Source organism: Helianthus annuus, chromosome 4 (genome assembly GCF_002127325.2).
Source record: "Helianthus annuus cultivar XRQ/B chromosome 4, HanXRQr2.0-SUNRISE, whole genome shotgun sequence".
Classification (NCBI taxonomy): Eukaryota; Viridiplantae; Streptophyta; class Magnoliopsida; order Asterales; family Asteraceae; genus Helianthus; species Helianthus annuus.
In genome coordinates, this window is record NC_035436.2 from 154,104,182 (window position 1) to 154,176,270 (window position 72,089).

General features: G+C 39.6%; 2 protein-coding genes, 1 long non-coding RNA gene and 1 other non-coding gene across 9 annotated transcripts; all 4 read right to left on the reverse strand.

Moving 5' to 3' along the window:
* Window positions 1–21,991: 21,991 nt before the first annotated feature.
* Window positions 21,992–32,140, reverse strand: LOC110936990 (myosin-9-like). Of its 6 annotated transcripts, XR_004890332.1 has the most exons (9): window positions 31,863–32,140; window positions 31,304–31,673; window positions 31,109–31,195; window positions 30,786–30,885; window positions 29,444–30,584; window positions 22,944–22,995; window positions 22,769–22,852; window positions 22,315–22,397; window positions 21,992–22,236 (listed from the first exon to the last, which is right to left on the reverse strand). XR_004890332.1 is itself a non-coding variant. In XM_022179396.2 (8 exons), exons 4-8 carry the CDS (start codon window positions 30,848–30,850, stop codon window positions 22,158–22,160), a joined length of 363 nt encoding a protein of 120 aa, XP_022035088.1. In that variant the 5' UTR covers window positions 30,851–30,885; window positions 31,109–31,195; window positions 31,304–31,673; window positions 31,863–32,140; the 3' UTR covers window positions 21,992–22,157. The 6 variants fall into 6 exon arrangements, 5 of the variants coding, with proteins under 5 accessions (XP_022035088.1, XP_022035085.1, XP_035844444.1 ...); XM_022179396.2 differs by lacking the exon at window positions 29,444–30,584; XM_022179393.2 differs by lacking the exons at window positions 22,944–22,995; window positions 29,444–30,584.
* TRNAE-UUC lies at window positions 27,496–27,567 on the reverse strand. Its single transcript has one exon. It is a non-coding gene; the product is annotated as a tRNA-Glu (tRNA).
* A 13,668-nt stretch (window positions 32,141–45,808) lies between the features above and the next one.
* LOC110936989 lies at window positions 45,809–49,677 on the reverse strand. Its single transcript, XR_002590490.2, has 2 exons — window positions 49,037–49,677; window positions 45,809–48,947 (listed from the first exon to the last, which is right to left on the reverse strand). It is a non-coding gene; the product is annotated as an uncharacterized LOC110936989 (long non-coding RNA).
* A 6,071-nt stretch (window positions 49,678–55,748) lies between these two features.
* Window positions 55,749–57,772, reverse strand: LOC110933759 (myosin-9). Its single transcript, XM_022176966.1, has 6 exons — window positions 57,708–57,772; window positions 57,030–57,054; window positions 56,748–56,804; window positions 56,611–56,667; window positions 55,954–56,036; window positions 55,749–55,875 (listed from the first exon to the last, which is right to left on the reverse strand). The coding sequence occupies exons 1-6, from the start codon at window positions 57,770–57,772 to the stop codon at window positions 55,749–55,751; spliced, it is 414 nt and encodes a 137-aa protein (XP_022032658.1).
* Between the last annotated feature and the right edge of the window lie 14,317 nt (window positions 57,773–72,089).

Genomic DNA, 72,089 nt, shown 5'->3' on the forward strand with positions numbered 1-72,089 from the left:
CTATACTACATTTGTCAAGTTTCTTGATAACCCAGAATCTTTGAAACTGGTATGACATGTTTTTATATACATAATTTATTTTTATTGAGATATATATTTAAAAGTTGTTATGGTTTATATTTTCATACACTACTTAAAAATTATATACAGGATGTACCAATAGCCTTTGCTAATCAAAAGTGGGGAGATTGTTGGCAAAAAAATAAGTTGCCAATCTATCATGAGTCTGGTAAAAAGTGGGTTGTGAGGGTCAGAATAGAAAATTCAACGCCAATAATAACTGACGGTTGGGACAGTGTTGTTAAAGATCTCAATTCGCCTAGGGATACTTTGTTGGTTTTCAGACCGTTAGGTGATTTTAGGATTGAACTTTCATGTCTTGTTGATGGCATGTGTGGTGAATCTTATTTCACGTTTAATCGTTATGCAAGATTTGGTTTTACGGTATGACTATTGATCTTAACTTGAATCTTTTTGCATCTTAAATCTATCAACGCTTATTCTCATAAGTTACATACTTCACGTATAGTATTCATTATTTTTAATTTTATGCAGGTAATCGAAGACTGCTTCATTAAACAATTTTACGTAAACAGCCCACCAAGTGGCAAATTTCAAATCTGTTATAAGAGTTCCTATTGGAATGTTGAGGTGTCTAAGGTTGATACCAACTTTGTATTTGCTAGAGGATGGCCGTAAATGTGTAACGATGTTGGAATACTGGAGGATGATTTGCTTGTGTTTAGTAGAATTGATGATGTTGTTTTTGACATAGTAGTTTATAGAGATGAGACTGAGATTTGCTTTTCGAAGAAACTTGAATCTGATGATGATAGTGTACTTGAGATATCGAAGGCTGATTATGTTGAGAATGTATTCATGATACGTATGTATTTAGTATTAGCAGTAAAGGTTTTAACTATTTTAGCATTATATTAATTATTTCATTAATGTTGACCAGGACATCTATGAGAATGAAGAAGTTGTTCTGTAGGTGAAGGAAGAACCGTTACTCAGGTACTTACTAAATTATTAAAATTATTTATTTTTAATTTAACACATATAAGAATTTAATGTTTTTATAACTATTAGTAATGTTGTTTACTGATGTTACATTTATCCAATAATGTATTATTTAGAAGAAGTTACGAACGAATGTCGAATGCACGTCGAAGAGACGCATGTCTTCACGATTGAATAAAACACAAGATATAAGTTTCCCATGTTAAAGATTGTTATATTACTATGGTTATTAAAGTTACTCTATGACAAAAGGTTAAGAAGAAATGTAAAGTTACTTCTGAGAGAAAGGAGACGGTCAAGAATATGACTAAGGGAAATGTTGCCTTACCTGTCGACACAAGTGATCATATTGGATGTTCTTTATCTGCTCACAAAGTTAAGGTATCTATACTCGCCACTTAATCAGTATATCTTATATAAACTGTTTTTTTTTTTTTTGTGCATATATTCAACATTCCTTTAATTCACATGTATATGTTTACTTTTTCATCAAGGGGAAGAGAGCTGCCAACGTTCAGAAAAAACTTATCTGTAGAAATAAGATTACAAAGACTGCAAAAAAACATTCTAGACATCTTCTCGACCCTGAGTTCTTTCATTTTGATCGCAAAGGAGACTATAGGCTGGTATACCATTTTGTATAACAAACTAATGATTTATGTTTATTTGTCTGACTATTATTTTTTCCACACAATACATGTAGCATCTTCCTGTTGAAGTTGCCAGACGAGCAGGTCTTTCTGTTGATCTTCATCCTTTGAAAGTTCAAAACATGGTTGGAGTTGTGGAGGTTTATGATGTTAAATCGGAGTCAAATGATTTGAAGCCACGTTATGCGTTGGACGGTTGGCGAAAGTTTATGACTGAGAATAAGTTGAGGTTTGGTGATATGTTGCACTTCACATACGTGTCTTCGCAACAGAAGATCGTATTAAATCAAGTTACCTCAGTTTAACAACGACATTTAAGTATGTTCTGATATCAGATATTATAATTATGAATTTTTTGATGGTGATGTTGTATGTTTTTTTTAAATTATTAACTTGATGTTTTGTTGCTATGTATAGCTAACATGATAAAACACTGTTATTAGCACTTTATGTTTTATATATAGATGATATCATGCTTCTTTTTGCTAATAATAACTGCAATTAGTAGAAACCTGGTTTATAAATCGCAAATGTGACATTCTTCTGCATTTATGGGTTTATGAATTCAGAATAATGGATGGATGTATATGACTGTATTTGGCATGATGATGTTGTGTTTCATGTTGTAAAAACCAGGGAATTGTCAGATAATAGATTGCTTTGCCCGATTAGATTATGTGTTAAATTATAGTTCTTTAAGTCATTGTTTCGTTTTCTTGAATTTTATGTAATTTTGTAAAGAAATACAATAACAAACAGTGGTTTGAACATCTGTTTGACTTTTGGTCAATAGTTAATGGAAACCCATGTTAGGTGCAACAGTGTTTAGAAGAGGAAAACAGTGTGAGAAGACAGTAGATCTGATTAAGTTAAACATCTGTTCAGACAAACTTCAGAATGGGTACTTCGTCGCTGGTCTCTGGCCATTTGTCGCTCATCTGCGCCGCAACCAGCACATTTTCACCAAAAATCCGATCCGGTGTCGTAGTAAGCTTCAAATACCAATCGGCTCCTTTGGGGATAGGAAGTTCCTCTTTCTCAATCGAATCCGGCTCGCGGAAGATCATCGCGATCGGAATAACCTCTTCTCTGATGAAGAAGAACTTCATCTTCCAGTCATGAAAACTTTTTGGAGGATTTAGCAGAATCTTCTTAGCAGAACCCCGGTTGCCAAAGGAATAAAACCCGATATTCCTGATCAACTGGTAAAACACCCGGAACTTGGGCTCTATCCCATGAGATCGGCATAGGAACTCGAAGTATCTTACCCTCACCATGCCGGGTGGACTCATCTGAGATATGTGAAAACCATAATAATGAAGTATATGTGCCATAAACTCCGTGGCTAGAAGCCGGAAATTCCCTTGCAAAAAGAAATCTTCAAAAAGGGTTATATACTCCGGTGGTGCGTCGGCGGCAGTCTGACCCTGCCGGGGATATTGTGCATCCATTCCGGTGGGAACCGGAATCCACGAGTGATCTGCTCAAATAAGCCCTAATCCCATTTAAGGATAGGGACTGGACCCTCTTCAACCTGGGTTTCTTCTTCAGCCATGTATAAAATCAGATGAAGATCTTCGAACTTTTGGGGAAAACTTGAAGATCTGCTGTGAAAACTTTGAAGATTTGAAGACTCGTTGAAGATTAGAGAGAAAATAGAGAGGCAGAAGAAAGATTTGTGCAACTCTCTCTCCTCTCGACGACTATATATGCTTATCGCATTTAATGCGATGGGTAAACGTGCCGGGTTCACCGCACGCGTAACCAATAAGCAGCTGCCACGTAAGGCGGGATTCTCGGAGTGACGGTTACCACGCGCGCGTGGGCCTTACTCGCCTGACGGAAAGCAGAACCGTCAGTAACAACATGATGATGGCCGTGTCAGCAGTCAACTCAAACGTCGCCGTCAACGACATTTGCACCAACCTGTCAAAATTCAAAATTCGAGGTTTTTCCCGCTCAAAGTTGCTACAAACTTCATGCAGAAGTTACCAAGGCCGCGCCACATTCAGGATTATCCAATGAGCCTGCGCGCTTACACCCAGAAGCAAAGAACTATCAACAGGCAAACCTGGTAGTCGCGCCGTAATAACTGACAAACACTTACACGCGCTCCGCCTACCAAAGTCTAGCAAGCACTTTTCGAAGCTAACACACTTTTCTTTTTTCTAAGTACAGAGTTCCAACCATTTACTTCGCGCATGGAGCAGCACTAGACTCAGGGGACTTGAAGGGGTATGGTCCCAGAAAGATGCTCAGACCATTTAGGTCGCTCGCCAGACCATACTCCTTACTCAGAAAGCTGATCAATCTTCAGACCCCGCGCGGACTGCTCAATTAAAGCATGACCTCGCGCGAAGTCCAAGGAAGAGATAACATCAGTTTTTACACTTAGTGTTCTGAATAAGAGCCTTCAGCTCCTATAACCTTGCGCGGGCTAGTTACGTGCATAGCAAGGGTCGCGCAGGAGTTACGGCGCAAGGCCACTTCAGAGAGTACAAAAGGTATAAGTGGCAGAAGGATGAGCCAATCAGCGTCCACCAGGCTGTGCTCTATCGTGCTCCACGATCGTCTGACGTGCAGGAGACAGGGAGTACACAAGGACGCCTACGTGGCACCAATCAAGGGGCGGCGACAACTGCCCCATGATCTACACTTAACTGCTGATGGCAAAGGGACAACAAGGCCAACAACTGTGACACGTGGCTCCAATCAAGGTGCGCCAGCACCGGAGAGCTTCTAGAAGACATTAACGGTCGACACTAGTGAGACAAGAAGGATATTCCTTGTTGTCGCCTTCCGGCCCAAGGCCCATCAGCCCATCTCCTCTTACACCTCTCCGGCTATAAATAGAGACCTCCATACACAGGTTAAACATTCCATTCCCTCTACTCTCACTCTTAACACACACTTATTTCCTCAAAGTAGTTACTTATTCTCACGCCGGAGTCTGGTTAAGAGGGAAACCCCTATATTCCCCTTTTAATGAGCTAACGGTGTTACTGTTTTGCAGGAAGAACAGATCACATCGAAGCGTAGGAAAGTTTAAGAAGATTAACCCTCATGATTAAAACATAAACAAAACTAATTAACCCTAAAATTAGTTCCGTGTTTCTTCACGTATGAAATTGTTGTGTCCCAGGGGCCTTGGTTAACAAGTCAGCAATTTGCCTTTTGGTGTCAATATGTACACACTGAATTTCTTTAGATCTCACTCGTTCCCTGAAAAAAGTGGTGTCGTGCCATCAGGAGGAATCAACAATTTGCATTTTGGTTCCTTTGTGGAAAACCTGATTGTTGGCGATGTGGTGGGCTATAATGTTGTCACAAATAAAGTGGTGTCGCGCCATCAAGAGGAATCCAAAGTTCTGTCATAAGCTATTTCATGCATAAAACTTTTCTGTCATAAGCTATCTCATGCATAAATTCGGCAGCAGATCTTCTTTGACTTCCAGGAACCTCCCCCACCCCCGCTCCCCTGGTAGTGGGTAAGCGTTTCAAAATCTTCTGGTGAGAGGACAATCAAGGCAGTCCGGTTAATAATAACCTTTGAAAATTGTGTTCCTCCCTTTTAAGGAGTATAACTCCTTCATAGTTGATATATCAAGACTCTCATGTCAAAGTCCATGTGTGTTTGTCTTGATATAGTTTTATATATTTTAAAATTAAAATAGGGTTATTGGATTTAAATAACCTTTAACTTTCACCATTATTATATATTTAAAAATTAAAACAGGGTTATAGGATTTAAATAACCTTAACTTTCACCATTTGGTTGATAGCACTCCCAACTTACATATTGTACCAAGCCACTCCCAACTTTCAACTTATTTTCCTTTGGCACACCGAAACTAACTGAACCTTAACCCAGTTAGTTGGCGTCAGATGCCACGTCACTAAACAAGTGCCACATTAGATGTCACGCCATTTAAAAACCATGTCAAATGCCATGTCATCAAATAAGTGCCACATTAGATACCACGTCAGCAAAAAAGGGCCAGGCCAGATACCATGTCATAAACAAATGTCACATAAGCAAAAAACTATCTAGGTTAGGGTTTCAGTTAGTTTGGGAATATCAGATGAAAATAAGTTGAAAGTTGGGATGTTGTGGTACAATTCGTAAGTTGGAAGTGTTATCGGCCAAATGGTGAAAGTTGAGGTTATTTAATCCAATAACCTATTTTAAAATATATAAAACTAGGTTAGAACCCCGTGTATTACACGGGTTGAATAAATGTAATTTTGTATACCAAAAAATAAAAAATGTATATTTAAAAATCTCGTTTATTACACGGGTTGAATAAGTGTAATTATATATATTAAATAATAAAAAAGTAATATCTTTGAGAACCCCGTGTATTGTACGGGTTAAGTGAATTTAATTTTATATATTAAATAATGAAAAAAGTTACATTTTTAAGAATCTCATGTGTTATACGGGTTGAGCACATGTAATTTTATATACCAAACAATAAAAAGTTATATCTTTATAAACCCCATCAGATCGTGCGTGAGTGGTGCACAATGGTTAGAGAGCGGACGGATTGGGAGAAGTACCGTGAGCGCTTGCTGAAACAGGTCCAGGACTTCGAGAAGATGAAGAGTGACTTTGCTGAGGAGAAGGCTGCGTTTGAAGCAGAGAAAAAATCTGAGGAATGGGGCCGCGAGGGCCTAAAGAGCAAACTGCATGCTGCCGAGGAGTTGTTGTCGAAGGAGCGAGCTGAATAGAAATAGGTATGCAAGAAAGATAATCAGCGCATGTATGCTGCTCGCTTCAAAATTACCGAGCTTGAGGCTCAGATTGCCACTTTAAAAGGGAAGGTTGAGGAAGTTGAAGCGGACAAAGGGCGTGTTGAGGTTCAACAGTCTTTACTATTTCCTTTTATTGTTGTTTTGTACTTGTCAAAATATTGCTTAAGTCTTTGTTTTCATCCTTTGCAGGCTGACTTGAATACGCAGGTTGCGAGCAAGGATAAAGACTTAGCTGCCAAGGATGTGGAGATTGCGGAGCTAAAGCGCCGACTGCATGAGGCTTATGACAAGAATGAGTCTTTGGAGATAGATCTTGAAACTGAAAGGGTGAAAGCTGCTACCGTCGAGGAGGCCAAACAGAGGGCCAATGAGGCGCGAGATATTAGCACTTTCGCCCTTAACGTAGCTCAAAACAACTATGACGAGGCTCAATCAATTATGGATACGCTAGTCTCCGAATCCGAATGGATACGCAATAGAGGAGTAGCCGCGGTGAGTTTCTCCTCTTTTTATCTTAGGTTTTATTTATTTTTGTTTTGTTCTCATCTGTTGCCTTTTGTGTAGATCGCCAATTCCATTCTGAATGCTACTGAGATGGATACGGTTGTTGTCGCGCTTATAGATGCTTCACGTGCTATTGGGCATCGCGGGGGTTATCTAGAGTGCGCTCATCATGTGGAAGAGGCCTTTGGTCAGGAGTTTGATACTCATCATTGCTCGGTGACTGATCAGGCTGATGCTATGCTAGCCCGTACTGAAGAAGTCTATGACCATCTTTCGCTGCCTGTTATGGAGTTGGTCACCGAAGCGTTAAAGCACGATGACTGGTACGCTCGGCTAAAGTCTATCCTTGACCCTCCAGAAACTGTGGAGTTGACAGATGAGGAAGAGGCAGCCGACGGAGATGGCGATGGCGATGGAGATGGTGATGGTGATGGTTATGAGTAGATGACAGTGTCTGCAGGTTGATGCCTTGCAATTTTTGTTTTTGACTTTGATGTAATCATTGCGCGGCTGCGCTTTTGGAATATGACACATTATGTTTGCTTTCTGTTTTTCAAGTTACAATTACTGCATTGTTGTTAGGAACTTTGGTTAAATTAGCTCGAATAAATGTAAGTGTGGCTCGTGTATGAGTGTTATTGCCCGGTCTTGCGCTCTGTTCGCGGAGTACCTTGGAGGCATAACTCAAGAGCTCGTAATTTACGGAAGTGTTTTTGTGCTAATCAAAAGTTTAACATGCATTTGTAACGTAGAAGTCATGATGATAAAAACAAGGCATAACCAATGCTTGCATTAAGTAGCTTAGAAACATGTGCGGGGCCAACATACATAATCAAAATAGAAGAAAAAATGCGCATAGCCAACATAGGTAATTAAAAGACGCGTGGCCAACATAAATAGATAGAGGGCGCATGGCCAACATAGCTAAGTGAAGAGGCGCATGGCCAAGGGTAATCACATGTAACACTTTCGCAGTTGTTGCGCATTCCACGTGCGCAGGTCCAAGTCTAGACGGCGCTCCGCCTCATTATCAATCTAGTTAACTGCTAATAAGCACGGCGAGTGGAGGCCTATCTCAGCTGGGATAACCGCTTCTGAGCCGTAGACAAGGCTAAAAGGGGTTTCGCCAGTGTTTGTTTTTGGCATGGTTCGATGAGCCCACAGGATGATAGGGAGCTCATCTACCCAGCCTCTTCGCTTGGTGCCCAGGCGGGCCTTTATTCCTTCAACGATGCTTTTGTTGACACTTTCTACTTGGCCGTTGCCTTGAGGGTGTGTAACGGAAGAGAAAGTGGGCTCGATGTTTAGCTCCTTCATCCATTCTTAAAGGTCTTTAGAAGAGAAATTGGTGCCGTTATCAGTTACGATCTTGAGAGGAAGGCCAAATCTGCAAATGATGTGTTCCCAAATGAATTTCCGCACCATCATTTCAGAAGTTGAAGCGAGGGCCTTTGCCTCCACCCATTTAGTGGAGTAATCAACAACAACAGTTATGAACTTCACCGCGCCAGGAGCTTCAGGGAAAGGTCCCACCATGTCAATCCCCCACTGCTGGAAAGGCCAGGCTGTGGACACAGGGATTTGATCATTCTTTGGGCGCAGGGTTTTTGGAGCGTGCCTTTGACAGGAGTCGCATTTGCGCAACTCTTTCAGAGCGTCAACGTGCATCCCTGGCCAATAATAACCAGCGTTCATTATCTTTGCTACGACCATGCGCGGGCCCGCATGAATGCCGCAGATGCCTTCATGTATCTCTGATGTGTGTCGGTGTGTATATAATTTTGATATATATATTTAAGCCCCTTTTACACTTTTAGCCAAGTTTTAAATTTACAAAACACGATATTTACTAACACTAAACACACATATGGGCAAGTGCACCCATCGTGGACGTAGTATAGTGTTGGTAAGATACCGAGGTCGTCCAAGGACACAAGAGCTTTTAATACCGGTTTATCCTCAACGTCTAATCAAATCAAAAAGTGAGAAAAATGTTTTAAACTAAGAAAAATAAAAACTAACTAAATGCTGAAAAATAAAATAAAATAAAAACAGATAGACAAGATGAATCACTTGGATCCGACACGTGTGTTAGTATAACCTTTGATTATTTTCGCACTTTTGCACTTGTTTAAGAGATTATCTTAGTTATTGTAGTAGGCCCCTCTTTTGAAGGCGACGTTACCCTCAACCCAGTAGTTTGAGTCAGCAAGGATACAATCCTAAAGGGTCGGATTATTGAAAGATAATGAATTAAGTTATTAATGCAAATTGTGGTGGGCCCCGCTTTTGGCGATAACGTTACCCTCGGCTAAGTAGTCTGAGTCAGCAGGGATACAGTCCTAAATAGCCGGGTTATAGTATTAATAGTAGTTAACTTATGAGGGGGTCAAAGAGTTTGGATCCCCGCCATCCAATACCTATGGGTATTGAAGGAGATCCTACTAAATTTGACCCAGGTCCCAAGCAGGACCTCTAAACGCTGAACAAGGGCAAGACCCTTACCAAACCGTTCCCTTAACCCCCGACCAGGTAGCCAACATACCTCCATATAGACCGTGGAGATATGAATGGTGAAAATCTTTTATTTTATATAGACAGTAAAATAATGCCAAGACACCACGGACAAACGATAAGGAAAGATCACCTTCAACATAAGTAACTAGTTATTAAAGTCATTAATACAAAACCAAATAAAAAGTGCAAAAGATTTAAAATAAAAAGTATTATACTAAACACTTGTCTTCACCAAGTGATGTAAGAGACTTAGGCAAACATGGCCTTGATTGTCAAGAACTCTTACGATCAATCTTGGATCCCGAGACGACTCACACACTCTACGATGGACAATGGATGATGGTGGTGGATGATGGTGTTATGGTGGTGGTGGGTGGTGGATGAAGTGTGAGAGAGGTGGTGTGCCAAGGGATGAAATGGAATGAAGCCAAGCACCCCTATTTATAGGCTGAACAGAAGGCTGGGCACGGCCCCGTGTCCGCTGGACACGCCCCCGTGCCCGTCTGACATTCTCTCTCTTCATTAATTGTAATTCGCAATTACAATTAATGCGCCTGCTGTACTTTCACCACGCCCCCGTGCCCGCTGGACACGGCCCCGTGGTGGCCAATGGAAGCTTCTACTGGTTTGTCTTTTCTGCTGCTTCCTGGGCACGCCCCCGTGTTCGCTGGACACGGGGCGTGTTCAGTCTCTGTTTTCTCTTCTTTGCCTTGGGAGGTGCCGTTGAGGGTCCGGGCAGTCTACTTTTGTTCCTTTTCTTGTATTTATGCTAGAATTAGTTATCGTTTTGCTTCTTTTGTGATTTTGAGCTCATTTCATCCTGAAAATACAAAAGGAAGACAAAAACACTCTTTTTCCAACATTAGTACTTAAAAAGGGTTAGTTTTATGCCTTAATTGATGTGATTTATATGTTGCATTTTACACACATCAAATACCCCCACACTTGAACTTTTGCTTGTCCTCAAGCAAAACTCTTTAAATGTGGCTTACACTCCCAAATGGAATAGGTAGAAGAGCAAGTTTTTAGCTTGTCCTAGAGTGTCGGGAATCCAAGGTCTTTGTAAGTTTTATTTTTATTTATTTACAATCCTATTCGTTATGATTTATTTTGAACGTTTCATAAGATAAATTACTTATTTGGGCATAGCATGCCTTATTAAAATTCCATTTATATACAAGTTCACATACTTCACGGGGGATCACTCAACACTCGGCCGAAGGTGTATATTTTTAGTGAATCACTCGAAAGCGGCATGGAACTTACGCCTTCCATAGGCTTGCCAAGCAATCAATCCTCCTCCTTTTTAACTTTTTACCTTTGTAAATATCAAGAGGACTTTTGGGTGAAGGGTTAGGCTTGGGTTAAAGGTGGTGGTTGGGTTAGTGGTTAGTAAAAAGGGCGAAAAATCGTAAAAAGCGTCGGTTTTCGTAAAATACCTTGTCTTTAGCGACTTTTTATTTTGAAGTATTTCTCCAAACAAGCTTTTATATAGCTTTTGTTTGTTTTTGACTTCATCATTGTTGTTTTTTTTTTTCTTCACATAAAAAGGCGAGTTTACGAAGAACCGAGCTTGTTACTAAAATAAAGGGTGAAAAATAAAAATGGTTTTTTGGTGGGTAAAAAGGGTTTTGGGGTAATGAAATGAAAGGTTTAGGCTCAAAGGGGCTATCTAGGGGGATTTTGGGTAGGTGATAAAAAAAATGAAAAATAATGGTTTTGAAAGAAAAATGGTTAGTCCTAATGCCTCCATCATTTACTTACTTGGGTTTAAGTTGGTAAGGACCGGGAATGTATTGTTGTGGCAAGTTATAGATTTGTAAGAACCAAGCGGCTATTCACACAAGAAACGAAAAATGAGCATTTAGTCTAAATATGTATATTTTTATGCTCAACAAAGGCTCAAAACTCACTTTTGTGGGAATGGTTTTTTAATGTGATCAAGTATATATAATCGAATTTTTAACTAGACTTGTTATGCCGTTTCATAATTTTCTTATGTTAGTTCTTTGTTATCACGACGCTATCGGTTGTAAACTTGTAAAAATATAACCTTTTTAGAACTTGTTATTCCCAACTTAAACTAAGACAAGTAAATAAAAAAAAATGAAAAAGTTTTTGAAAAAAATTTGGGGTGTTTAGCGGTTCCAATAGAGTTTTGTGTAAGGCTTGTGTTTAGGATTTGCAAAATTCAAGGTTTTAGCATCCCCCCCACACTTAAATTACACATTGTCCTCAATGTGTCAAAAAATAAGGTTTTTGGTCGATTAGGATGTGTAAAAGTAAGTTAAAAAGCAAAGATTTATGTTACTGGCATCCTGGACACGGCCCCGTGGTGACCGGGCACGGCCCCGTGGTCAAGTGCCAGTAACAAAAATTAGAGAATTGAAACAGAAGCCTGGACACGGGGGCGTGTCCGCTGAACACGGCCCGTGTCCAGTTACCTGAACTGGGTGTTTTCCTGCAGGTGGCTCAGCATGGGGGCGTGTTGGTTGGGCACGGCCCGTGTTGAGCCTTCTGTGATGGAGATTTGTGTCGGGTTGCTCTGTTCTTCCTGCATGGTTCCATTTTTCTCGTTCCCTTTTTCATCCATTACCACCATGAGTGTGTTTTATTCGCAAAACAACCATCAATATTAAAAACCATCATAATATTGCAAACATAGAGAGATATTACATTAAGTTAGCTAAATAACTAGGGGATACATGAGGTTATCATTAAGGTTCTACTTATTTAGGAAAATTTCGGGAATATCTTCCCGATGTAGTAACACTCTCTAGCCGATGGCTCCTCGGTTGTCATTCAAAGCCATTCTTCTATCTCCCTTGGGAGGTAGAAGGTAGCTTCATTCTCTTCTGTGTCTTGAGGAGGAATGCTCACCGGGACTCCTTGCACCACCCTTGGTTGAGGCACTTGGTGCATGGCGTGCCATTCGGCTGGAATGATGACCTCGGGTACTACATTCCATGCCCTTTGGGTTATCACCGGAACCAAAGGCGGGGAAGCGAGAAGGTTTAACCTCTGGTGAAGGAGGTTTACTTCTCGCAGGCAGCCCTCCAAACCTACTGTCAGATGATTAATACGGTCCACCAATGCTTCTTCCACTCCCGTCATCTCGTCTATGGCTTCCCTCAAAGCGTAAACGTAGTTTACTAGGGAATCCTCCGCCGTGGACGACCTCCTTCCATTTCGGTTATTTCTCGAAGATGTTTCGCTATTTCTGCTGGCCATTTTCTGCGAAAGAAGCCGAAGATAACTAAACTTTTGCAGAACAGTACCTCGAACACGGCCCCGTGCTCAGTGAGCACGGCCCCGTGTTCAGCTGTCTGCAGGATTTTTGTCTAACGATTCTAGGTTTTTAAATTATTTCAATACACTTTTACCGTGTTCTAAGCTCAGATAATTTAAAACAAAGTTATAGAACTAACTATAGACACGAATCTGCAGCCAAAAATCCTACAAACCTTACATAGAAGATTGGAATCATGGGTTTCCAAGCTTCCATGGAGGGGATGTTTGAAAAATTTTTTGAAGAAGGAGAAATGAACAAAAGTGGAAAAGACAAGATGGTCCTTAGGAACCTTCTTTTAGCACTTACCTAGGATGGTATATGTGAAGATCCCAGCAATCTCTGCTTGGTGAAGTGGTCAAAAATGAGCAGGATTCAGGCTGCATTTAAAGAAAACGACAGCACACTAGACACGGCCCCGTGTTCGCTGGACACGGCCCCGTGTGCAGAGAAAATCTTGACACATTTTGTCCGTATTCTGACAGAATCAGCAGAGAATCTTCTGAGTGAACACGGGGACGTGTTGACCGGGCACGGCCCCGTGTCGGTAGGCTGTTTCATGGAGTTTTGTTGCTACTAAGGAGTTTATTTATATCGGGTGGTTCTTGATTTGTTGGAATAACCCCAAAGTGCCTAAGATACCTTAATTGTCCTATACTAAGGCGAGAACGCAAGAGGTTATCAGTGAAGGTAATTCCTATTTTCATTCTAGGTGGACAAGTCCAACCCTTTTCCGGGCTCTCGTTAAAGAAGGTGTATGCCGAATCGCTCAGGTCTATGTATGCATCGAACGAAGTCGATGGGGAGTCCTTCACGGCACAATCGACACAGGGACGACTATCGTCCACGTCTTTTCTAGGTATGAAGGTATTTTCGGGAGCAACGAGGTTGTCGGAATGCGGTTCCAACATTTCCTCATGGTCATCATCTTGGGATGGATCTATAAAATCCTTCCTAAGTTCTTTTGACCAATTGAGAATTAGTTCTTCTAGTTGAAATAACTCGTCAAGGAGCATTTCTCCTAGAATATCTGGCTGGGCGCATTCAAGGGAGAGATAGTGCTTATTTTTACTTTCGTCCCTCTTAAGGTTACAAGGAATCGGTGGGTCTATATAGTGGGGCCTATAATTGAGAAAATAACATTTTAATTCCTCATGTTCGCCTCCACATAATCGACACCACAAACCATAAGAGTGCCGAAAGTAAAAAGAATTACTATCACTCATGTTTGTGTCAGAAATTACCAACCGCCGGGATCTAACGGTTCTGTTTTCAGTAACTGAATCTTGGGCACGGGGGCGTGTTGAGTGGACACGGCCCCGTGTTCAGCTTACTGTCCGACTTAAAACAGGATTGCCAGTTCCAATGATTTAGCACGGGGGCGTGTTCAGCAGGCACGGCCCCGTGTTAAGCTCTGCAGAAGCTGAAAATCTAAGAAAAAATCCTAAAAAAATAAAGAAAAATAAAAATATGATTAGGCCGTTGATTCCTAACTTTCTTAAAATCCTTGTGTCCCCGGCAGCGGCGCCAAAAACTTGATGTGTGTCGGTGTGTATATAATTTTGATATATATTTAAGCCCCTTTTACACTTTTAGCCAAGTTTTAAATTTATAAAACACGATATTTACTAACACTAAACACACATATGGGCAAGTGCACCCATCGTGGACGTAGTATAGTGTTGGTAAGATACCGAGGTCGTCCAAGGACACAAGAGTTTTTAATACCGGTTTATCCTCAACGTCTAATCAAATCAAAAAGTGAGAAAAATGTTTTAAACTAAGAAAAATAAAAACTAACTAAATGCTGAAAAATAAAATAAAATAAAAACAGATAGACAAGATGAATCACTTGGATCCGACACGTGTGTTAGTATAACCTTTGATTATTTTCGCACTTTTGCACTTGTTTAAGAGATTATCTTAGTTATTGTAGTAGCCCCTCTTTTGAAGGCGACGTTACCCTCAACCCAGTAGTTTGAGTCAGCAAGGATACAATCCTAAAGAGTCGGATTATTGAAAGATAATGAATTAAGTTATTAATGCAAATTGTGGTAGGCCCCGCTTTTGGCGGTGACGTTACCCTCGGCTAAGTAGTCTGAGTCAGTAGGGATACAGTCCTAAATAGCCGGGTTATAGTATTAATAGTAGTTAACTTATGAGGGGGTCAAAGAGTTTGGATCCCCGCCATCCAATACCTATGGGTATTGAAGGAGATCCTACTAAATTTGACCCAGGTCCCAAGCAGGACCTCTAAACGCTGAACAAGGGCAAGACCCTTACCAAACCGTTCCCTTAACCCCCGACCAGGTAGCCAACATACGTCCATATAGACCGTGGAGATATGAATGGTGAAAATCTTTTATTTTATATAGACAGTAAAATAATGCCAAGACATCACGGACAAACGATAAGGAAAGATCACCTTCAACATAAGTAACTAGTTATTAAAGTCATTAATACAAAACCAAATAAAACGTGCAAAAGATTAAAAATAAAAAGTATTATACTAAACACTTGTCTTCACCAAGTGATGTAAGAGACTTAGGCAAACATGGCCTTGATTGTCAAGAACTCTTACGATCAATCTTGGATCCCGAGACGACTCACACACTCTACGATGGACAATGGATGATGGTGGTGGATGATGGTGTTATGGTGGTGGTGGGTGGTGGATGAAGTGTGAGAGAGGCGGTGTGCCAAGGGATGAAATGGAATGAAGCCAAGCACCCCTATTTATAGGCTGAACAGAAGGCTGGGCACGGCCCCGTGTCCGCTGGACACGCCCCCGTGCCCGTCTGACATTCTCTCTCTTCATTAATTGTAATTCGCAATTACAATTAATGCGGCTGCTGTACTTTCACCACGCCCCCGTGCCCGCTGGACACGGCCCCGTGGTGGCCAATGGAAGCTTCTACTGGTTTGTCTTTTCTGCTGCTTCCTGGGCACGCCCCCGTGTTCGCTGGACACGGGGCGTGTTCAGTCTCTGTTTTCTCTTCTTTGCCTTGGGAGGTGCCGTTGAGGGTCCGGGCAGTCTACTTTTGTTCCTTTTCTTGTATTTATGTTAGAATTAGTTGTCTTTTTTGCTTCTTTTGTGATTTTGAGCTCATTTCATCCTGAAAATACAAAAGGAAGACAAAAACACTCTTTTTCCAACATTAGTACTTAAAAAGGGTTAGTTTTATGCTTAATTGATGTGATTTATATGTTGCATTTTACACACATCAATCTCCCTGATAAGGTAACTTGCATCTTGAGGGTCCACGCAACGCAGTAGTGGCCCTAAGAAGGATCTTCTGTACAAAATTCCTTCATTCATCTCGTAAAACAGCGCTTTGTTTTGTATTTTCCTGGCTTCCTCCTTGTTCTCCGGAAGGATTCCTTCTTGCAGATACTGAATGATAGGAGTCATCCACGAAGGTGGCCCTATCTCAATCACATTGACCTGACGCAACAAAACAGATGGGTTTTTTAGGACTTCAATTCTTACATCTTTGGCGAGATGTTGGAAAGCCGTTGAAGAAGCTTGCTTAGCGCGTCTACTGCCTCATTGTTGGTATTTTTGAAATCCAACTTGATGGCATAGGTGAACTCATGTTTCTCTGGGCTAACAAGGCGCAAACCAGCTCCTGCGCCGTCTTCATTTGAGGCTCCATCAGTGTATAGCAACCATAATTCATCTGATGTGTCTTTGATGGGTGTATCAACAACTTCACGCTCTTTGCTCTTATCTTCTGGAACTTCAATGATGAAGTCCGCTAATACTTGGCCTTTAATGGCTGGGCGCGGCCTGTACAAAATGTTGTGGCCCCCTAGTTCAATTGCCTACTTTGTCAAGCGACCTGATGTTTCTGGCTTTTGCAAGATTGTGCCGATATGGAAGTTAGTGAGTACAGTTATTACATGCCTAGTGAAATATCTGTGCAGCCCCCTGGAGGCGTGTAGCAGCGCGAGCACTAACTTTTCCATGGTTGAGTATCGTGTTTCTAGATCCGTGAGCATCCTACTAACATAGTAGATTGGAGTTTGAACTCCGTCTCTTTCTACCAACAATACCGACCCAACTGCTTTGTCCGAAGAAGACAAGTACAAAATGAGTGGTTTTTTCTCAAATGGCGCGATTAGGGTAGGGAGCTTGATCAAACACTCCTTCACTTGTTGGAAGGCTGCTTCCGCTTCTGGCGTCCATTTGAACTCTTGCTTTTTCACGCAGTTGCGCAAGGTACTGATAAAAGTGTAAGATTTTGCAGCGTGGTTTGATAAAAAACGATTAAGCGCGGCTAGGTGGCCGGCCAATCTTTGCATTTCTTTGATAGTGCGCGGTGATGGCATCCGCTCAATGGCCTTAACTTTTTCAGGGTTGACTTTGAAACCGTCGTTTGTAACCACGAAGCCTAAAAATTTGTCTTCCTCCATACCAAAAGAACATTTCGCTAGATTCAGCTTCATGTTCACGCTCCTTAGAGAATTAAACGTCTTCTCTATGTCCTTTAGCATCTGGTTCTCCTCGGGACTTTTGATCACAAGGTCGTCAATGTACACTTCGATATGCTTTCCGATGTCATCAGCAAATATCGTATCCATCAGTCGCTGGTAGGTTGCGCCAGCATTCTTGAGCCCAAAGGTCATATTTGTATAACAGAAGATTCTGATGTCAGTGCGGAAAGCTGTCTTATCCTCATCCTCCAGCTTCATCTAGACTTGATGATATCCATTGTAGCAATCTAAAAAACATTTCCACATGTATGGCGCGAGAGAGTCTATCTTCTTGTCGATCTCAGACAGTAACAATCTTTGGGACATGCCTTATTGAGATCTGTGTAATCGACACACATGCGCCATCCTCCGGTAGACTTCTCGACCAAAACAGGGTTTGCAACCCAACTTTGGTAGCGCACCTCCCTCAGTATACCACAATCTTACTCATTCATGGCTTTTGTCTTATCCGCTCCTAGGCTGCGCCTTCTTTGTACTTTGGGCTCTACGGAAGGATAAGTGTTTAAACAATGTTCAGTGACGTCGCGTGGGACAACCGTCATGTCAGACGGGGTCCAGGCGAAGATGTCCATGTTTCTGAACAGTAGTTGCTTGAGGTGCGTCCTGATGCTTGGTGAGATAGCATGGCCTATCGTCACCGTCTGTTCTGGGTACTTGCGGTTCTAGATCCATTTTTCCGGCTCGGTTGTTGAAATTTTTGCTTCTTTGACTGGGCGCGCATCCTCTGCTGCCATCACCTCTTTTTTTGCATAGATAATCGCCACCCCGTCTCAGTTGGAAAACCAATGGCTGGGGTTGGAGGTTACCATGTTCATTTCTCATTGAGTTTCTCACCTAATTAAAACATTATGCCTTGATTTGACTTGCATCACCATAAAGTTGACGTTTGTAGTTCTGAAATGTTTCACGTCCGATAGCGTGACGGGGAAACTGATCTGGCCTAGTGGGAAGACTGTTTCGTTGCAAAATCCGGATAGAGGGTAATCCACAGGCTCGAGGCGCGCTTTGTCTTCGCCGTTAAACTGATTGAAACATTGTTCATAAATGATATCATCTGTGCTTCCCGGATCGAGGAATACGTACTCTGTTTCATAGTGGCCTATGATGTCGGTAATGACAACGGGGCGCGTGGCCCATGGTCCCCCGCGCACGATCGGAAAGATGACTTACTGTTCTTGCCATGCTGGTTCAAACGGGCATTTGCCTTTGCTTCTTGCGCTGTATCTTGGTCCATTGACAATGTGAGTTTCTAGACGCCTAACCTTCTTCTGATTTCCATCATCATTCCTCTGAATCTGGCGCGTCTATTTGCGCACATTCTTGACCCGATGGCTTAACTTGCCGCTTTTCAGTGCCTTCTCGATCTCTTGCCTAAGACTGATACAGTCATCCGTCAAATGACCTGTATCCTTGTGAAAATCGTAGTACAGGTTCGGGTCTTGCCCCTTCTTGTTTGTCATAGGCTTTGGTGCCTTGAAGTAATGATTCTCCGTCATGAGCACCTCTTTTGGTGTCTTAATGAGCGGAGTCCAGTGTTTTTCTCGATTCTCGTTCCTGACTGCCTTTCGATAACCGATGCGATCAATTGTGTCTCGCGCGTCTTCTTTAAAGCGAGGCCTTTCTTTATAACCGCTGGACTGGTTCGCTTTCCATCCAGGGTTTCTGTTTTTGTTTCGCCTGTTGTTGTCGCGCGAGCTTCTCTTGGAAAAACGATCTTCGGTGTAAGAGTTTTTGGTTCCAGCCAATGATTCTTCAGTTTGCGCAACTATCTTTGCGACTGCCATGAGTTTGTCCCATTATTTGGGCATACCGTCTTTTCCTGTGATAGTCCTGATTAGACTATCACATCGAATGGCTTTCTTGAAGTGAGCGTGCATCAGTTGTTCGTTTACATCATCGATCTCCAAACACTCCTTGTTGAAACGAGTGATAAAATCTTCTAGCCTCTCGTTGTCTCTGCGCCAGATGTCTGTTACTTCAGACGTATCGCGCTGATAACGTCTTTGCTGGCTAAAATGGTTTACAAATTCGGTTCTGAAGTCGACTCATAACTTGATTTTTCCAAGCGTAAGGCTGTCAAACCATGCGCGAGCAGCCCCTGTGAGAGTCTGGATAAACAGATGGCACCACATTGGCATGTTCCATCCTCCAAAAACACCAACGCTTGTAAATACTCGAACGTGATCATCTGGGTCAGTGAGACCGTTGAACTTTCCCATTGTTGAGGGTAATTTTTCTTTTTCTAGCGGGGCTGGAGCAATCTTTGAAATGAACTTCGAGTGTTCGTCAGCTTCAGCTGGTCTATAGACGAGGCTGAAATTCGGTTCTGCTTCTTCACTGTATGCGATGCGCTGCCTTGGTCTGTAAGACCCATGATTTTTTTGCAAACGGTTGAAAACTGAGGAACCTTTATCCTCTTGCCAAGTATAATCATCCGGATCCGTGTCGTCCCATTCGTTGTTCATATTGCGCGGCCCCAGCCGTCTATGAACTGGACCCCTTTGCACATTTGATGGATGGTCATAATAACTGCCTGTCTCCCTACGTGTGTCTCGCGTGTGATGTACGCTTGGCCTTCTCTGGGGAGGAGGTTTGTTGATTCTTCCTTAAATGTTTTATTGCGGGGTGTCTGGCGCGCCCCCTGACTTGGACCCGGAGGAGTAACCAATGATGGTTCTGCTTGCAGAATTGCTTGCTGCGCTCTCAGAGACTGATACGCAGCATTTATAGTAGCAATCTGTTTGGCGTACCAGGAAGCTAAAGTTTCGCCTTCTGGTAGCCCTAGTAGCGCCGAAATGTTCGGGTTTGGAGCTGAGTTTGATGGACCAGCGACATGGCTTACTGGGGTTCCCGTTTGAGTGATGCAAGTGACGCTCGCGCGGGGTCCCCCAGTGTTCGTTGCTTCGATTTCGGCTATCTCCTCAGCAGGTTGGACTTGGACATGCGGATTGTCCTCTCCCGTTCCTACGTTAGAGTTTGTGCCGAAACCGAAATCAATAATTATCCCTTGACCAGCCATGATCAAGAGAATAGAAAACTCAGAAAAAAGAAGACAAGGTGATTGTAAAAATCGGTGGGCGCCAATGAAGAAACACGGAACTAATTTTAGGGTTAATTAGTTTGGTTTATGTTTCAATCATGCGGGTTAATCTTCTTAAACTTTTCTGAGCTCCGAAGTGATCCGTTCTTCCTGCAAAACAGTAACACCGTTAGCTCGTTAAGAGGGGAATATGGGGGTTTCCCTCTTAACCAGACTCCAGCGTGATAATAAGTAACTACTTTGAGGAAATAAGTGTGTGTTAAGAGTGAGAGTAGAGGGAATGGAATGTTTAACCTGTGTATGGAGGTCTCTATTTATAGCTGGAGAGGTGTAAGAGGAGATGGGCTGATGGGCCTTGGGCCGGAAGGCCGGAAGGCGACAACAAGGAATATCCTCCTTGTCTCACTAGTGTCGACCGTTAATGTCTTCTAGAAGCTCTCCGGTGCTGGCGCACCTTGATTGGAGCCACATGTCAAAGTTCTCGGCCTTGTTGTCCCTCTGCCATCAGCAGTTAAGTGGAGTTCATGGGGCAGTTTTCGCCGCCCCCTGATTAGTGCAACGTAGGCGTCCTTGTTTACTCCCTGTCTCCTGCACGTCAGACAATCGTATAGCACGATAGAGCACAGCCTGGTGGACGCTGATTGGCTCATCCTTCTGCCACTTGTACCTTTTGTACTCTCTGAAGTGGCCTTGCGCCATAACTCCTGCGCGACCTTTGCTATGCACGTAACTAGCCCGCGCAAGGTTGTAGGAGCTGAAGGCTCTTATTCAGAACACTAAGTGTAAATGGTCTGCGCGTCTTTCTGGGACCATACCCCTTCAATGTGCTACTCGCGCGAGGTCAGGCTTTGCTTGAGCAGTCCACGCGGGGTCTGAAGATTGATTAGCTTACTAATTAAGGAGTATGGTCTGGCGCGCGACTTAAATGGTCCGCGCTTCTTTTTGGGACCATACCCCTTCAATGCGCTACTTGACAACTTGGGCACTTGTGAGTTGTGACCTTCACGCTCCAACTTGAGGGAAAGTATTAGATATTATTTGATTTCGGTCATATCTTCCCCTCCTAATCATCTCATAAATTAGCTTCTGGTAATTAAATTGTTTGTGAACCGTTTGTATTTTATGTATCTTTTCCTCTCATGTCTATTTAAATTTATTATGATTTTGTTAAAGTTGCATTGTTTTTTTTTTTTTTTTTTTGAACGGCCAAGGAATCCTCTAAATGGGCTATTGGCGAAATTCACCACATCGGATACACTCACATCCGGCCTGGGAAAAACCCTCACCTAGAGCCGAAGCCCGTGAACACTCGCCCAAAGGCACGACAGTGCGATGAGGTAAAACTCGCTTAGTTCAAGGATCAAACTAGCGATCTCCACCTATTCGCCTAGTCTCACATCATCATCACCAGGTGCCGCAGAAAATAATGGGGAGGGCAGGAATCGAACATGAGTCCCTTAAAACACCAAGTCTCTCCCTTACCACTCCACCACCACCTCATTAGCAAGTCGCATTGTTAATAAAGTATAATGTTTTTCTCTTGTATTTCTAGCCATTGTTGGAGAGTGTCATGAATGCAAGCGTAGTGGATGTTCTTGGCTGTTGACATTGTTCATGATTTTGCACTATAACTCTCATCATGGATACGCTTCTCTTTATCGATTTTGCTGGAAATATTGACCAAACCACTAGAACCACCAAAATTAGCTTCAAGGATCAAAAGAAGTCAAACGTTGACTTTTTTAGCAGATAAACTATAATTTCAGAAATCAAAATCTGTGGAAAAAACAGACTAAATCACTTCACATGCGGGTAGAATCAAACCTACCATCAAAGGTCAATATCCAGAGCAGCAAGACACTAAACCCCGAATTATCATGATTCAACACGCGGCGTCCTCAATATCTGCTATATTGATTTGATCCATTGATTTTGAGAGGTCATCAGCAGAGAATGGTACGCTGCACACCAAATGTTTCGTTAAATACAGAAATATTGCCACTAACATATATCAAATGTGTTCTGATAATTTATTCAACCTTAAATCATCATCCAACAAGAATGGGCCTGTAAAACCATTGATTGTATCTTTGCTCATCAGATTCTGCATGTCGAGAATTACCTGTCAACAGAATACAAACTGCACGTTTTACATATATCTTTTACAGGTGGTAATTTTGATCAGTTTCAGCTTGTGCTTTAGCTCTAACACGACGAATGGGTCAAACAGATCCAACGTTGACCAAAGTGTATTGTTAACAATAATTCGAAGATTAATGTAATAACAATAATTTTAGCACCAGACTTTTTCATGAAAAAATGTAAGAAAGCGGACAAAATGTTTCAGGTAAACCAACCCGACCTGTTTGGACCCATTAGCCAACCAAGCCTGTTTGACCCATTTGCCACCTCTACTATCTTGATACCAGAAACGAGCTTAAGAAGTGGGGTGTGCTATTATTTACTAAAAAAAACTATTCAAATGATTAATACCTTTGAAGAAATACTACTACATGTGGCGCATTTGTCATCCCAATACATAGTACTGATTCTGTAGAGCTGCCGTATGCTAAGAACCTACAGGTGAAATGGGTTTACCATCAGCTTAATATTCATAATTGAGTCAATGTCTATTGATCTCTATTAAAATATGAGAACTGAGACTCACTGGGCACAAATCATGACTTATTTCATATAGTCTTTGGCTTCCTAGGAATAACCTAAAACCAATAAATAAAAACTGTAAAGCAAAAGCTCACAAGGAAAACAATTAGATATAAAATTTGGAAAACTTAAAAAAAAAAAAAAAAGATATTAAGATGAAATACCAGGAACCCAATAGCTTGTCTAATGTGCTTGAGCTCATCCATAGTTATCGATAGCGGCCATAGCGACCACTATCGCGAATAACGTGGCGAGGCGACAGTTCTTCGCTATATGGTGTATAGCACTGAATAGCGTGAAAATAGTGAGTTTTGTTTTTTTAATTGTTTCCTTATATATAGGACATATTAGGTTTTTTTATTCACGTAACACACACTCTTCCCACTTCTTCATCGTCTCTTCATCTGCCGACCACTGTTCCTGCGAACTTTTTCTCCCAAGTTCCCAACTCAGTTTCAGGTACCAGTTTGTGTTCTGATCTTCTATTGAATGTTGATTCCTTCATCTTTCTTCCAGCGATCTTTTTTTTTTTTTTGAAAGATGAATTTCATTAACACCAAACGCCAAAACCCCAAGAAGGGGCGGCAAACAACCAAACAAACAGAACAAGCTTACATATTAACAAAATTACACCACTCTTCCCATTTAACTACACTATCCTTTGATCTAGAATTAAGCCATAAAAAGCCCACCGTTTTGATCTCCCGAATAATCCCCTCCAATTTCACAGGTTTGTTGTTGAATCTAGACTCGTTCCTGGCCTTCCATATACTCCAACACCCAACTCTAATAATACCTTGAATAACTTCTTTTTTCTTCCCTTTGAGACCGACATTCTCGTGCGATTCGAGTAAATCCCTCACCGAAAACGCCAAGATAGAAGGAATCTTGCACCACGAGCTCACAATAGACCATATTGTCGACGCTATACTACACGAAGTGAAAAGGTGTTCCACAGTCTCGTCCTCATTGCCGCAAAGCACACAAACTTGACTCCCCTGTCTATATTCCTTTTCTTGAGAGCATCCATTGTAGCCAGTTTGTCCATACCGAGTCTCCATATGAAGACGTTGCACTTCCGAGGGAGCCATCTACACCTACTCGGATAATAATTCCCCTATGATCCAAGATTTTTTAACAATAACTCCTTGACCGATCCCACGCTAAACTGATTATCCACCGATCCTGTCCAAACCCACTTGTCTATATCCTCCAGGTTGAAAAGCAGGCTACATAGACCAATTAACTCGTCGACCTCTTGCCCGGCCTCCAGCGATCTTCTATCTTTATGATTTATTAATGATCAGTAATAGACTAATAGTATAAATATCATGCATGAGTTTCAAAAACCACAATATTTATTGTTATTTATTACTTCAGAGTTGATGCTTATTTATTGTGATAGTAATAGTATAACTACAAATACCGAATCTTTCTTTATGATTTAAATGATCAGTAATATTATAAATATCGAATCTGCTTATGATTTAAATGATCAGTAATATTATAAATATCGAATCTGCCCTCAAGTATCAACTGTTAACAGAATGGGCAGTGAAAAGACTAACGATCCTGATTGAACTTACGGGACGCTGGTAGAAGGAACCAATAGCTCGGTAAAGTGCAATTTTTGTTCTTTTGTTTCAAGTGGCGGGATTACAAGGCATAAACATCACCTTGCTTGGGATTCCCCGGATGAGGCAAGATGTCCCAAAGTTCCCGTTGACGTGAAAAATCTATTCAAAAAACTTGTTGAGAAGAAAAAACGTGTAAAAGAGACGTCAAACATCATACCACATTTTGATGAAGTGGTCGACTTAGAAGAAAATGATGAAGATGAACAAGCGGGTCAACCTCAATCTAAGGGAAAGAGAGTTGGTAGGAAGAAAATGATGAAGTCGGTACTACTAATTCTAATAAAAAAACAAAAGGCCCTATGTATGCAATGTTCAAGCCATCGCTTACATCGGGGAAAAAAGGGGGAAACTTGGTAGGAAGAAAATGATGAAGTGGTCGATTTAGAAGAAATGATGAAGATGAACAAGTGGGTCAACCTCAATCAAAGGGAAGGAGAGTTGCTTCATCAATCAGTACTACTAATTCTAATAAAAAAGCAAAAGGCCCAATGTATGCAATGTTCAAGCTATCGCTTACATCGGGGAAGAAAACGGGGAAACTTGGTAGGAAGAAAATGATGATGTCGTCGATTTAGAAGAAAATGATGAAGATGAACAAGCGGGTCAACTTTCAATCAAAGAGAAAGAGAGTTGCTTCATCAATCGGTACTACTGATTCTAATAAAAAAGCAAAAGGCCATATGTATGCAATGTTCAAGCCATCGCTTACATCGGGGATGAAAAGGGGGAAACTTGGTACGAAGCGTACAGCACAATGAAACACAAAAGAAACTAAGACTTGATGCGGTTCAAATGTTTTCTCGTTGGATGTACGATGCGGGGCTTTCTTTCAATGCGGTGATCTACGATAGTTTGGGGCTCGCAATTGAAGCGATTGGTAGATATGGGTGCGGAATGAGAACCCCTACCTATCATGAGGTACGTGTTCTTATGCTGAAGTTAGAGATGGAACACACCAAAAAAAATTTGCATGATAATGAGGTTGAAAAGTCAACATATGGGTGTTCCTTGATGGCTGATGGTTGGAGAGATCGGAAAGGAAGGGCATTAATCAACTTCCTAGTAAACACTCCTCGAGGGAGTATGTTCGTTGAATCAGTCGATGCTTCTAGCTATGCTCACACATGTAACCATTTAAGTCTTTTTTTTTGTTAATACTTACTAGAGGTGAAATATTTAGTAACTTATAAAATATCTTGTAGGTGAGAACATGTTCAAATTGTTTGACCGATTAATTCAGGAGGTAGGGCCGAATGATATTATTCAAATTGTGACTGATAGCGCAAGTAACAATGTAGTTGCGGGTAAACTTGTGGAAGAAAAATACCCAGACATATATTGGACTCGATGTGCGGCCCATTGCATTGATTTGATGCTTGAAGACATTTTCAAGTTATCCGATTTAAAGGGTTGTTTTGAAAGAGCAATTGCAGTGAACACATACATATATAACCGCACATTGCTACTCAACATGATGAGAGCAGGGCAGAAAAACATGGGGACTGGCCTTTACAAAAGCAGGCCCATCAAAAGGCAATGGGGACTGGCCTTTACACGAACAATCCAGCAATGGGCCTTCAACAGATCAGACCAGCTAGGGGTACACATAAACCAGTAAACCGCAGTCAGATGAACTTCCGAGTTAGGCGTTCGGGTTTGGAATTAATGGACTTCGTGTGTCGAAGTTATAAGGGTTCATGTTGTTTCCTGGCTGGTTCTTATGCTGCTTATCAGGTCGCTTATGTTGTCGTTACTCAAGCATAAAATCCAGTTATGGTCCATGTTTGAAATTGTTACTGGTATGGAGTGGAATGCCCAGCTGTGGTTTACTCAGTTCTGCGATAGCTGGCCTACATGGTTCTCTCTCAAGCCCAGAAAAGGCAATAGCAAGTGGGTCGCTAATGAGAAGGCCTGTTCATCTGACTGCGTGAACTCTCTCATCATGAACTCTCTCATCATGCTGAGTAGCAATGTGCAAATATATGTATGTGTTCACCGCATTTACCCTTTCAAGACAACCCTTTAAATCGGGTAACTTGAAGATGTCTTCAAACATCAAATCAATGCAATGGGTCGCACATGGAGTCCAATATATGTGTGGGTATTTTTCTTCCACAAGTTTAACCGCAGCTACATTGTTACTTCCGCTATGAGTCACAATTTGAATAATATCCTTCGGCCCAACCTCCTGAATTAATCAGTCAAACAATTTGAGCATGTTTTCGCCTACAAGATATTTTATAAGTTACTAAATATTTCACCTCTAGTAAGTATTAACAAAAAAAAAGACCTAAATGGCTACCGATGTGAGAATAGCTAGAATCATCGACTAATTCAACGAACATACTCCCTCGAGGAATGTTTACTAGGAAGTTGATTAACGCTCTTCCTTTTCGACCTCTCCAACCATCAGCCAACAAGGAACACTCATATGTTGACTTTTCAACCTCATTATCATGCAAATTTGTTTTTGGTGTGTTCCATCTCTGATAAGGCCCCACTCAAAGTTTATTCGAGAAAACGGAAGCGGGTCGGCGAAATCAACATGGGTCAGCTCATTTACGTTTTCAGAATTGGATCCATTGGGTCAGCCCAATTGTGGAATTAAAAAGGAGTGGGGAAGCAGTTCACATGCATGAGTAGTGGAGCAGTCAGTAACTGTCAGAGTAGTGGAACAGTTTGTAACTGTCAGAAGTATTATAAAAGCAGGCTTACGTTCATTTTACTTTTTGTCTTGTTTTTGTTAGTTTGTAACTGTCAGAAGTATTATAAAAGCAGGCTTACGTTCATTTTACTTTTTGTCTTGTTTTTGTTTATCTGGTTATTGTAATTTGGAGATTTTGCCCCATCTCGAATAGGGCTGTTTATTTCAATTCAATCAAAGAAGCCTGCTTTTGTTTTTAAATCCTTATCATTTGGTTCCATTGCCGGGAATCGAACCCGGGTCTCCTGGGTGAAAGCCAGATATCCTAACCGCTGGACGACAATCGAACCAAATGATAAGGATTTAAAAACAAAAGCAGGCTTCTTTGATTGAATTGAAATAAACAGCCCTATTCGAGATGGGCAAAGTCTCCAAATTACAATAACCAGATAAACAAAAACAAGACAAAAAGTAAAATGAACGTAAGCCTGCTTTTATAATACTTCTGACAGTTACAAACTGTTCCACTACTCTGACAGTTACTGACTGCTCCACTACTCATGCATGTGAACTGCTTCCCCACTCCTCTTTAATTCCACAATTGGGCTGACCCAATGGATCCAATTCAGCACTGGAAACGTAAATGAGCTGACCCATGTTGATTTCGCCGACCCGCTTCCGTTTTCTCGAATAAACTTTGAGTGGGGCCTTATAACTTCAGCATAGGAACGCGTACCTCATGATAGGTAGGGGTTTCATACCACACACATATCTACCAATCGCTTCAATTGCGGGCCCCAAATTATCGTAAATCACCGCATTGAAAGAAAGCCCCGCATCATACATCCAACGAGAAAACTTTTGAACCGCATTAAGTCTTAGTTTCTTTTGTGTTTCATTGTGCTCTACGCTTCCTACCAAGTTTCCGTCTTTGTTCGCCGATGTAAGCGATGGCTTGAACATTGCATACATATGGCCTTTTGCTTTTTTATTAGAATCAGTAGCACCGACTGATGAAGCAACTCTCTTTCCTTTGATTGAGGTTGACCCGGTTGTTCATCTTCATCATTTTCTTCTAAATTGACCACTTCATCAAAATGTGGTATGTTGTTTGACGTCTCTTTTACATGTTTCTTCTTCTCAAAAAGTTCTTTGAATAGATTTTTCACGTCATCGGGATCCTTGGGACATCTCGCCACATCCAGAGAATCCCAAGCAAGGTGATGTTTGTGCCTTGTAATCCCGCCACTTGAAACAAAAGAACAAAAATTGCACTTTACCGAGCTCTTGGTTCCTTCTACCAGCGTCTCGTAAGTCCAACCAGGATCAGTAGTCTTTTTACTACCCATTCTGTTAACAGTTGATACTTGAGGACAGATTCGATATAGTAAGAAGCTAATGAATATACTGAAGCAGATTCGATATTTATAATACTACTGATCATTTAAATCATAAACAGATTCGATATATATATATATATATATATATAGAGAGAGAGAGAGAGTGCGGTTAACATACATTACGCGTTATCGTACTTCACGTACGCGACGCTGTAAACCGTCGGATCAGGCAATGATCACGCATGGGACACAAAAATAACGCATGGGATCAGATTTTTGGTGATAATCACGCATGAGAAGTGATAATCACGCATGGAAGTATAATCACGCAAGTTGAGATGGTCAAAAAAATAATAACGCACGTTATATATTTGGTCGCGTACGTTAATGTAGGTTAAGGCGTTTTGTACATTATACTTTCTCTATATATATGATATTTAAATCATAAAGAAAGATTCGATATTTGTTGTTATACTATTACTATCACAATAAATAAGCATCAACTCAGAAGTAATAAATAACAATAAATATTGTGGTTTTGAAACTCGTGCATGATATTAGTCTATTACTAATCATTTATAAATCATAAAGATATTTATGAATATTAATAAATAACAATATTTATGAATATGTGCTACGTGAATAAAAAAAACCTAATACGTCATATATATAAGGAAACAATTAAAAAAAACAAAACTCGCTCTTTCACGCTATTCAACGCTATACACCATGTAGTGAAGAACTGTCGCCTCGCCACGCTATTCGCGATAGCGGTCACTATGGCCGCTATCGATAACTATGCCCGCGAAGACCAGATTTGCGACCGATTTCATCACTCTAAATTGTTTCAAGGTAAACAAGCAAAACTTAAAAAAATGTTCACCTCCGAAAAGTGGAACACAAGCAAGTTCGCAAAGCAGACGGGAGGTGCACGGATAGCTATAAAATAACTGGATTTATAGGTTTATGTTAAATATACATGTAAAATAGCATATATACAATGATATTTTGATGTAATATACATATAAAAATTTTCATAATTCTTTTTCTAGTGCATTGCTATTTATAAAATAGCGGTTGCTATTTGTCGTTATTCGCTATGTAGCATATAGGTCCCTTGTTGCTATTTGTCGCTATTCCTGCATACTGAAATTTCATTTCCCAAAAGTCAGTGAAACTTGATAGATACAAGGTTACATAAAAACCCTAATAAGTTAGCCCACCATTCCGTTGTGTCAAGCTCATATATACCTACTCTATAATAAACATAATATAGAGATACATATCCTAAAGTTATAACTTCGGATCTTTAGCTAACACTAAGATGAGTAGCAGCAACATGAAAAGAAACAACTAAAAATAAGACAAGGATAACTAAGATGAGATACATATCCTAAAGTTTAGGATACATATTTGTATATTTTTATAATTATCTTGTATTAATTTGATTCCCCGAACTGCTCAAGTGCGATTGTACCGGCCACCCATCCACTTCAATCAGCCGACACATGGCAGCGGTTGCCCCAACTCTAGTCACCAGCCTGGAAATCCACAGAATAGGCATCAGGGGTCTGCAAAGAGGTCGCCGTCCCAACCTATGTGGCCAAATTGGTGGATGGCCCTGGCCCAGCCCACTTCACCTTGCTTGTGCCTCCTTGCTTTACCAAACCCAACCGGGTTGGGCATCTCCTTGGCCTACAGCCCACAAGATCCCTCATCAACAAAACCAGGCTCAGCAGCCCAATCAGCCCAGTTTGACAGGCCCTCATTAGGCCCACCTGACTTAAATAAACCCACTAGACCCAAATCAGCTTGGAGAGGCTTTTTAGGCTTTCACTACAGATGACACTATTAAGTTTCAGAACCAGTGTGGTTTATGAACACTGAAGCTTAGTCTCACATAACGGGTGATTCGAGTATGCTATCTAATCCTAGTGTCACGGATACCTTTACTAAAGGCCTGCCACGTCAACTTTTTCACCATTTCAAGTCCAGCCTGTGCATCCAATTCTCTCCTTCTTCATCTGAGAGGATGTATTAATGTGTATATAGCATATATATTAGGATACAGATCTCATATATAATTCTATAATTATCTTGTAATTATTTGTTTCCCAGGGTTGCTCAAATCCGGTTGTACGATGTATACTTATTTGAGTTTTAGTCAATGAAAGAATTCATTCAGATTTCAATAACTCTCAGTAAGGAAGACAAAGAAAGTTTACCTCTTCAGTTGCCTTGTAGCACCATTGTTCCAATTTAGACAATCCCGCCTGGACATATTCACCATTACTGACAAAGCAGCACTCTCGGTTCAACAGAACGCTGCAATCATAAGTTATAAAACTAATATTAAATGTAAACGAACAAGCTTGCACTCATGCAAGTAAGCAGACATATACTAGAAACTTCTTGTCTCATAACCTGCACTCTCGGTTCAACAGAACGCTGCACTCATGCAACATGCATGCATATATGTGGCTCCAACCAAAGGTCTCATACAGACATGGTAAAGAAGAAACAAACATGTGATAATTATTGCACTTACGTTGTTACTGTTGAGCAAATCCAGGATGCATCCATTGGTGTTGACAATCATTTGCCAATAATCACCACTTCTCCCCCTTCTTGATGCCTACTTAAACAATTCACATATAATAAGCTATTAAGATGTTAAATATTACATGCATACATACACACACACACATATATAAGGAAGGCTATGAGCAGTTAGTTGAAGTACCTGAATGCACGGTTCAATCAATGGAGAGATTTGTGTCTTTAAGTTGTCACGTATCATCCCATATATCTCTACAACATATGCTGTTAGCTGCTGCTTGAAAAGCACAGCAGGATATTTGGCTTCCAGTTGCTGTCGTGTCAATACCAGACCAATAGGCTAGGCCAAGACATTGTTGTCATCTCTTGTTTCTTCATTCAAGACATTGGGTATATACGTTTTTTACCCCCCGTTTTATAGAAATTTTTGGTATATACGTTTTCGACCCCCGATCGGAAATCTCAAGCTTCGCCACAGCCTCCATCAAGAGTTCTTGACCGCAAGAAGTACAGAACAATTTGACAAAAAAGCAGCAAGAACCTAACCTAGTGAACTACAAAACAATTAGACTCAAAAAAATCAATAACCCTCAGTGCCATCTTTGATACGCATTTCATCAAACACCTTGCAGGCAGTCAAACTTTAACTTTTATTATTTGAGAAAAGTAACATAACCCAAAAAAAAACCGCATTCTTTATCATGAATGACACTAAATAGATGTTGAAGAAAAGGATTACTTACATCATTCTTCTTAACTTGTGCGATTTCATCCTTCACATTGAATCTTGAAACTTCAGACGTGTGCGAATCATTGGTATTTAGAGCATTTAATCTCTCAACTAATCCTTCCAATGTTGATAGAATTTCAGCAAATGAGCGTTCCAACCTACTCAAAAGCTTCCCATGCACGATGAGAGTTTTCTCGATGTCCAGATTGTTGTTGTCTGGCATTGCTAATTTCTTTGTCTGCCTCCAATCGTCAGAATATACTAGAGAAAAAGATGAAACGACCCCTCTTCGTTTTAAGCAAACGTTCGTTAACCTTTATCTAGACCTTACACTACTAATTAATTACAAAACGACCCCTATTCCCTTTGGATTCTAGAAGTCATGAGATGTATAAAGGGTCTTTTTTATTTTAGAGTAAACTGCTAAATTCGTATATGAGGTTTGACTCAAATTGTTAGATCAGTCCAAAATCAAGTTTTGTTGCTAAAATAGTCCCTGAGCCTAGTTTCTATTGCTATTTCAGTTCAATAAATTAACACTGTTAGAACATCAGTTAATGAAGAATGGGTAAAACTGCTAAATTCGTCCCTGAGGTTTGATTCAAGTTGCTAGATCAGTCCAAAATCAAGTTTTTTGAATTTGTTAATTATAAACTTATTTAGGTATATAATTTTTCTAGACTTGCATTATTTTTTTAAATTTTTTAATTATAAACTTATTTAGGTATATATTTTTTCTAGACTTGCATTAATTTTTTGAATTTGTTAATTATAAACTTATTTAGATTATAAACTTATTTAGGTATATAATTTGTTAATTATAACTCAATACTATTTAGATTAAGTGTGATCTTATTTAGATACTTACGTATATAACTACTAAATATTTACAAAGGTATAACAATAATAATATCCAAATACAGTTTAAGGCGGGTCCAGTTATAGTTATATTTATGTTCGTTGAATAAATCATTAATATCACAAGAGAAAAAAAATGGTAAATGACAGGTTCTTAATGCATCAATACTTGTACCAAATACATTATATATTTTCTTAAATGTCTTAAAATCTAAGATAAATTACAAGTCTACCCTGAATATATAATTTAAATTTGTGTTTAGTTATAAAACTATAAACAGAATGTAGCTCTTTTGGAGAGCGCAATTTTATTTGCCCTGTCTTAAACACTGGTTTGACACGACATGTTGTCTGACCTCACCTGAATGATAATATTATTAAATACGAAACCACTTAATTAAGTAGAAAAAATGAATAAAAGAACTTTATAATACAAATATTAAATTAAAATAATTGATAAATATTAAACATTAAATATTACGATTTAAATAAAAATAAATAAAAATTATGTTAATTTCTTAATATTTAAATTTACATATAATGTTTGTATTTTTCATAACTAAATATTGTTTAAATTAATTGTTGTCTTATTTAAATCCTTAAATAAATACTAAATATTTACATGGTAACAACAACAACAATAACAACATCAAAATAAAATCAGTATTTAAGGCTGGGCCGGTTAAATTGCGCTCTTCAAAAAAGCTACATTTATATTTTTAAAACTAATTTTATTTAAATTAAGTATTATCTTATTTAAATACTTAAGTATATAATTAGTAAACATTTACTAATAATAATAATAATAATAATAATAATCAAAATAACTAACAAATAATTTTTCTAGACTTGCAAATTATATACCTAAATAAGTTTATAATCTAAATAAGTTTATAATTAACAAATTCAAAAAATTAATGCAAGTCTAGAAAAATTATATACCTAAATAAGTTTATAATTAACAAATTCAAAAAACTTGATTTTGGACTGATCTAGCAACTTGAATCAAACCTCAGGGACGAATTTAACAGTTTTACCCATTCATTAACAGAGGTTTTAACGGTGTTAATTTATTGGACTGAAATAGCAACAGAAACTAGGCTCAGGGACTGTTTTAGCAACCAAACTTGATTTTGGACTGATCTAGCAATTTGAGTCAAACCTCAGGGACGAATTTAGCAGTTTACTCTTTATTTTATTTTAAAGTTGGTTTCTAACAATTTCTAATATTACCGAAGCAACTAGAAAAAGCACCCGCCGTATTGCGGCCAGGTACACAGTATTTTTTACAAAGGTTTTCTTTTCCTACAATCATATCTACAAATCACATTACAAAATGGTGACCCTAAAATTGACATATGAGCATTTAATCTCTGCTTCATTTGTGATTCCAAGTTCTTTACACATCAATCCATCCAAAACCTCATTTAACTTTTCATACACACCATGAAATCTACACATCAATGCATGAGGCTCCTATGCCCGAAACAGAATCAACAATAAATTTTTTTTTACTAAAATGACAAAAATACCCTTTCAAGATCTTATAATAAAACTAATAACCAACACTCAAAATGAAACAACTGACCAGAAAGATCTCGCTTCCAACTGATTAAAAACAAAACTAATAGTTGGTTTACGACCTACGCGTTACAGCGTGGATCCACATGTGCAAGACACGTGACGACAACGACAGTTGATGGATTATATTAATTAGATTTGAGATGAGCCCGCACTTATGTAGATTAAAAAACACTGAACTAAAATAAGCAAATTGATCTTACTTTTTGCAGCAAAGCCTATGTCCCACTCAGATCATCTTCATCATACTACTCCTTTGTTGTGCGTCGTGTCTTTGCGCCTATGTCGAGTCCTCGCTTACGCCCTCCACTATTAAACAAAACCTGATAGTATGCAAATTAAATCAACTTAGCTAGTAATCTTATTAAAATAAAAAATATATAAAAAAGTGCAGATATTGTATACCTTCTCAGCTCAAATCCCATCAATCCGTCATAGACTAAAAAGTGCAGATATTGTATAACCTCTTCATCTTTCTCGTCTATTTTACATAACATCCAAAAAAATCTCTTTGATAGCGTAGAGTTTGCTTCGTTGTTATCAACGATTACTCCATCACTTTGTTCAAACTACTTTTCAGACTCCACTTTCTTAAGCCCTTCAATTCCCATCTTATTTTCATATACCCATTTTACCCAAAGTAACCCATGTAGTTACTTCAAACCCACAGTAAACCCATCAATGCACATTTAAACATTAAACGATCTCTCACCACTTTTACGTTATATCAGTGTATTGTGTTAAATGTCCCAACGTTAACCAAACATCGTATTCACATTACCCCCTTTATATTTTCTAGACTTATTATTTTCCATTCCTAATACACAGACCTTCTCTTTCAAACATAACACACAAATCTTTGTTCATGTAAATAAAAGCTTAGAATCCTAAACTTTTTCCAATAGAGACATAAATAAATGTAAAAAATGTCAAGGCTCGGATACGTAATTAAGGTATGGGGACAAAGAAGATGTGCCTTATCACATGGCTGCAAATACACGGTTGCATAGTCACAAAAGTTCAACTATGTCATCCGGATATTGCCCCGCCAAGATACGGGCCGGATCTTTGTTGTCTCCTTTTTTAGAGCATCACATCCTTTAAACAACCACTCATCGCCGGTGGAACCACGAATATCACCGGAAAAAAGAGTAGAGAAGACAGAGAATCGTATTAGAGAGAGAAAGTAGTGATATCAAGGAAAGAAAAGTGAAGGATACTTGTAAAAAAACAATGAGTTGTATAAGAAAACCATGACTTTTGTGACAAGACCAGCACACAGGCTTTTAAATACCACTTGTAAACAACACAATATACAAAGGGTACAACAATGAAATGCATAAAAAACCAGTTTAGCACAACTTACAACACCTTATAGCCAAAATATGTTACTAATTATACTATTATATAATTATATAATATAATATAATATAATTTCAAATAATGTGTTGATTATACAAATTCATTTGTTGCTTGTATATGTGCTCGTTATAAAATTCATGTGTTGTTTATATAAATTATGTGTTGGTTATACATATGTGCTGATTGTAATTATATAGGTATGTGTTGATTATAGAAACTCATGCCTTACCTATATATGTGATGGTTATACTTATTAGCACAATTATAAAACACTATTTTTCAACTTTTTTTTAAAAGTCATTTTTCTTTTAAAAAGTATAGCAATATTATCTATACTACTATATTAAGAGAACTAGGATTTCTATCCTTTTGGTAATTTCCCATTGTGTACACATCTTCAAACAACATGTACAAGTGAACCAAGCTATTTTAGAGGGGGTAAACTTGCCCATTCTTCAAAAATTTAAGATACTTTAGGGGCATTTTAGGGATTTTGGCACATGTGTAACTATAATATTAAGATAACATTAATATGACATATAAAGAGTCTAGGTTAATTAATTAATTTTATTAAGAGTTGAGATCATGCTTTTTTCAATTAATTAATAACAGGAACTCCAAACATTTAGACATTTATATTGTTTGATTTGTATCGTAAATTCAGCCGATACTATATCTACTAAATTGATAACTTGGCTAAACAGGCCAACTTACACTGAATCGGCGAATCCCTCCACTTTCAGTAAGAGATACAAATATTGGGCCTTTACAATACAAACCAATTTGACCCTTCTTCTCTCTCACAGTAACTACCATCATCAATTGAAACAGGGCAAATTGAACGCTTCATCTTTCCCTAACCCACCCTTTCATCCCCTTCCCCTCGCCCCTCCAGACCATACAAATACTTCGAACCCTATCACTTTTCTCTCTCCATCTGGAACCCTAGCTTCCTCCATAGCTCTCCAATTGGACCGGAGATGAAGAACGATTTTGGAGAAACCCAAACCGATTTGCAGGTTTGTTCCTATTTCAGTTCTTCCCAATGGTGTCTCAGTTGTTTAAATTACTCATAGATTGAGATAAATAAATTTTTTAAGTTAACAGCGATTGGAAAAGGTGTAACATGCTACTCATGATTTTATAAGATTAAGAAACGATGTAAAATGCTACTTCATGATTTTACATGACATATTCACTCACCTAGCAAATAAAAGGAAGCCCATGAATATGAAAGGTGGGTCCTTCAGGGCCAAAATAAGTTCCAACTTTATTGTTTGTTTTTCTTGATACTAAAATATTGTTGTGAACTACATACAATAGCTGAATGGCATGAAAAAACAGAGATAATTCATATAAAAGTGACAACATACCCGGACAATCTCTTCATATGTTTCATCATCGATCTCGACAATTGTTACGATCTCCTCGACGTCCCCAAGAATCATGTTTAGATGCTGGTCATAAGCCTGGAAATGGCAAATCATCAGTCGATAAGTGCTCTTTTCGAAGCAGTGTTTTCAGATGGTATCACATATATTTGATCTTGTGATGCCAACAGCTCAAATTTCCGTCTTTAGATCTGTTACAACTTAAACTTCACATTGTATGATTGATGGTAATTTTTGTGTATGGAAACTGATGAACTTTCTTTTGACCACTTTATTTGTTTCTGCACTGGTGGGCATCCTTTTCATGTTCATTATTGTGCTGTTGCTTTGGCTAAACTGTGTGTTTGTGATAGATTACTAACGCATAATCACGTTTTAACGCCATACATGAAACACGAATTAATTAATCATGTTTGTGTAATTTGATTATGTTTTAATACATTGATATTTAACCTGAAATTTGTGCAATGACAGAAAGTTTCTTGCATTGATTCGGCTTTCCGTGGCCTTTTGTTATTTGAAATGGGTTGGAATTATAGAAAGAATCTGTTTATCGTGCCGCAACGCGCACGGGTTTACCACTAGTACTCATATTAAAGATAAAAAAATGCTTGATTTTGTGGTATAATTTTTTAATAAAATACTAAAGTATATAAAAGTTATTTTAGTTTTAAAAATCGGGTGGAATTAGTAGTTAATGGAAATGAGAAAATGACTAAAACACCCTTGAATCTCATTAAATAGTATAATTATTGTTAGTATTGATGTGTAATCAATTTACCCCTTAATTCAATAAATCAACGTTCAAGATTTGTTCTTGCAGGTGTGAATTAGCCGTCTGTTGTGAAGTTCACCTGTAAAAAAAAACCAATTCAAAACTATAAAAACGAATAGTAGTACCAATTCCGATACATGCACTCGCACATCCTAAGATAAAAAAAATATTGAATACAATCCAGTTGTTAACTAAAGTAAATTAAGTACCAATTTGGTACCGACTTTTGGCGTTACTGGTACCGGTTCACTACCGATGTTTACCTTCATATACCGGTACGGTAACCGATATCTTTGGTACCAGTACCGATTCGGTATCGGTTGGCACCGAGCTCATCCTACTTCTGAAACTAAAAAAAGAAGTCATTAAAAGTTGAAGAGAATTAAAAAAATTGTATGATACCGTCGTTGTTCGTACAATATACATGATCAAGGGTGAGCAAATAGTACCAGGTAGCAGTACCGAATTTCTCGAACTAAAAGATTTTCAATGTTAATTCGGTTCCGACTTTTGGCCTTTTTTGTACCAGGCCGGTGCTGGTTTTTGCCTTCATCTACCGATGCTGAACATGATCGTATGAGTATTTTCGATACCAATACCGGTTCGATACTGGTTCTGGTTGACACCAAGCTTATCCCAACCCGTGATTAAAAAAGACATCATTAAAGTTAAGAAAAATATGAAAATGTATTCAATTTAACAATTAACAAGTACCGATTCAATATCGGTTGAAACCAAGCCTATCCTAGCCCGGGATACTAAAAACAAATCATTTAAGTTTTGAAAAAAAAATATGAAAATCTATTAAACTTAAAAAGTAAAGGAAATTATTATTATTATTATTATTATTATTATTATTATTATTATTATTATTATTATTATATTAGAATAATAATAAACTTAAAAATAAAGGAGTTAATTATTATTATACCATTATAATAATAAAAGTATAAAAAACTATATATAATATTATAATATTAAAGTTACTATTCATTAGCTTCTATTTTTAATATATAACTAGAGTTATTTCCGGCGCGCGTTGTCGCGCTATTTTTTTACTTTTGTTCTTGCCTATCTTACTAACAATATTTAAAAATTAAAATGATAAATGTGGTCATTTTCCCCTGTGCAATGCGGCAACAGTTTGGGCATTATCGGTTTGGCTAGTCGGAAAATATAAAAGCAAACACCCAAACGGTTTTTGATAATGACAAAACACAGCCAATGATAGCATGGTAGCTTATAAAATAAGTAAATAAAAATTAACTACCTTCTTCCACTTTTTCAAAGTTCAAAATGATATCTATTTTCTACTTCCTTCTTTTATTTCTAATTTCTATTTTTATTTTCTAAAGTTTGATGCAGGTTCCTTGCTTATAATCCTTAATTTCAAGAAGTCACAATTCATGCCGGATACGATGTTGTTTATGATATAGTGTTATTGAATTCGATGCTCTTTATGATATGATGTTGTTTATGATATAGTGTTATTGAATTGGATGCTCTTTATGATATAGTGTTATTGAATTCAATTATGTCCTACTTTCTTGCTTTGAAAATTGAAAACTCTGTTTTATTAGCTTCTTGGCAAGATTCTCATAATATCAATCAAGTTTTGAACACCCTTATCAAATCCAATGCCTCTCTCTCACATCTGTCCAGGACCCACTTAACCGTCATCTTCGCACCACACAACCATCACCACCTCCGGCCATCGCCATTCACCACCGCAAGCTGGAGAAAACAGTTCGCCTACTCTACCCGCCATTGATCTTACAGCCGGCTGCTGTCGTATATCAGGCAGTAGCAGCAAGTCCTTCTGACGGCAAGGAAATAAATTTTCCGCTGGCGGTTTTAGGCGGAGAAGATAGGAGGTGGAGGTGGTGGTGTTGGTCGTTGTCTTCTGTCAGTGCAATAGTTGTTGCCAAATTATAAAATTTTGTTGCAACAAATTAGAAAAGCCACCCACACTCACGGTCCAATGATAAAGTGCCAGGCAAGAGCCTGGCACTGTTCCCCACCATCTACTTTGTATACGTAGTTTAATTTAATAAATATAGATAACATTCATTGGCTTCTATTTCTAATATATAGATAATGGATTTATATATAGTAAGTATTAGATATCAAGTTTAGTACAACTGATTTAGCATTATAAAATTATCATATGGAAATTATTCCTATGATTTGAATGGTAAGAAACAAAGTGCCAACCACCGTGACACTGGGTGGTGTGGCCAAGGTCGACTACTCGACTGTGCCAGCCCCTTGGCTCTCCTAAATGCGCAGAAACCCAACCTCCACCCGCCCGAAAACACGACAATAAACATTTAGGTAAAATCTCTTTGCCCTTTCCAATAAATCATTTCCTTCTCTTTTAACTTTGTAGTATGTACAACAAAACCAATAAAATAATAATTTTTGTAGTGAAAAATGGTTGCCTAAAAAATCTGACACCATTTTTCCCTTTTTATCATGATATTCACACACGCTTTGTTATTTCCACACCCTCTAAAGCGTCGCGCTTTGGCCAAAGTGCGACGTTTAGGGTTCTTTTGCAGACAAAAGGTGATGTGACTGTGATGCGAGGTTATATTCTGTACAAGATTTTAGAAATGTCACGCGTAACCCTAAAACGTCGCGCTTTGGCCAAAGCTCGACGCTTCATGTCACATCCCAACCGATGGTGGAAGCATCGGGGCGCGAAACTAAGCGAATCAGATTGCTCAAGAGATTGCACAACACTATTTGTTTCAATAATGATTAATCAAATTTCATAAAATAAATCCAAAACATCAAACATGTTTCACAACCACACAAAGTATCGAGAATAACATACGAATTAAACATTGTTCAAAATTGTCTAAATTTTCTAAGATGAGTTTTTAAGCATCATCCTAGCTTGTTTCTTGAATCCCAGCTACGATCAACCTGCAACATGTATTAAAATACTATCAACAAAAATGTTGGCGAGCATACAAGCTTGAATACGTAGCATAATAGTTAAAAAACTCATACCCAATATGAAAGCATATAATAAGTTTCACCATGCTAGTTTACGCGGTCCAAGTGATAGTCCAAGCTTCCAATGCGTTAAGTGCCTTTCCCAAAGACTAACGGGTGGTTAAATATCTCATCCTAAAAATACCACAAAGACTAACGGGGAGGTGCATTACCCATATAACGCTACCATTGTTAAGGTGGAACTACACAGGGATTAAATGTTCACATAGCATAAAAGTCTCAAGTTTCAAGTTTAATGTTTAAATGGATTGAGTATGTTTCAAGTAAGTTTCAAGTATCAAGTGTCTTTGATAATAGAATACATGTTGCATCCCAAAAGTGTTTAAAATAAAAAGGGATCGAGTATACTCACAATGGGTGCTTAAACCAAACACTACTAAGATTGGATCGAAAGGAGCGCTGGTTCAGCCTGCGTGCGGGGGAACAGAGCATAAGTCCTCTAAGAGCTGACCCGGTTGGGAACAGAGTGTCAAACGGTGAGAAAATCGAGTAAAAGTGTCTGACATAATACCTGAGCGGATGGTCATCCGAACGGATGGTCATCCGGACAGATGACCATTCGAACGGATGGCCATTCGAACAGTGGGTGTTTGCGAACTGTTAAAGTTTCAAATGTTGTGATCACAGTGTCCTGTAAAACAAACAAGTGTCATGATAATCAGATCATCTGGACGAATGGTCATCCAATCGATGACCATTCGGACAGATGGTCAGTGAGTGTAGTTTTTGTGAAATTTGCTAAGTTTGAGTTAACGGAGACGGTGCAACGACGTGTCAAACAATGGAAACATACCAAACCCAACTCGTTCAGTCGGCTGGGAACCACCCCTTTTCGAACCGACGAACTGTTTATGATGGGGTTTCATGTTTGGACCCATCAATCGGCCCGTCTTCCGGTGAAATTCAGTTCTCAAGCCGGCTTTTGACTAAAGAACGAGTTAATAGCCTGTTTGAGTCTGATCCACTACTGTTTTGTATATAAATTGAAGAAAAGTCTGATAATCAGTTGTAAAACGTGATGTTCATCAGATCTAAGCCGGAAACATGTGAGATTCCGTCAAATCTAGTGTAAAAGTCTGAAAATCGTTGGTCCGTCTAAATACACCGGAGGGTCCTGCACGACCGCTGCTGCAGCATCTGGCGGAGGATAGATTGAATCGAACTGCTCCGATAGGTCCCGTGGATCCCATAAGAGACCTGCGCGGGTTTTAAACCGCTCGCCGAGGACGTCGAACCTCTTAATCAGGTGCATCCCCCACAACGTATGAAACCCCATCCGCGTCGGTGCTATGGGCGGCAGTAACTATGGGTCCGCCTCCGGTAAATGGCCTAATGAACGGGCAATGACGGTCACGTACGTGCCGCCATACAAAAATCCACGCTCCTGCCGGTGATGGGCGGAGGCGAAGTACTGTGCTAGACCGTGTGCAAGTGCGCATGACCTCCTGTACAACAAACAATAAAAGAAAGAGACGTCGGTGCTCGTACATCACTCACGGCTGTGGCCGCGAGCTGTAATAGAAATAGAGAGCATCCTATGTAGATACATGCAATAGTGTTAGCGAAATACGAAAATTAATAAATAATAATAATAATAATAATAATAATAATAATAATAATAATCACAATAATTATTATAATAAACGTACGTACCTTTACAATGGGTCATCAACATGTGAAATCCTCCCATTTGCCTTTTCGTGCTTCCAAGTACCTGCCCCTGCAACCACCTGCCAAGACCCTAAAAGAGTGGGTTTATCAACCACTACTAGCCCATGCATATAAACATCTGTATCAATTTCCTCCTGCAAGTATAAACCACTATGAACCGCAAACTGAGCTAGCGTCATCGAACGCCAAACACCAGCAGGCCTGAAAGAAACCTCAGGCGGAGGGGGAGGAACATGTGATTGTGCAGGTGACCGGTCGGCCCGAGGAGGGTGAAATGTGAATGTTGATAAAAACTCGACTAGCAACTCCATGTATCTCGACATGTGCGCTAACTTAAAAAGACGATGCCACGATGAATCCACAGGAATGAAATAACGGAGTCTAGGTGTCTCACCAATAGCCTCCAGTGCATCCCAGTCAACCGCAGCATGCGATCCAATGTGCATCCTCCTAAACTTCCCGCAAAAACGGGCGACGGGAGTGTCGCCCGTAAACTCCAGGTATGGGTGACCGTGCCGCGGATTAACCGGCGGTGGCGCCCCCTCCCCCCGGATATATGGAGGGTTCTTGAAAAGAAGAAATACTTGACGACCCATATGTGTTAGGTACTTAGAGAGATATGTTTTCTCTAATCGATTTCATCATCTTCATATCATTATTTTCCACAAGTTCTAACACTATAATTTTATCCGGTGTAACCTCGGGGGCGTGGCCATCTCCGGTAGTACAGACTGCTTAGGCTGTTGTACCCTGGGAGACAGACGCGTCGTCTTTAGTAGAGGCGCGAAATCTGTTTTAAGGGAAGCGTGTTGAACACGTGCCTCAGCCACAACCGTCAACATTTTTTTGTTTGTTCTTTGTGGGAAATTATTGTACAAGAAGACGTGGTTCAAGGCCTCGTCGACTACACATCGGACTAAAAACACAATAGACCGTACAAGGAGAGGCTGTTAAATCCCTTGTTGAAAACAATAATTTAAATCAATTTAATTACATATGTTATATTCGTATGATTTGTACACGGTATATGTACTATAATTTCTCAAAATATATAAAGAGCGTATCTTTACTATTTTTATTTATATAAGTTTTTTTATTAAAATTGTGACCCTGTCTTACAGTACTTGCATAAAAATATATATTAAAAATGTTTTAAAATACTTTAACCGTGAAGTCGTAAAGTATAATAATATCATTCAAAAACGAAATATCATATTCGAATCACAACCCAAAATCCATACCTTAATTCGTAGATGGAAATTCATGTCACTCTAACAAGGGGTGGTTCTTTCCATGGGCAAGACGGTCCCCGCCCCCTATCCCTCTCTGTTTTTTCGCTTCGCAGTGTAAATTACATCGAAAACTTTTGAAAATTTTTTATGTAATGTAAAATATTGGATTTTAAGCGTAAACCTACCCTATTTTACCGAAAACTAAGTTTAAGATTCGCCAACATTTTTCTTGGATGTTGTGGTGACCTAAAGATAAGGCTATAGGTTGTGGTCATGACCTTTATGGTCACCATGACCCTCCACATCAGCGTCATGTCACTCATTTAATTCATTATCCAAAACCACTACCTAAGGGTGTGGTCATGACCCAAACCATTAATTTCTTATTTTAATTTATTTTTGTGAAAAGGAAAAGAAAATATTTAAAAAAGAAGAGTAAACTGCCATTTTAATCCCTGAGGTTTGGTCACTTTTGCCACTTTAGTCCAAAATTCAAACCTTTTGTATCTGGGTCCCTGTCATTTCAGTTTTATTGCCATTTTGGTCCAAAAGTGAAATCATGTCATATTTGTCTTATAAAATCCTGCTATTTTGTCATTTTCCTGACCATTTTGCCCCTGACGAAAATGACCATTTTTCCTAACCATCCTGCTATCTTATCAAAATGACCATTTTGCCCCTGAGGAAAATGACAAAATAGTAGGATTTTATAAGACAAATATCACATGATTTCACTTTGGACCAAAATGGCAATAAAACTAAAACTACAGGGACCCAGATGCAAAAGGTTTGAATTTTGGACTAAAGTGGCAAAAGTGACCAAACCTCAAGGACCAAAATGACAGTTTACTCAAAAAAGAAAATAGGCTTATGGTTGGCATGGATTAGGTTGTCATGGTTTAATCCATGCCAACCATAGTGGATGAAGCAAGGGGGTGGCATAGTCACATGGTTCGCGGTACGCTCCGGTACGGGAACGTAAAACGGGATCGCAATTCGCTAGGTCCCTAAAATTCGGTATGAGGAGGGGTAGGCTCATTTTGGATCGCTTCGGTACGATGTACCATATAATGTGGTACAATTACAACATAAAGAAGCACGAAAACTCTTTAATACATTCAATGTACAACTAACCAAGCTATATGTACAATAAATAAACTCAAAAAATAAGAAAATAAACAAATTAGAGAATATTAGGGTCAAATTTGACCAAAACTGTAACATTAAGGATTAAACTGTAACATAAAGAAAATAATAGGTTGTATTGTAAACCCTAAAAAAAACAACTGCCGTCACTTTCATCGTCTTCCACATTCTATCATCTGGTTTTCTTTCCACATACAATGGTTCAACATTTCAATAAAAAATCAGAATTGCGAATTAAGAATGGGAATGGGGGAAGTCGGAAGTCAGAATACTCAAGAAGCGTGTTTCGCAAATTAGGAATTTGTGATTCCTAGAATCAACAGGTATTACTCAATTAATTGTTTGGAATGCTAATTTCATTGTCGAATTCGCGATTTAGAGCGTTCCCGGAACGCGTTCGTACCGCGAATCCGTACGCTCGATCCGGATCGTAGATCGTGGCCGATTGAGCGATTTGTGTGACTATGGGGGTGGTATAGCAATCAATTAATGGTCCTATGTGACATTGATGACCCAACCCATGCCCCCACACCCTTTAGCCTAAGTTTATTTGAGGTTTACATCATAAGTCTTCCTAGTGATAATTTTGGATTTCGAGGTCGTTAGATGGTTTCAAATTGTTGTGGGAATGACTTAGTTATTTATTTACTGTGGTAGATTCATAATTTTATTCCTGAGGGAGACAAAAAAAAAAAAAAAAACTCAGATGTAAAAATGAACTTAATTAAATTCATTTATACGTGATTTTCACTTTTGAAACGGTCAATTATAGGTTCATAGCAACCATTGCGGTTGCAAATCAATAATCAATACACTAAAAAAATGAAATATGTTTTCTTGTTTCACTTGCCTAAAGTCTTACACATAACTATTATGTTAATGAACAATTTGAATCAATAAAATATAAAATATGATAATAGATTAACAAATATAAAGCTTAATTATATATAAAATTCAAAGTTCAAACCTTTGATTGTTGGAAGGCATGATAGAAGTTTTATTACAATCATGGAACATAAAAAAATTCAAAACTAAAAAAATATTTGAAGCCTGCGATTGGAGATTTTTAGAATCGCTCCAAGGCGTCTCGTCAACTGCTTTCAAGAAACTCGAACAAACCAGCGATTTTGAGACCTGCATTGATCATGAATTTTGAGTTGATTCGTCACTGGAAACTGAACACAGGCAATTGCATTCGGGGTATTTGGGTTGATCTAGAAAGCTTTTTTTTTACATTGGTGAAATATGACTGACTTTTACAAGGGGGCATATTCAAGAATATGTGAGGGGCCTAATCGTTTTATTTATTTAAAACAGTTACCATTGCAAGATTTAAAATTAACACAACTGATTTTTTTTTTTTTTTTTTTTTTTTTTTTGAGGGGTGCCCTGCCACCAATTTTCGTTTAATATCACTAGTAGGAATGCCCGCGCGTTGCAGCGGGTGCGTCTATTTTGGCGTCTCATGGTAACACCATACTGTTTTCGCAATTGACAACACTCGTGTCATTATCATATTCACCTACACCGAAGATCGGGTCAACTCTTTACAGAATTTTGAAATTTATACTTGAAATTTTGATAATTCATAATTAGTATAGCTCTTACATATGATTTAATCAAACCCTACTATTTTTATTTTTTGTGTAAGAATAAAAAAAACTTTAGCGAAAACCATACCAAGTTCTTGCAAGTTCACATCCCGAGTTAGAAAGGAATTCTCTTTCATCTTATTCGTATAATCTGAAGGATTTGGAAATGACCATTCTCATTAGGAAGGTTGATTTCCACTTGCCTTCCAAATGACCAGGCCTAAGCAAGCATTCAAAGAAATGTTTAGCGAAAGTGCAACGCTAATTAATCCCATTTATGTTTAAACATCTTAATAAGATAAATAAGTCACCTCAAAGAAGACAAAATAAAAGCAATATAACGATGAAATGTCATCCACTAATCTAATATCACCAATTCACCATTACAAATATACGTGGAATCATGTTAATAGAATCTTGTGTTGCACTCAATGGATACCCAGAAATTGCATAAAAGGTACAGGGTTTGTAATAAGATTACAACAACCATAATAAGTCATGCCTGAAAGACTTAAAGATACACTATACAAGTATGCTTATTAATTACAGTAATAAATAATAAACGAACCGAGCCCGAGCTGTGCTTGAAAAATCGTTTACGGATGGAGCTCGTGCTTTTAAAAACAGAGCTCGAAACGAGCCGAGCTCGAGATCTCATAAGTAAACGAGCTCAAGCTCATTTGCCCCATAAACTTGTTATTGAACACCCTTAGCAACTTTCGTATGTTTCACTGGTCAAGGTAAAGTAAACAACCTGATGAGCACAAGTTAATATGCTAGAGAATCTGCCTTAAGGCTGTTAAATTTCATTTGAAAAAGGCACAAAATAGAATGATACAACCATCTGATAAGCATATACTTTTCTAGTGGTTGGTTAGGCATATTTAAAATTGTAACTATTAGAGGCAAATACCTGTTGGACATTTGAACATAGGATAAGTCAAAAGCTAGCTACTAAATATTATGGTCCATATACAGTTATAACCAAGATGGGCTCTGTATCTTACATCCTAAATTTACCACTTCATTCTTGTATACACCTACATTCCATGTCTCTATACGCAACAAATACACTGGGCCACTGGCTATATTCATAATCAGCAACTCTTTCTCCAAGAAGAGCAGTTACAAGTTACACCTGAATCTTAAACACAAGTGTCTTTTGTAATATATAGTTGTGACTTGTGATGGGTCCAAGACAAGTACCCCACGCGTTGCAGTGGGATTCGGTCGGATTGTCACGTAATATGTATGGTACTGACACTGGCACTCGGAATAGCAACCCAAAAAAACATAAAATGAAAAATAAGCTACAGTACCACGATGAAGATGTCCGAGATTACTAACGAGTGCATCTTGTAGAGTAAATGAGCGATGCGCCTGGTGCCGGTGGAGCGGACGTGCCAGGCGGATTTGTGGATTTTGATGTTGTAGTTGGAAGTTCTATTTAAAACGCATAATCTAAAAGGATCATTATATAACATGTAACCGAAAAGTAAATTTTGTTGCGAAGAAAAATAAGAGATATCGTTAGAGAAGTTCACCTTCAGGTCCAGCGTTAAGCTCTTTCGTCTAAAGATATTAAAACATGTAACAACAGAGTAGATATTTAAATGATGATTTAGTGTTCATATATATACTTACAATGGAAAAATGAAATCTTTTCATACATGTTGTAACAACAAAATCAAAGGAAAAAAATACAGGCACCAAGAAAATATATCTCAGTGAATCAAAAAATCCATTTGGTGAGTTGCATATAATTGAATAAAAAAGCAATAAATAAAAAGCCAACCTTATGAGTGGAGAATTCAGACTATGGATGTGAGCTTCCTGAAACCACCAAATAGAGAATACTGATCAAGATGCAAAAAAGTTCAAACCCAGTTATAATTATAAACAAAAAGTAGCATACCATCTCCAAAAAGATTTATAAACAAAAAGTCTCTGTTTTGATATTTTTACGTAGCTAAGAGATTATACAAACATAAAACATAAACAAAGAGCATGAAACACTTAGAACCCTATAAAAACATGTGAAATAAAAGTCAGTTTTGTTGAAGCATTTCATCAAGCACTTGTTGTCCGCCTTAAAACCTTTTAATTGTAAATAAAGTAATAATGATAACAAATTTTATACATCTACATACAACAACCAATATCCAAAAGAATTTACATACATATCTAAACTTAAAGAAAAACCATAACCAAAAAACGAAATCAATAGCTAAAACCTGAAGACGAAACCTAGAAATGCTACTTGATTAACGCGAAATGGGAACAAAAGATTAACATTTAGTAAACCTGCAAATCATCAACGTGAACCCGCAATCCGAGCTTGCAAATCAATTTCCAAAAACACCTGCAAAATAGATTTTTGAAAGAAAACTTTAGGAGCATCTTCACCAGCATGACCAGCTTTACATGTGTGCGAACCCAAGTGTACAGCTATCGCATATACTTCCGCTGCCAAAAACAGTTAAATTAGGGTTTAGTGGTGTCGGTGTATGTTTGATCTAGTTGAGAAAATGAAACTTGAGTAGAGTGTGACTTACCTCCACCACACATGATTTCGTGTTGGGTTTCTTTGGTTCTTTAATCTTGTCGAAGGAGATTGATGGCATTTATCAGTTACAAACAAAACGGCTAGTGGAAGAATATAAATAGATTAATTCTGACTATTAAGACATTTAATTGCAAGTGATAATTAAGATGCTAAGCAGAAAGTGAATCGGTGCATTCAATCAGGTTCTTCAATATGGAAGAGGGGGGGAGGGATATTCCATCCGCTACCGTAGGGGCATTGGGAACGAGCAAGACTCGAACCCGCCACCTCCGGGTTAGAATGCGGGTTGGTGGCCATTGGGCTGACACCCAATGGTTTTCAATATGGAAGAGAGGAAATTGAATTCTGGTTTAATTAATGGAAGAGACAAGAGGTTGTGGATTTAAATGTCCAAATTGCCCTTAAAGTGTCTTAAAACTTTGGATAATATTCAAGTTTGTCCTTTCTAAAATGGCTTATTTTATTTATATATGTAGCTTTAAAACTTGTACACATGGCAAAATTACGAAAAGGGTAGAAAACCCAGTTCTCTTAATATAGTATTATAGATAATGCGAATCCAGTAGTTTAGGGAGTGGGATTTTACCTTCAACTTTATGCAGAATCGCTACTCAAAACAACAAGGTATATCGAGATGTCAGCAAACGAGACAGTTCAGCATCGGTTTATGATTTAGCCCAAGTTAGAGGTTTAGTCGGAATCTCGACAGAGGGCACAATAGACGCAAAGGGAGTGGCGAGAGACAAATGTTCCGTGTGTTCATTCGTTTGAGTAGAGGTCCATTATTTTTGGTATGCCATCTTAAAATTTGATGGTAAATTACTTTTAAGGCCATCATTCCTCCTTAATAATGTATTATAGATGTAGAGAAAGTATAATGTACTTCACGGCTTAACGTACATTAACGTACGCGACCAAATAGATAACATGCGTGATTACAGTTTTGATCAACTTAACGTGCGTGATTTTGATCCCATGCGTGATTATCAAAAAAAACTGATCCCATGCGTTATTATTTTGATCCCATGCGTGATTATCAAAAAAAAAAAAAAAAAAAAAAAAACGGATCCCATGCGTTATTATCTGTTCCCATGCGTTATTATATGTTCCATGCGTGATTATAGCCCTGATCTGACGGTTACCATTGTCGCGTACGTGAAGTATGATAAGGGCTTTTGTATGTTAACCTAACCCTATAGATGTAATAGATCATTTTCCAAAGACTGAATGTTCTTTACAATTAAGTTGATTAAAACTATGTTAAAAAATTAGAAACCACAAGTCACAATGTTAATAAAATATAATGTTTTTTCTTCTTGTATGACTTTGCACTTTAACTCTCACCATGAACACACTTCTCTTTGTTTATTGTGCAGGAAATATAAACCAATGTTAGAAGTATTATCATTATTGTTAGATTAAATTAACTTATGTTGTCTCATTGTAATTTATGTATTCTCTAGGTAGTCAATGTGTATCTATAGAGTCTATATATATTGTAGTCCTAACTCCTTATGGGGTATTGAATACCACTTATAACATGGTATCAACCATTTCCTAGACAATTAAGTTTCCCTACAACTCCTCCTCTTCCCTTTCCCTCTTTCTCTTGTGTCTGTTTCTTTCTCCCCTGTTCTCATCAGCTTCTGTTCATCTCATGGCTGCTTCATCATCAAATTCCTCTCCAATGAATGGCCTTGCCCCAATGATTGCTATCAAACTTAACTCTTCCAATTTCATCTATTGGAAACTTCAAATGCTTCCTTTGCTTGCATACCAACAAATTTCATCTCATGTTGATGGTTCTATTACGGCTCCCTCCCCCACTATTGTTGCCGGTGAAAAGGAAATTGATAATCCTGACTATAGAACATGGATTCGTGATGAACAACAAGCTATCATTTTACTCAATGCTTCCCTCACTGAAGAAGCATTATCTGTTACAGTGGGTTTATCTACAGCCCGTGAAATGTGGGTTGCTCTTGAAAATGCCTTTTGCAATACCTCTATTGAGCGTGTTCAAAATTTGCGTGACAATCTTCGTCAAATTAAAAAAGGAGATAAGTCGGTGGCGGATTATGGTCGCCTTTTCAAAGGTGTATGTGATCAACTTAGCGCTGTTGGACATCCGGTTGATCCGATGGACCAGCTTCATTGGTTCTTGTGTGGTCTTGGACCGACCTTTGAAGGTTTCTTAACCAATATTAGATCTATGTGTCCCATACCGGGTCTCACGGACCTAGTGGCCAAGGCGGAAAGTCATGAACTTTTTGTTAAAGCTTTACATGGACCTTCTTCCAACCCGGTTGCTTTTTCGGCCAATACTTCTCAGCATCGGCCTGGTTATCGTGGGTCGGCTTCTCACCCTAATCGGTCTACTAGTTACCGGCCCCATAGGCCCAATCAGGGCACTTGGGTCAATCGACCTTCTGGCTCTTGGTCTCCTCGTCCTAAACGTCCACCCACTTGTCAACTTTGTAGAAAACAGGGTCACTATGCGACGCAGTGTTATCAATTACAATCTTTTGCTGCCTCTGGACCCGTGTCTGATGCTCAATTAGCGCAAGCTTTTCATGCTCAGTGCGCTATTCCTGATTGGACTAGAGACACGGGTGCGTCTGATCACATGGTTCCCAATGCTGCGTCTCTCCCAGGTTCCACACCAACTCAAGGTAATCCTCGTGTCTTCTTTGGTAATGACCAATCCTTGCCCATCACTCATACGGGAAACACACAAATTCTTGGTTCTCTTAATCTTAAAAATGTTTTGGTTGTTCCTAATCTCACGAAAAATCTATTGTCCATTAGTAAATTAACTGAGGATAATCCTGTTGATGTTGTGTTTTCTTATCCTCATTTTTTTATTCAGGACCAACACACCAAGACAATCCTAGCCCGCGGGTCCCGTGAAGATGGACTTTACATTCTTCACACCACCCCTCAGAGTTTTGTGGCTTCCACGAAGTGTCCCATGGCCTCTTTTGAGTCTTGGCATTCTCGTTTAGGACATGTTGGTTTTGATGTTATTTCTATGTTAAAGAATAATGGTTTAATTTCATTTACTTCTGTTTTACCCAAACCGGGTATTTGCACGTCTTGTGAACTTGCCAAATATAAACGACTTCCTTTTGTGTCGAATAATAAACGTTCATCTTCACCACTTGACTTGATACATTGTGATTTGTGGGGTCCATCCCCGGTTAAATCGGTTGGCAATTATTTATATTATGCGACGTTTGTGGATGATTTTTCTCGCTTTAAGTGGTTATATCCATTAAAAACCAAATCTGAATTTGTTGATGTTTTGTCCGTATTTTTGCCATTTGTTCAAAATCAATTCTCCGCGAAAGTTAAAATTTTTCAAAGTGATGGTGGCACGGAGTTTACAAATCATAAAGTTCGTCAATTATTTGAACAAAATGGCACCTTTCATCGCATTTCATGCCCTTACACCCCGCAACAAAATGGTCGGGTTGAACGCAAACATCGTCATATTGTAGAAACGGGCTTGGCAATGATGTTTCATGCGAAAATTCCCGCAAATTTTTGGGTTGATGCGTTCTCGTCCGCGGTTTATATTATTAATCGTGTTCCATCTACTCTTCTTGGTGGAAAGTCTCCATTTGAGCTTTTATATAATAGACCTCCGGATTATTCAATGTTTCGCTCATTCGGTTGTCGGGTGTTTCCATGCCTTCGTGATTATACCATTCATAAACTTGCACCAAGAAGTATTCCATGCATATTTATTGGATATTGTTTTAAATACAAGGGTTTTAAATGCTTGGACCCCTCCACTTCTAGAGTTTATGTTTCTAGAAATGCAAAGTTTGATGAATTGTCTTTTCCTTTGTAACCGACACATCATTAAGACCCATTCAAGAGCTTCAAATAACTAACTTTATTGATCCATCAATGCCTAATGATGAGACCCCTCATGTTTCCTCAACTCCCACCACATCAATCGATTCCCATCCTCTACCAATTACTATTCCTTATTTTCCAATTAATTCATCCACTAACTCTCAAATTAATTCACCCATTACTTCCTCCACTAACTCTCCAATTAATTCTCCTAGTACTCCTCATTCTACACCTTCCCATACGCCACCTTCTACACCCTCATCTACTACTTCTCAACCGCACAATACTAGTCCAATAAATTCACCTATACAACACACAACTTCTCCGCCCATGTCTACCCAGTCGACCTCTTCAAACCAATCGGACCCTACTGATGCTCACTTTGCTCCACCTACGCCACCTTCCTAGTCTACTCATCCTATGATTACTCGAGCAAAAGCCGACATATTTAAACCTCGTCATCAACTTGACCTTACTCATACCACTCATCTTCCGCTTCATCGTGCTCTTTTTGCCTCCACCGATCCAACGACCTTCCACTCCGCTTCCAAAGATGCGAAATGGGTTAATGCCATGCATGTTGAATTTGATGCTTTACTCACAAATAAAACCTTGACACTTGTGCCGCGACCTGTGCATGCCAATGTGGTAGGATCCAAATGGATTTTTTGGACTAAGTTTCACTCAGATGGGTCGGTTGAACGACACAAGGCTCGCCTTGTTGCTCAGGGTTTTACTCAGGTCCCTGGTCTTGATTATTTTCACACATTCAGTCCGGTTGTCAAAGCTGCCACAGTTCGCACGGTTTTGGCTATTGCGGTTATTAACGGCTGGCCATTGCATCAATTAAACGTTAATAACGCATTTCTTCATGGCCATCTCACTGAGAACGTTTATATGGAACAACCAAAAGGCTTTGTTGATGCTCGTTTTCCATCTTATGTATGCAAATTGAACAAAGCTATTTATGGGCTAAAGCAAGCTCCTCGTGCTTGGTTTCATCGTTTGAGTGTGTTCTTAACTACTTACGGTTTCGTGTGCAGTCGTTCGGATCCTTCTCTATTTGTGTTCAACCGAAATTCTTGTGTTATGTATCTTCTTGTTTATGTGGATGATCTCATCCTGACTGGGAATCAATCTACTGCTCTTCGATCTTTTATCTCCTGCCTCAACACTGAATTTGCCATAAAAGATCTGGGGAAACTTAATTATTTTCTAGGATTGGAGGTTACTTACACGACGAGTGGCTTATTCTTGAATCAGTCCAAATACACTAAAGATATTCTTGCTCGAGCAAAAATGTTGGAGGCGAAACCTGCCCCAACTCCTTTAAGCGCTAATGTTTCTTTTGTTTTTGCAGGTGATCCATATCCAGATGTAACTCATTATCGTTCGATTGTTGGTGCTTTGCAGTACTTGACAATTACGAGACCTGACATATCGTATGCAGTAAATCAAGTCAGTCAATTCTTACAGTCTCCGACCGTTGATCATTATCAAGAAGTCAAACGCATTCTCAGGTACTTAAAAGGAACGGTTGCATATGGACTTCACTACACTAGACCAACTCGTACCGCTTTAGTGGGTTATTCAGATGCTGATTGGGCTCGTTGTTTGGAAACACGTCGCTCCACTTATGGTTATTCTATATTTTTGGGGGGAAATCTTATATCTTGGAATGCTAAGAAACAACCAACTGTTGCTAGATCAAGTTGTGAATCTGAGTATCGTGCCATGGCAAACACGGCTGCTGAAATTGTTTGGTTGACGCATCTTCTTCAAGAACTTCATGCATTACCTCTTGACAGGCCCACTATTCTTTGTGATAATCAAAGTGCTATTTTTCTCACGCAAAATCCTGTTTCTCACAAGCGGGCTAAACATATTGATCTTGATTATCATTTTTTACGTGAGCTTGTTACTGCCGGGAAACTTGTCACCAGATTTGTGCCCACCAAGCTTCAGGTTGCGGACATCTTCACGAAAAGTCTTCCTTCTCATCAGTTTGTCACCTTTCGCCAAATGCTTCACATTGGTCCTCCACCGTTCAGCTTGCGGGGGTATGTTAGATTAAATTAACTTATGTTGTCTCATTGTAATTTATGTATTCTCTAGGTAGTCAATGTGTATCTATAGAGTCTATATATATTGTAGTCCTAACTCCTTATGGGGTATTGAATACCACTTATAACAATTATTATTATTATTAAACTTTAGTTATGTTAATATGTATTTGATCTTATAAGTAGTTATGATACATTCGGATGATAGGTTATGTAATTAAGGTGATAAGCGGGTTTATATTCGAACTCAACTGCCGGTGCAGTTACCTGCCAATATTAACCGCCAAACTATGATTTATATAGTTGATTACAGGCAAATCTTACCGGTTATCAAGACAGTTTCATTATACCGAAATTGTCCACTTAATCCTCTCGATATACACTGCACATTCTACATTGTTTCGTTGTCTGCACATTCATAACACCATGTCTGCAAATCATGCTAAACCTTCCGCTGCATATGCATATAATGATGATTCGGTTGTCCAACAACCAAAACCACTAGAACCACATCAAGGATTAATGTAAATCGAACGTGGACCTTTTTGTTTGTTTGTTTGTTTGTTTGTTTGTTTTTTTTTTTTTTTTTTTTTTTTTGCAGATAAAGTATAACTTCAACGAATCAAAATCTTTGACATACTGGATCAAAAGAACGAATTTCAAATAACTTCTAAAAATGGACTAATTCACTACGCATGCCGGTAAAATCAAACCTACCATCAAAGGTCAACTTCCAGATAAGCAAACTATAAGGGGAAACCGAAAGCCAAATGATCATGATTCAGCACGTGACCATAAGAAACTGAAACCCGAATTATCACAAAGTGGTGGTGGCGGCTCAATATCCGCTATATTGATCTGTTCCATTGATTTGGAGAGGTCATCAACCGAGAATGGTATGCTGCACACCAAATGTTTCATTAAATAAATAAATATTAGCTAAGAGAAATATTGAGCCAAACACATATAAGATTTTAACCTTGAATCATCATCCAGCAAGAATGAGCTTCCGACAGCATTGTTTGAATCTTTCGTCATCAGCACCCTCATTTTGGAAATTACCTGTCAACAGAATACAAACCGCACCGTTTACATCCATTATGTATCCTTACAGGCTCAGCTCCATGTCTTTAATTCACAGGTGGCAAGTGCTTTAGTTCTAGCAGGAACAATGGGTCAGACAGATTCAAAGTTGACCAAAGTTTAATGTTAATGCGAAAAAGAGTAAAATCTTATTGCGCCACTATCCAAAAAATTAGGTGATTCTAGTAAGTAGTAACAATATTATGTAGCACCCCAGTTTTTCATTAAAAATGTTAGAAAGTGAACAAAAGGCGTTTCATGGTCAACCAACCTGATCCGGCTTGACCCGTTAACCAACTCGCCAGTTTTGACGCCTTTAATATCTTGATACCAGAAATGAGAATTAAAAATGGGTGTGCTTTTATTTAACAAAAATATTTAAATGATAAATACATCTGGATGAAGACTATGTGTGCCATATTTGTCATCCCAATACATAGTACTGATTCTGTAGATCTGTTGTATGCTAAGAACCTGCACGCGAAACGGTTTTACCATCAGTTTAATATTGAATTTAATGATTCTCTAGTAATATATGGGAACTGAAACTTACTGGGCACAGATCATAAATTATTTCATCTAGTGTCTTCTTTGACTTCTCATGAATAACCTATAATCAATAAATGAAAGCTCACAAATAATTAAATATTATATATGGTAAAATAATATATAGAAAATAAGGTGAAATACCAGGAATCCAATAGCTTGTCTTAGGTGCTTGAGCTCATCCCAAGCTGATCCTGCATACTGAAATTTGATATTCTCAAAAGTAAGTGAAACTTAAGCCCGATATGTCAATCCCATATATCTCAAGTCTCAATCGATAATCAAACGAACATAAAAGTTGAAGAAAAGAATTTAAATTGAATAACTCTCAATCTTATAAATCAGCAAAATAACTCAAAACTGATTGGTCTTCTCTTAACCTTAATCACAACTTTGATCAGGTTATATAGGACATTACTTGGTTACAATTAGAGCTGCAGGACTCAACTTCCTAATTAGATAATAATAATAATAAAAGAGTAAACTGCCATTTTGGTCCCTAAGGTTTGGTCACTTTTGCCCCTTTAGTCCAAAACTCAAACCTTTTGAATCTGGGTCCCTGTAGTTTCAATTTTGTTGTCATTTTGGTCCAAAAGTGAAATCAGCTCATATTTGTTAAATAAAATCCTGGTATTTTGTCCTTTTCCTTGGGGGCAAAAGTGAAATCAGCTCATAGGTTTTTTTTAGGTTTTTGGGGTGTGGGGGTTAGGTTTTTTTGTAGTTTTTTTTGTTAGGTATAGTTTTTTTTGATCAAAATTACTCTACAAGAACATTGTACAAAATTACTCTAGAAGATCAAAATTACTCTACAAGAACATTTTACAAAACTACTCTACAAGATCAAAATTACTCTACAGTATCATTTGTAGAGTAATTTTGATAATTACCCTACAAGCAGATAATTACAAAAATGTCACCGCGTGCTTTTGTCTTTTTCATGCTATTCGTACGTTTAATACATTAACTTTATTTGTACAGGAACTTTACCCTAGATAAATATCCTAAAGAAATAATTTTGGATCTTTAGCTAACACTAATATGATTAAGTAGCAGCAACATGGAAACAAAAAAAAAACCTAAAAAAATAAAAAAATAAAAGAATACCTCTTCAGTTGCTTTGTAGCACCACTGTTCCAATTCAGACAATCCTGCCTTGACATATTCCCCATTACTTAAAGAACAGCACTCTCGTCTCAACAGAATGCTGCAAGTGTAATTTATAAAGTTAAAGATAAATATGCACCCATGCAAGTAAGTATAAAGGCGTGTCTTAAACGCTTCTTGTCTCAGAACCTCTTGAATAATTCTACATTGATGAAATAAAATATCTGTGTGAAGAGTTTGCGAACCAAAAATGGCGATACCTACAAAGGAAAAATACGCCAATTTCAGCTCATAAAGAAGTTAAAGTCCTACATCAAAACTTCAACATGGTAATAGAGAAACAAACAGGTGAGTAACAGTGCACTGACATTATTAGATTTTAACATGTTTAAGAAGCATTCAATTTTGTTAACAATTTCTTGCCAGTGAGCAATCAGATTATCCTGAGAAGCAGCACTTGCTAGTGCAAAAGTGGGGCCCTTTAGCAAGTTTTCTCTGGATTTTCTTGGTGCCTAAACCATTAACATATAATAAGATATGAAAGCTTCAAACAAATTTTAACAAAATATAAATTGCAAATGGATTGAAGTTATATAAGGAGTATTTAAGTACCTGGATGCACAATCCAAGCAATGGAGAAATCTCTTTCTTTAAGTCGTCACGTATCATTCCATATATATTTTCAACGGATGCTGATAGCTGCGTCTTGAAAAGAGAAGCAGGGCTTTTGGCTTCAAGTTGCCGTTGTGTCAACACCAGCAACGTTGACGCAGTGGATAACCAATAGGCCAAGACATTGTTGTCATCTTGTTTCTTCATTCAAATTAATTTCGAGAACTAAGCTTATGTTAATAATAATAATAAATACCTTAATATTGTGTAGGCGGTAAATAAAATGTAATGCTTGTATAAATACCTCAGTTTCGTGATCTATAGTTTGAATTATACGATCAAAAATGCTGGTTTTTGAAGCTTCAAATGACCGCCAGTGACTGAGACATTTGTATATGATGCAAGCAGCAGTCGGTCTGCCTTTAGAGAATCCTAGGGGCTGTGCAATGCATTCAATGAGCAAATCTTGATCATTTTGCTGCGATCGTATTATAAAAGATTGAGAGATGCCCGAAATGAGTTGGAAATCAATGTGAAAAAGTACCATTACATTATGTACGTCGGTTATATATATTATATATACCCACACGTATATAGATGTTAATGAATAGGGTTACTTACATTATTTACACTTTGTTGATTCTTAACTTGAGCGATTTCGTCCACCGTTACATCCTTCACATTGAATCTTGAAATCTCAGTTTCACCGGGCGTGTTGGAATCATTGTTCGGTTGATTGGTTGTGATTTGCGGTTTCGATTGATTGGCTAGATTGGTATTTAGAACATCCAGTCTCTCAACTAATCCATCCAGTGTTTCTCGAATTTCGGCAAATGAGCGTTCATTCCTGATCGCTGCGGCTTCCAACCTGATCAACATCGTCCCGTGCACCATCAGAGTTTCCTCAATTCTCATGTTGTCTGCCATTCTTAAATCAAGAAATATTATTATTAGTATTGATCACGTTTAGGTATATACATTACAGGTGGTTAAGTTCGTTACTCTTTATTTACATTTAGACCCTACAGTATTAATCAATTACCAAAAGACCCTTACTCCTAAATGTACACATACAAACTAACCTTTAAAAAATGAGATGCTAGATTTTCAACACTTATCCCGATATACATACAATAGTCGTTAAAAGCTTGTGATGTGAATTCTCCTGCATTATTCATCCATATGTTTTTTAGTTTTATTTTTCGAGAAATTAACTCTCGATATGTCCTCGTGGATTCTTTTCAAGAATAAGGAGGGCTCTTGCAGTAGTTTCTTTTCCTATGGACTAATGATTAGTTTTCCTAGAGAGCACGCTCCACGTGATAAATCTTTTGGTAGGAAAGAATATTAAGGGTGTGTTTGTCGACACCTTCGATTATTCACCTCATCATGATGCTACCTCGGTGACCAATTTCGTCATGCTGTATGGTGAAATTGGTGAGTCAAACATGACACATTTACTTTTGTCCATGTATCTAATAATGGGGTGTATATAATTTTTGTAACTAATAATGGCAGTCTAGCAATAGTAGCCGGATGAAAGCTAGCATGCTAAGCTATCAAAAGTGGAAAGGCTATACGTGTAAAACTAAAACAATATACAAAGATATTTACAAAAGTCAAGCCAATAATATTGTGCCAATATTATCGGCTAACACGCCCCCGCAGTTTGAGCCGTAGTAGACCGGAGACATAAACTGGATCGAAACCGCTGAAATAGATGTTTGGGAAGGCCTTTGGTAAATATGTCGGCATACTGATAATCGGCCGGGACATGTAGGACTTTGACATTGCCAAGGCGAACCTTCTCTCGAACAAAGTGGATATCCAGTTCAATATGTTTCGTACGCTGGTGTTGAACCGGATTTTCAGCAAGGTATACGGCCGAGATATTATCACAATAAACGAGTGTAGCTTGGGTAACCGGTACATGAAGCTCAAGTAGTAAATTACGAACCCAACTTACCTCGGCCACTGTATTTGCAACACCCCTGTATTCAGCCTCTGCACTAAATCTGGAAATAGTGGGCTGTCTTTTTGAGGACCACGAGATCAAGTTTTCACCCATGTAAACACAATAACCTGATGTGGAGCGACGGGAGTCGGGACACCCGGCCCAATCCGCATCCGAGTAAGCCAATAATTTGGTGGACCGTGAGGGAGTGATATGCAATCCCTGAGAAAGTGTACCTTTAATATACCAGAGGATGCGTTTGAGGAATTGAAAGTGCGGCTCCCGGGGTGCATGCATGAAAAGGCATACCTGCTGGACAGCATATGAAATATCAGGGCGAGTAATGGTGAGATATTGAAGAGCCCCGGCCAGACTCCGATACAGAGCTCCATCAGAAAACTCGGTGCCAGAAGTGGCACTCAATTTGGAGCCAACCTCAACAGGAGTGCTAACTGGTTTACAATTTGACATGTTTGCCCGTGATAAAATATCTGCTGCATATGTGGACTGAGAAAGAAACAAACCACCAGACCGTCGCTGAACCGAAATACCAAGGAAATGATGTAACGAACCAAGATCTGTCATCTTGAATTCTGCAGTTAAAGAGGTGATAACCTGCTGTAATAGGGTGCTGCTAGATGCAGTGAGGATTATATCGTCAACATATAATAGTAGATATGCAATCTGATCACCCTTTTTATAAATAAATAGGGAAGTGTCACACACACTACTCTTGAAACCGCACTTGAGAAGATAACCTGCAAACCGTTGGTACCAAGCCCGAGGGGCTTGTTTAAGACCATAAAGCGACCTGTTAAGTTTACATACAAATTTTGGGTGGGAAGTAGATGTAAACCCTGGCGGTTGGAACATGTACACCGTTTCCTTTAAGTGGCCGTGTAAGAAGGCATTTTTAACATCGAGCTGATTGATGGACCAGCCTTTTGAGACGGCTAAGCTAAGGACAGTCCGAATGGTGGTGGGTTTAACCACTAGGCTAAATATCTCGTCACAATCGATGCCCACAGTTTGACTCTTACCGTTTACCACGAGTCTAGCTTTGTGTCGCTCGAGAGATCCATCAGCATTAAACTTATGCTTGAATAGCCACATACAACGAATTATGTGTGCATTTGTAGGCCTCGGTACAAGTTCCCACGTGTGATTTTCCAATAGAGCTTCATACTCATTAGCCATGGCGCGGCAAGGTGAGATTTAGGAAGCGGAGAGATGGACGAAGAGGATTCGGTAAGAAGAGAAAAAGGAGTGCGGGGTTTGAATATGCCCGATTGAGAACGGGTTTGCATAGGATGAGAGGGAGCGGGTGTGGGTGGTGGTTGGAGGGGTTGTGGTGGTTCGGGCCTGGGTTGTGGTTGGAGTGGCTGTGGTGGGTCGGGTGGGTGGTTATTTGGATCAGGGGTGGGGAATGTTGGAATTGGGCCGGTGCGTGAAGGATGTGGGCCGACGGTTGAAGGAGGCGGGCCAGGAGAGACAGTAGTGGGATTGGGGAGAATTGGGCCATTGTTGTTTGTAGTGGGGCCTGTGAAAGAGTGTGGGTTAGTGAAAATGAGAGGAGATGGGTCGAGGAAAGTGTGAGAGGGGCCGGGTTTGGGTGGATTAGCAAAGAGAAAAATGTCCTCTGCAAAGGTGACATGTCTTGAAAAATATGTTTTACCAGTGGACACGTCAAGGCATCTATAGCCACGATAGTTTGCCGGGTATCCAAGGAAGACATAGGCGACGGACCGATGGGTGAGTTTATGTGGCCGAGTGGATGAGGTGTTCGGGTAACATAAACAACCAAACACGCAAAGGTGTTCGTATGATGGTTGACGGAGATATAGAAGAGATAGAGGAGCGGTGCTATTATGGAGTTTGGTGGGTAGGATGTTGTGTAGGTAGGAAGCCGTGTGAAGTGCCTCCACCCAAAAATTGGAGGGGAGAGAAGCATGAGTGAGGAGGGTGAACATGATTTCGTTTAAACGGCGAATCATACGTTTAGCTTTACCATTTTGTTGTGACGTGTGGGGGCACGAAAAACGGAGTTGAATGCCGTTTTTGATAGCGAAATTTTTAAAGTTCGTGTTATCAAACTCGCCCCCCATGTCACATTGAAAAGTTTGAATTGGCAAGCAAAACTGTGTGGAAACAAACTGATGAAAATGAGTAAATTTAGAAAATGTTTCCGATTTAAATTTTAAGGGATAAACCCAAGTGTATTGGGTAAAATCATCCGTGATGACCATATAATACTTGTATCCTGCATAACTAATAATGGGGGATGTCCACAAATCACAGTGTAACATAGCAAAAGGCATTAAAGTGTGGGATACAGAATCATAAAAAGGCAATTTCTTGTGTTTAGATAACTGACAAGAATGACAAAGTAAAGGAAATTTTATTTTATTGGAAGAAATAAAGTGCTTGGATCGTAGAGACTCCATGACTGCTTGACCCGGATGTCCAAGTCGGTGGTGCCAATGAGGAGAGTCTACGGATGAGACAAAGCAGGCAGTAGCGGAAGCAGGCGGGGTGAGCGGGTAGAGGTCACTTGAACTGTTGTGACGACTCAGGATCGTGCCATCCTTGAAATCCTTCACAGAAAATCCAAACGGGTCAAACTCAATAGAAGTATTATTATCAATGTTGAATTGACGCACATAAATTAAATTTTTGACGATGTTTGTATTAAAAAGAACCGATTTTAAATGTAAGGGTTTGGAGGAAATATTTAGAGTGGAAGATCTTGAACCCAAAACTGGAACTCTATTGCCATTACCAACGATTATTGACGCTATTGGAGCAGACGTGGAAAAATTATTTAGTGTATGTTTATTAAAGGTAACATGAGAGGAAGCACCTGTGTCAAAATTCCATTGATCGTTGCCGTGGTCAAGTGAGAGAGCCTCAACTGCGCTAGCCAACTGAGTCGGTTAAAGTGGGTCCACTTCGGCTATGTGGGCCTGTGCCGAGCGTTGTCCAGTATTGTTGCCAGGTGTGGAGTTGGGCCTGGGCTGCCATTGAGGAGCCCAACCGTAAGTAGGGTAAGGGCAGGGTGGTGGTGTCCAAAACGGAGGAGCCCAGAACGGAGGGTAGTAAGGTTGCTGGGCCATGTTGTTACGGGTTTGAGACTGGGCTTGGGATCGGCTATTGTGGTTTGCATTTCTGTTAGGCCGGTTACTGTTTCGATTGGAACGGTTGCGGTTATTGGGCTGGGTGGAGTAGTTGTTGGTGGGCTGTTCACGGCTGGGCTTATTAGGGGATGGGTTAGTGATGGCAGCAGCAATGACCGGGGTGTTGTTGAGGGCGTCTCTAGCGGCAAGACGGCGGGCTTTGGATTGTAGTTGGTCCACCGCGTCCTCCCAGGAAGGGAGAGAGTTGTTGAGGATGGTGCCAATAGTTTCATATTCCCGTGGTAAGCCGCTGACAAGATAGAGAACCCGTTGGTTGTCGGTCACGGGTATGTCCAAGGCGACAAGTTGGTCACACAATTCACGGATCCGTTGGCAGTATGCTTCAAGAGATGGCAAGGATGCAAGTTTGAGATTAGTGAGTTCTTGTTGAAGAGCTTGGGCACGAGAACCTTTATTGTTGACGAAGAGGCGCTTGACCCGCTGCCAGGCCTCGTAGGCGGTGGACTTATCGGTCAAGACATGAACAAGGAGATCATCGGAAAGAGTGCCGTAGATCCACTGGAGCACAATCGCGTCGATTTTCTTCCAAGAAGTAAATTCTGGAGATTTTTCGTCGGGTGACGGCGTGCCGTCAATGTGACAAACAACCTCGTATCCTGTGGCGTGCAGCATAAACAGTTTTACCCATGACGAGTAAGAAACCTTTTCGCCGTCAAGGATACGGACTTTGTTCTGGATGTTTGTAACGGTGTAAACGGGGTGAAGGGTGGGTGTTTTGTTTTCGGGTGGAGAAGAGGAGTCTTTATCACCCATTGGTTAACAAAGAACAGTGAAGATAATGGAGGAAGGGTTGGCTGGGAAAGGAGGATGGTGAAGGAGGTGATCGAAATCAACCTCTAGGAATGATACCATGTAAAGAAACGTAATTCCTTGATTTTCCAAAAGAGATTACAGAGAGTATAAATAGCTATACAATGGTGCCAATTACGGAGCTATCTACGGAAACAACAATCTTCTAAAACTAAAACAATATACAAAGATATTTACAAAAGTCAAGCCAATAATATTGTGCCAATATTATCGGCTAACAATACGGTGTGGTTTAATTATAATGGGCTAGTTAATGAAGAATGATATGGCTTAATTGAATTCCTCTCTCATTGATAACTACATTATATACAAGATACAATCCCATATTTTAGGGAAGAGATAAATACAAAGATAATAATATGATCCTATCTATAACATAAGTTATATTCCATTACACCCCCGCAGTCGAAGCAAGAGGTGGGCGAATGTTGAGACTGGAGCGAAAGTCATCAAATAAGACGCGAGGTCCTTTTGTGAAGAAGTCAGCAATCTGTAAACGAGTGGGGGTATGTAGTATCCGAATAGTACCACATTGCACATGTTCGCGCACAAAATGAATGTCAAGTTCAATATGTTTGGTGCGTTGATGCTGAACAAGATTGCTAGATAGGTAGATCGCACTAATATTGTCACAATACACTAGCGTAGCTGTCACACCCCCAAAATCCACCTGCGGATAACACCCGCTTCGAGGGCGTGACTGACCAGGATCCAGCCACCAATTATACTGAATAAATAAGTTGATAACAAAAGTAATACTTACTACCCAAAAGATTAGCAAACATCAAGTTCAGAGTTTAAGATTTTAAGTTCAAACAGTTGATAAGTAGCGGAAGCATAAGTAAAGTAGTTTTAACAAAGTTCATAATTCAAAATATGGTAACACCCAACACGAGGGTGAACAGACACTACACGTTCCCAAGCAGCAAGCTCCTTCGTCACGGGTTACCTGCAAAGCATGCAGTAAGGGGTCAACAATAATGCTGAGTGAGTTCACTAGTTGTCCAGTTTTAATTCCCAAAAACTTGAGTTGTTTAGATAAAGCATTTATAATCACGTTGTGGGGAGCTACCCCACTTGTAAGCTCACTAAACTGTGGATACCGAAACTGTTGACGGAATATAAATATTCGTGCCCCGAGTCAATGTCTATCATCATTGACCATGTTGCAAGGTCTACTAGTTCACGCCCGATCTCCCCCGGTCACGGTGTGAGGTTGTCAAACCTAATAGCGCTATCAACTAATAACCCGTTCGCCCCCGGCGATTAATCGGTACTGTAAGCAGGGACTTAAAGTGATAGAGTTTCGTTTAGCATGGCTAGTTGTGATTTATAAATAGTATCCAAACGTATCTCCCCCGGAGATAGTAATTACCCATTCTGTTTTCCCCCGGAATAATGGGTCCAAAAATGTTTTTCCCAAAGTTGGTAGTTTGTTATGGTATCCCCTTTTACCAGGGAATAGAGTTGTTTTAGTCTCGTGTCCCAAACCACCGGGACGCATGCTTTTAGTGTGTGAACTCACCTTGGGTTGCTCGGTAGGTTTAGGTTACTTGTCAATCACGTTGGTCACCACGTCCTAACATGGTTACCGGTATAGGTCAGGTTCGGTATACAAACATTCACGTAAAACACATACTGGCACGTAACATACATACAAGTAAATAGTCGTGGGGTTATTGGGCCGGCCTAAACAATTTAGCAGTCAACAGCAACACAGAATCCAGTCAACAGATAGCCCAAGTTAAACACACATTGGCCCAATAACCATAATGGACAGCCCACTCGCAACCAGGCGGTCTCGAGTCGCAACCAGGTGGTTTCGGCTTGTCACGTTATGGTTGCGAGTCGTAACCGTGGTCTCGAGTCATCATGCTGTGGTTGCGAGTCGCAACCGACGTAGTCTCGAGTCGCAATCGCGTGGTTTCGAGTAGTCATGCTTTGGTTGCGAGTCGCAACTACGTGGTCTCGAGTTGTCATGTTTTGGTTGCGAGTCGTAACGGCGCAGTTGCGAGTCGGAATGCTGTCATTGTCATGTACACGTGATGATGCAGATATGACAGTCCAAATTGTACCAAGAATTCAGGCCCAAATCCGGAAATAACCAATAAGATTTCTACAAACACTTTTCCTCATTTGACCATTAAACCATATAGATCAAACTTTGCCATTTTTAAAATCTTCAAACCATATTCAAACAAGTTCATCTTATGTTCATAATTTTCTAGGGTTTTCTCTTTAACAAATCATACATTTATGAACCAAAATCACATATTTTTAGCAAGATTATTATGCAAGAACAAGTAAAACATACACTTTATGACTTAGAACATAGTTTTGGGGTTGCTCATAAGCACATTTTAAACCACTATTCTATAGCCATTATGAACATGTTGTCAAGCTTCATACATAAGGGTTTTCACATATAGTTAATCTTCACAAATCATACTAAAAGTCATGTATAACAATTTTAACTAACCCTTTTCAAACATGTTACCACATATTGTCAAACTTTACAAATCAACCTAAGAATCATGCATTTGTTTCTAACCAAGCATCTTCTAGTTCATACAACAAGCCTAAATCTTGTACACAAAAAGATAACACTAACCGGTTATGAAAAGGAGGAGCCGAAAACAAAGAGAAGAGAATGAGAGAAGATGAAGTGTCCGAGTGATCCGAGCTTGACCGAGTCCTTGTCCGAGATCCTTGCTTGAACCGAAAAGAGAAGAAGAGTGGTGTTGTTGTTTGGAGTTTCAAGTTGAGAGGAAAAGAGGAGAAGTGTGTTTGTGTGTTGTGACAAAATGAGGAAAATGAGAAGGAGGTTGGAATTTATACACCAAGCATCAAGTGGGCTAAGGGGGGTTTCGGCCCAACCGGTTTCGGCCCAAGAGCCCACTCGAGACCGAGTGGCCCACTCGCAACCGGGTGGTTGCGAGTCGTGGTCTCGGGTCGTAGTCTCGGCTCTTATATATATATATATATAATACACATACACAACACATATCATACTAAAGTCACGTTTTCATTTAATAATAATCATATATGCACAAAACATTACAAAGTGATCGTTCGGAAAAACCTCGAGTGTCACAGTAGCTGTGGAGAGGGGTCGACGCAACTCTAGAAGAAGGTTACGAAGCCAACAAACTTCAGCTACAACTTTGGCAACCGCTCGGTATTCTGCTTCGGCGCTGAAGCGAGAAATGGTCGACTGTCACTTTGATGACCAAGATAAAAGATTTTGTCCCATGTAGACACAATATCCTGATGTGGAACAACGGGTATCTGGACACCCCGCCCAATCAGCATCAGCATAGGCCCGGAGAGAAATATCATGACACGGAGACAGTGTGAGACCATACTCCGCCGTGCCACGAATGTATCGGATAATACGCTTCAAGGCTTGCCAATGCTCAACGCTAGGATTATGCATGTGACTACATATTTGTTGAACAACATAACTGATGTCGGGCTTGGTGAATGTAAGATACTGAAGTGCACCTGCAAGGATGCGGTATAAAGTGGGGTCATCAACCGGAACGCTCGATTAAGCACCAAGTTTTAGTTTTGTATCCACAGGGGTGGCGACCGGGTTACAAGTAGACATACCCGCGCGGTTAACAATGTCCAATGCATAAGATTGTTGCGAGGGAAACATTTTGTGATTAGTCCGAGAAACCGTAATACCCAAGAAATAGCTGAGAGGTCCAAGATCTTTCATTGCAAACTCAACCGCGAGGCTGCCCATTAGTTTGACTCTAAGCGAATCAGTTGAAGTAGTGAGAATAATGTCATCAACAAAAATTAATAAATACGCAATGTCACCCCCGTGATGATATGTGAAAAGAGAGTTATCACATCGACTCTGCAAGAAACCCATAGACGTAACAAAATCTGTAAATCTTTGGTACCACGCCCTTGGTGCTTGTTTAAGCCCATAAAGTGACTTTTTAAGAAGACACACATGGTCCGGATAGTCTCGATGTCGAAACCCCATTGGTTGATACATATAGACAGTCTCAGTAAGGTTTCCATGGAGGAAAGCGTTGGTAACATCCAACTGATGAATGGACCAAGACTGAGACAAGGCCAATGTCAAAACTGTCCAAATAGTAGCCGGTTTAACAACCAGACTAAAGGTTTCCCCACAATCAACACCCACCTCCTGATTCCTACCATCACACACAAGTCGTGCCTTGTACCTTTCGAGTGTGCTATCAGACCTGTATTTGTGGCGAAAAAGCCACATGCTATGAATAAATGTGCATATCAGGGTGTCTCGGGACAAGTTCCCAAGTCTTGTTTTTAATTAAGGCATTAAATTCGGTCTGCATAGCACTAAACCATTCCGGGTTGGACAAGGCATCTTTGGGGTTTTTGGGTATAGGGACGATGTAGGATGTGGAAAGGTTGAAAATATGTTTCGGTTTGGAGATACCGGACATGGCACGGGTTTGCATTGTACGGGTGGGGGTAAGGGTGGTGGAGTCGGTATTGGGCCGGTGGGGGTCTGATGTGGTGAGAGGGGGGTCGAAGTGACGGGTGTAGGGTGGGCCGGTTAGGTAATTGGGCTGGAGGCCGAAGCCTGGGGGTGGTGAACAACGGGCTGGAATGGGCCGAATGGTGAGTGGGGTGTGGGGATGAGGAAGTGTAATGTGGAGTGGATTGGGCCGTAGGGGAAGTGGCCTATGTAGAAGGACTTTGTGGTGTAGTGGGCTGTGAAGGAATTATCGATGGGTTAGGAGGGTCCCGTGGGTAGTTTGGTAGGGTTGTAAGGGTGAGGTGGAAATATGGGTGTATATGGTCATCTAGAAATTTATAGGTTAGAGGTGTTTGCTTGTGGGATTTGGAGAATGGAAAGACAGTTTCATCAAAAAAAAAAAAAGCATGTCGATTTATGGTGATTTTACGGGTCGTGAGGTCGAGCCATTTGTATCCTCGGTGATTAGAGGGATAACCGAGAAATACACAAGGGTAGGAACGGTAAGCAAGTTTGTGAATGGTCGTATGGGGAATAAGAGGATAGCAAATACACCCGAACACACGAAGGTGATCGTAAGACAGGAGGCAGTGATATAGACGTTGGGTGGGGGTTTGAAAATTATGAATTTTGGTTGGTATGATATTTAAGAGGTAGGTTGCGGTTTCGAGAACATGTTGCCAAAAATTGGTTGGTGTGGAAGAGTGGGCCAAGAGGGTACGTATAAGGTTATTTATGGTTCGTATTTCTCGTTCGGCTTTACCATTCTCTGAGGATGTGTGAGGGCACGAAAAACGGAAGTGCATGCCTTGCATATTGCAAAATTTTTGAAATTGGTGGTTGGCATACTCTCGCCCGTTGTCCCATTGGAATTGTTTTATTTTAGTGTCAAATTGTGTTTGGATAAAGGTGTTGAATTTTGTGAACATGGTAAAAACATTAGATTTGTGAGCTATAGGGTAGGTCCATAAAAAATTTGTGTAATCGTCCAAGAATAATACATAATAACGATGACCCCCATTAGAAAGGATGGGAGATGTCCAAACATCACTATGAACAATATCAAATGGTTTAAAAGTACGTGTATTAGATGCAACAATAGGAAGTCTAGTGTGTTTTCCAAAAATACAAGCGATGCAAACGTTTTTATTCAAAGAACCACAAGAAATTGAATGAGAGGTTTTTAAAGTTTGTAAAATAGCTGGGCCTGGGTGACCGAGCCTTTGGTGCCAAATGTCTTGAGAGATAGCTGCATAAGTGGAAGCAGTGTTGAGATTGGTGATGTTGGATGGGCTGAGAGTGTAGAGATCCCCCGACCTGTTGCACCGTAGGATAGGTTTCTTGGTCTGGAGATCCTTCACAGTAAAACCATATGGGTCAAATTCAACAGACAAGTGATTATCAGTTGTAACACGACGTACAGAAATAAGGTTTTTAACTAGGTTAGGTGCATATAAGACATTATTGAGTTTAAAGGGTGGGAACGGTGGTGGAAGGGTTATGTTGCCTTGTCCAAGGACCGGAATGGTTGTGCCATTGCCAACTATGATGTTGCGAATAATGCCAGAATTAAAAATAGATTGAAACTTATCATATTGAGGAGACATTGTACCTGACACACCGGTGTCCATGGTCCATGAAGAATCATTGTTGTGAAGAGCCAAGTTGTAGAGTGCTTGAGTGATGTCGGTTGGGGCATAGCCAATCGCATATGTTTGGGTCGTAGATGGATTTGTTGGTTTTGGGCCTAAAATTCCCTAGGCCGAAGTCTGCTGTTGTTGTGAAGATGTATGGTGTGGGCTAGGATTGGAAGGGTATGGACATGATGGTTGAGTCCATTGGGCCCAAGAGTTTGCGGGCTGCTGAGATGATTGCCCAGCCCATGGAGGAGGCGGCCAGTAGTGGGGCGGATAGTGGTGTTGTTGCTGATAGCGTCCGCGGTCGTAGGAGGAGCGACCGCGGCCACGGCCTCGGCCACGACCCCGGCCTCGTCCTCGTTCAGCATGGTTGTCAAAGCGGGTGTGGATACGGGTTTCGGTAGAGGCACGATTGGGTTCCATGGTGGCGTGAAGGGCAGTTCCGGCAAATTGGGCCAAGAGCTTAGCTTGTGCGTTTTTCCGTTCTTCAACTTGGCATAGACGCGACCGAGTGTTGTAAAAATCTGGAAGAGGTTGTGTCTGCTGGAGTATGAGAGAGATGCTCTCATACTGATCCTTTAAACCGGTGAGAATCCGTAGGACAAGTTGGTTCTCGGAGACGGTGGACCCGAGACTTGTGAGTTGATCATGAAGCAGCTTCATGTGTTGACAATATTCGGCCATAGTAGAGAATTGTTCGAGGCGCATGTTGAAAAATTTGTTTTGTATGGTAATGGTACGAGCTGCTTGGTTGTCAAGAAAAAGATTCTTGAGTCGACACCAAGCGTCGTATGCGGTGGTGTTGGTGATCATTATGGTGTGCATGAGATCCTGAGAGATGGTACCGTATATCCATTGGAGAATAATGGAATCTATACGTTCCCATGACTCAAGATAAGAATGTTTGGGGGGGCGGGTTCTCTGTCCTTCTCTTTGTCTTTTTCAGTGGAAGAAGGGGTGGCGGTGTCGCGAAATTGCAAGTGATCAAAAACATCATAGGCTTTGCAGTGGAGGACGAATAACTCAGCCCATGTGTTGTAGTGTTCGGTTTGACTAGCAAGAATCAGAGGGATGAAGTTCTTAATGTTATTAACAGTGACCGCAGGGTGGATGGGTGAGGAAGTCATGACCAGCCGATGGAGGATAGAAGCCGGCGGTGAGATAGAGAGAGAGGATGGGGAGGGGAGGCGAAAAAAAATAGGGTTAGGCTCTTGATACCATGAAGAATGTTATGGCTCAATTGAATTCCTCTCTCATTGATAACTACATTATATACAAGATACAATCTCATATTTTAGGGAAGAGATAAATACAAAGATAATAATATGATCCTATTTATCATTACGTAAGTTATATTCCATTAGTTAAAGCTACACCTCACTCTCACGTAGGTCGTGGGCTTTAACCATGGTTGTAAAAATCCTGACTAGCCTCCGATCAGTCGGTGGTTTACCGAGTAAGTTTTATCTAATCGGTCATTTAATCCGTAGGCGGTCAACAGTGGTCAAATCTAGTCTTAATTGGCCAAAAATTAGTGGTAGTCTAGCAATTCCGGTCAGATTCTTAAAACTTGTAAATTCCGGAAATTAATCCTAACTACTTGAAAACATGGGTCGAAGGTGTAAAAACATGTCTACTTAAAATAATACATATAAAAAACTGAAAATTACATATAAAATCCTAATCCGTATA

What these genes read in the sequence shown, in the direction of transcription:
- LOC110936990 (XM_022179393.2), bottom strand. Translation starts at nt 31,143, where the DNA reads ATGGATGCATCCTGGATTTGCTCAACAGTAACAAC. An exon ending in ATTTGCTCAACAGTAACAAC is followed by an intron (nt 30,886 to 31,108) that starts GTAAGTGCAATA and finishes TTATGATTGCAG; the next exon opens with CGTTCTGTTGAACCGAGAGT. An exon ending in TTGTTGGATGATGATTTAAG is followed by an intron (nt 22,237 to 22,314) that starts GTTGAATAAATT and finishes TTTGGTGTGCAG; the next exon opens with CGTACCATTCTCTGCTGATG.
- LOC110933759 (XM_022176966.1), bottom strand. Translation starts at nt 57,772, where the DNA reads ATGGGGAATATGTCAAGGCAGGATTGTCTGAATTGGAACAGTGGTGCT. An exon ending in GCTACAAAGCAACTGAAGAG is followed by an intron (nt 57,055 to 57,707) that starts GTATTCTTTTAT and finishes TTATCTAATTAG; the next exon opens with GAAGTTGAGTCCTGCAGCTC. An exon ending in TAATTTATGATCTGTGCCCA is followed by an intron (nt 56,037 to 56,610) that starts GTAAGTTTCAGT and finishes TTCTGTTGACAG; the next exon opens with GTAATTTCCAAAATGAGGGT.